Source organism: Stenella coeruleoalba (assembly GCF_951394435.1).
Source record: "Stenella coeruleoalba genome assembly, chromosome: 12".
Classification (NCBI taxonomy): Eukaryota; Metazoa; Chordata; class Mammalia; order Artiodactyla; family Delphinidae; genus Stenella; species Stenella coeruleoalba.
In genome coordinates, this window is record NC_137158.1 from 81,916,453 (window position 1) to 81,988,541 (window position 72,089).

Sequence of the window (72,089 nt, forward strand, 5' to 3'; positions counted from 1 at the left end):
CTGTTTCTCTCCCCTCCGAGCCCGGGCCAGGGAGAGGGAGACCCCCCCGAGGTGCGCAGCTGTGCTCTGCCATCAGGGCCCTCTGGACGGCGGGTGCGAGGGCTTGACTCTTGCACTCACACTGCCTGAAGAAGCGGGCTCTGCCATCGGCTGCTGGGGTGGCTCTGAGGGCCTGCCAGCCAGACGCTCACGTCACCGAGCTGTTGGTCGGTGGGGCGGGCGGGAACAAGGGGCATGCTAGGTCCTGCCCTAGAATGTCCTGAGGGGCGTCTGAATGCTCCTGTCCAGCAGCATGTCACTCATGACATGCTGTGTAAATCCGTTCTTTATTATTTGGTGATACTTCTTAAAGTCTGCTGTAAACCCTTCAATGGCAATTAACTCCAGCTCCAGGGATTGTAGGTCAAACTCCTGAGTGGTCTCCGGGAAGCCTCTTTCCCACCTAGAAACTGCACAGCACTCCAATCACCCCCAAAGGACCCCCACTCTGGGGTACTTGGCTCCCTGCAGCTCCTCGGGGCACTGCTCCAAGCGCCCCTGCTCCCCAGGCAGTACCCTGCACCTCCTGCCTCTTTCTCAGCGGCCTCAGCGCAACCCCTGAGAACGGAGTCCAGTTTACCACCCTGTGGCATGACTGCATTACAGAGAACACAGAAACTCAACCAAGAGGCAGTTAATAAGTTTACCTTTAAAGCACTGAGTAGCTTAGTTTTATCCAACAAGGTAACTAACAAAAATGAGTCACTGATTAACTTAATTGCCAAAATTACTTTTGAAACGAGTTTTTTTTAAGGTGATGTTAGTAACAGCATCCTAAAGAGTGTATCTTATTGATTCATCTTATTAAAAAAGTGATCAGATACTAGAAATTTAGGAAAAACCAAAGTCATAGGAAAGCATGAAAATTGGTTGACACAAAAATATTACTAGGTATGTGAAAAAGTAAACAAGGCGTTGGTCATTTGGGCAAGCACTGTTCATGCACTACAAGTGTGAATGTATGAGTTGAGGTGAATTATGAGAATGGGTACCGGCAAACCAAGGGGTCAGAAAAATATGGAAAACAATTAAATGAAGTGAGCTTGATGTAATAGCTTTGTTGAAGTTTAAGCCAGACGAATGTTGGCTAACCCTTCCTTGGTTTTGTTCACGTGGTGGACATTTGTCGATGCCCACGATGTGGATCCGAAAATTCAAATGTAAAGCATATCTCGGTCTTCAGGGAGCTCACAGTCTAGTGGTAGAAACTGGCTGATGAACAGTGATAACACCACGTGATGGGGGCTGAATCTGAGGTAACATAATGCCAGCAATGGACCTTCGGCCCTGGGACTGAGCAGGCCATGCTCAGTCTGCCAGGATGACAGGGACGCCACTGGAGAATGCTTGAGGGCAACACTGCTGACCTCAGAGAGTCCATTCTCATGGCATCGCTGTGCCCACTGCTGGGGAGAATGGCCACTGACCAACTGATCCCTGTGACTACACGTGACACTTATCCAGAGCAGCCGGCCCCCGGCCCCAGTTCCTGTGATGGTGGAATATTCCGGTGGAATACAGGAGACACCACAATTGCTCAAGTGGCTTCATTCTTGGCTGGGGGTAACTGAGCTGACAACAGTGATAGTGATCTGTTAGCTGTGCTTAGACAAAGAGCCAGTGAGATTTTCCAAGGCATAAAGACCCAGCAGGTTGGCCTGCTTCCTTGGCCAGGGTGGTTCTGGATAAGAGGATCACTCCTGACATTGTGCTGTCTGCCTAAGGGTGTGCCTGTCTGCCCACTGGCCAACACGTCATGCTGAATATGGGCCAACCCAGCAGGGAGTTAGAACAGTCAGTCTCCCACATGTAAGAATGAGAAGGACGCTTGTTTCCGACGTTCCAGGGAACACCCTGGACAGGACTGGCTACGTTAGTTTGCGGCTGCAATGCAAAATAAAAATGTGGCGCCCCTGTGCAAAAACTATTAAAAATTTCAAGGTAGTGACAACAGGGCATTAAATCAAGCTCGAGCCCCTATAAAAGCAACGGGACACAGGTGCCACAGCCATGACGCTGGCTCTGATCTTGTGACCTCTTTTCTTGCCTGGATCTGGACCTTACAGCCTCTAGTCTGTTCTGCAATGCCTCTTTAGAGTATGTCAAGGACTGGCATCTCAGTCCTCGTGAGTGAAATGGCACGAGATGCTGATGGAACAAGGAATGAGGCAGCTTTTGGATGCAGGAAGGTGAACTGAGGTAGAGGTCAACCTATCCAGGACTCCGCCTCTGCAGAACTGGCCTTTCAGAGATAGAGCTGGCTTTCCATGGAGACCACTGGGATCTTCAATCTGCGCTAAGAAAACCGGCCATAGCTAAGTGCTTAAGGCAGTGCAGTCAGTCCTGATGGAATGCCGAGTGGCAGATCAGAGCTGGAAATCACGGATCCACCACGTTATACAGCCGCAGCTATAAGGCCTGGATCTCAGACCCTGATCATGCTAGGGGAGGGCCTAATACTTACCTATTATGCAACTGATCAGATGCATGTCGTAACACAGGGCTGAGGTTTCTCTCCTGGAGTCTAATTCCAGCTCTGCTCAATCCCTGTCAGCTCCCCCAGATTGGGATGGAGAATGGGGAAACTCTGCACTTCACTACTCCTGTTTCTAAGTTTTTCTCCCGTAAGTACTATTCAGGCCGGTATGTGTGTTGCCAGAACGCTACAGTCCTAAGGCAGAGGCTTCATGAAGTGGGGACACTTTAGCTGAGTATTTAAGGATGAGAAGTTTGCTAAACAGGCAAATGGTGTGTGTGTATGTGTGTGCATATGTGTGTATGTGTGTGTGTGGCAGTGGCTGGGGGAGGTTTATAGGCAAGAGGAACAACACGTGCAAAAGCAGAGAAGCAAACCAGAGGAAATAAGAATCAGGAAATCATTAGTAATTTGATTTGGTGAGAACAAAGGGTTATGTGTGCGAGAGTCATGGGAAATGTGCCTGGAAAGATAGGAAGAGGCCAGATCACAGAGGCCCTGCATGTCCTATTAAGGAGTTTGGACTTTATACTTTGTATACTACGGTTAAGACAATGAAGGATTTTCAGGAGGAAAGTGACACAATCAGATCTAAAGTTCTGATGGATTGCCAGAGTATAAGTGAGAGGACGCTAAGACTGGAGGCAGGTGGTTGCAATGGTCTAGAAGAAAATGACGGGAGAGGGAATGCTGTCGAGTTGAATGACTGCACATGTGATTAAGCCAAAGAGACCCTGAAGCCGCAGGATTGTGGAGCCACAAAACAGGAACAGCCTGGATATTTGATTTATTTTTTTGTAAGGGAGATTCTCAGGAGAGTCACCATCCCAGGAACATCTGAACTGGGTTTTACATAAGAGTAACATAAAGTTTTATTGGGTTTAAGCCATTGAGATTTTTGGATTTCTTTTTAAGTATTTCAGCTTTTAGCCTATATTGATGTATAGAAGTAAGGAAATCAATGGTGGGTAGTACCGTTAATTCAATATAGTGAAGACAGAAAGGAACCAATTCAGAAGATGATGATGAATTTGTTTAACTATGTCTTGCATTTGAGAGGCCGGTGTGAAAGCACAATGGAACTTGTAAAGAAACAGTTCTCTGTGAGTCACCTTAGTTTCTGTGCATCCTGAGAGCAAGTCATGGACTGCCCTCTGTTTCAGACTCTATCTTTTCAGGGGTGTTTAGATAGCAAATAACCTTTGAAGAAAACCTGAACAACATTTTTTTTTTTTTAAGATTTTTTTTTTTTTTTATGTGGACTGTTCTGAATTTGTTACAATATTGCTTCTCTTTTATGGTTTGGGTTTTTGGCCGCAAGGCATGTGGGATCTTGGCTCCCCAAACAGGGATCAAACCTGCACCCCCTGCATTGGAAGGTGAAGTCCTAACCACTGAACGGCCAGGGAAGTCCCAAAACACTTGAACAACTTTTGAAGAAAATGATAGTGTCTCCCTCTGGAGCAAAGAGCAGGCATGCCTGCTGCCCACTATAGAAGACTGGAGTTCTCTAAGCTCATGTTCCTCTCCCATGAGGCCACTCACCGCATGTGCAAGTTCCATCTGGCCTTCATTTTGCCTTGTGGGAACCAGAGCTCCAGAACCAGCACAAAAACGCTGATATTCTGGGTACAACTCTTGCTGTGAGTAACATATCACCCTATGTCTCCGACTCAGGAGTCTTATGTCAAAATTTACCAGCATCCATGAATCTCTGGCAGGCTAATTTGATAACTTGGAAGTAGTTCATAGTTCTGGACAGAGCTATCTAGAAATGGTTAGTGATATAGATTTGGAGCTTAGGCCCGAGGTCTCATCAGAGTGTAGGTGGGTTGAAGTCGTGGGTGTTGATGAGATTACCTGGGATTTGGGGAGTAGAAGCACTAAGTGAGAGATGAGAGAGAAGAGAACCTTGAAGAACACTGACTACTAGCAGAGAAAGGAAGGGAGAAGCGCACATGGGACAGACCAAGACAGAGACACATGAGAATTAGTTTCAGCTTCACACAGGAGGGCTTAGGAATGTTAATTATTGTGAAAGTCAGTAAGATAAGCAAGTCTGTATCTGAAACTTGAGAAATCACTGGAGACTTTAGGATGACCAGTTTCAGGGGAGTGATGAAGACAAAATCCAGATTGCCATGGGTTTGAAAACAGTAGGAGGTAAGAATGCGAGGACAAGTGCAGTCCCTGTTTCAAGAAGTAGGTGTGAAGGAAAGAGAGAGGATTGATTATACTAGTGAGGTGTCTAAGGTTTGGAAAAGTGTCTCTGATATGATTTTATATACATATATATATAAAATACACACACACACACACACACACACACACACACACACGGCTATACCTTATACTTATATCCAGGCTTTTCCAGCCTGGCTCTAATTTACTTTTCTTTTTTCTTTTTTTTGGCGTGGCTTGCAGGATCTTAGTTCCCTGACCAGGGATTTGAACCTGCGTTCTCGGCAGTGAAAGCACGGAGTCCTAACCACTGGACAGCCAGGGAATTCCCTCCAATTTCCTTTTCTAAACCAATTTCATACTGGTTTCCACCATGAAATGTTAGTGTAAGTCTAGTAGGCTTACTATCCCCATACTTCCTTCCCAAGTATTTTGCTTATTCCTACCTTAATGCCAATACAAACCCTAACCATTGTTCAAGGCCCTGTTAAAATCTCCCCCTCTTCATTAAAGGTTTCCCTGTTTCTCTGCAGTCCACATTGACCTCTCCTCCCACTAGCACTGCAGGCTCTGGTCTCTATCTCTCTTCTAGCACTTCGTATTTCCAGACGTGTCTCATACTTTATAGTCCAAATAGATGGGAGGCAGCTGTGTATGGGGAGTTGAGAGCCTGGGCTTGAGGATCAGGCAGAACTGGAATCAGGTACTGGCTCTGCTGTGAACGAGCAGGCCAGCCACAGGCAAGTCACCTAAGTTCTCACAGTCTCAGTTTCCTCTAACGTAAAATGGGAATTCTTATCTTATAGGACTGCTGTGATAATTAAATTGAGGCATGCAAAAAGGCTTGATATGGTGCCTGGCATATATTAAGTACGCAATTTTGTTCTCAAAGGTACTCATAAACCTTTGCTGAGTAAACATTTAATTATTTATTATCAAGGACAATTTTTATAATTTTTGCTTTAAACAGCTATAAGACTTATACTGTATAAAGAATTTAGAAGTGGAAAAAGCAAAAAGAAGAAAATTATCTTTCACATGTCTCGATATTTATCCTTTCTCATCCTCTTTATTATTTTTTGAGGATCCAACTTTCTATCTGGTATCGTTTCCCTTCAGCCTGAAGAACTTCTGTTAGCATTTCTTGAAATGTAGGTTTCTTGGTGATAAATTCTGTCTTCTTTGGTCTAAAAATGTCTTTATTTCACCTTTATTCTTGAAGGGTATATATTTCCAGGTCATTTGTTTCTTTCACACTTTAAAGATGTTGGTCCATTCTCTTCTGGCCTGAATAGTTTCTGATTTGAACTCATTTGTTAATCAAAGCATTTTTCCCCAGTATGTAATGTGTCATTTTCCTCTTATGACTTTCAACATTTGCTATTTATTTTTGGCTTTCAACAGTCTGACTATGATGTGCCCTGGTGTGAAATTTTTCCTGTTTATTCTGCTTGGTGTTCACTGACAATCTGATATCTTTCACTTTTTTCTCTGTTCTTCACACTGAATAATTTCTATTGATTTCTCTTCAAGTATACTATTTATTCTGTCATCTCCATTTGTCTGATAAGTCCATCCAATAATTTAAAAACTTCAGAAATTGTATTTTTCAGTTCTAGAATGTCATTTTGTTCTTTCTTTAATCATTTCTACTTTTCTCCTGATATTTCTTAGGTTTTACTTACTGAAAGCATATCTTATTTTACTTCATTGAAGAAGATAGCAGTTTAAAATCACTGTCTTCTAGTCCCAGTATCTGGAACATCCTGGTGTTGGACTCAGTTGATTTTCTTTTACCTTGAGAATGTGTTCCATTCTCTTGGTTCTTTATATGACAAGTAGGTATCGACTGTATCCCAGTAATGATAAATATTAAATTGGGGAAATTCCGGATTCTTTTATTTTTCTCACATGATTGTTTCTTTTGTTTAAGCAGGCAACTATCTTGTCTGTGCTTGAATTGTAAAATCTATTTTTTGGGTGACAGTTCCAGTCTCAGTTCAGATATTTTGTCCTTAGATGAGCTGCTCAGTTTGGTTTATATATACATGGTTCAGAGGTCACTCAGATGTGAGTAGACACATTTGGTGGAACTCTTTCTTGCTCTTTCCCTTCCAAGATTCCTCTACTCTCTTCAGTGCCCATGATTCTCCGGCCAAAGAGATTGCTGTTTTCAATTAGCACCTCCTCCAAGAACATGCACTACTCATAGACCACGTTTAACCCCAGAATAGAAGCCATAAAACAGGGAACTTACTTTGTGCAGCTCCCTCCTCTCCTACTCTGAGCTTGTCCTTTCCACCAAATTCTGTCTGCTTTGTTCACTCTCCAATTCATTGAGATAGTTGCTTTTTGTATTATGTCTAGGGCTTACAGTTGCTTTCTGTGGGGAGTTCTCCAGTCAGGTCTTATTCTGTCATTACTGGAGGTTGAGATTCCTATTTGCCTTTTAGCTTAAAGGTGATTTATTTCAAGAAGGTAAAAATATAACATCCAAATTACACTGACCTTGATGGGAGGGTAAAAAGCTGGGGCAGGGCTTCCCTCGTGGCGCAGTGGTTGAGAGTCCGCCTGCCGATGCAGGGGACACGGGTTCGTGCCCCGGTCTGGGAAGATCCCACAAGTCGCGGAGCGGCTGGGCCCGTGAGCCATGGCCACTGATCCTGCACGTCCAGAGCCTGTGCTCCGCAACGGGAGAGGCCACAACAGTGAGAGGCCTGTGTACCGCAAAAAAAAAAAAAAAAAAAAGCTGGGGCAATCTTTCTGGAAAGCAGTTAACATCAATATGTATTGAGCCTAAGGTTTTTCAAGGACCAACAGTAGGACATCATTAAACCAGTAATTGCACGTTAGGTACTGTTTGTAAAGAATACTGAATGAAGTGTGAAATGCAAAAGAGATTAAATGATAACAGCAGAAAATGAAACGATATTCAACATGATCCCAATTTGGTGGAATTATAAACATACACATTCATGTTAAAAAAAAAAAAAGACTGGAAGAAAATATTATAGGTGATAACTCCTATTAGCTTTTGGTGGTGAGACTATAGGTGATCTTTTTCCTTTTTAGTAATGTTTAATAACTTCCAAATAGTCTCAATGAAATAAAATAATGGAATAAACAACAGCAAACTGGGGCTTCTCTGGTGGCGCAGTGGTTGGGAGTCCGCCTGCCGATGCGGGGTACACGGGTTTGTGCCCTGGTCCGGGAGAATCCCACATGCCGCGGAGCGGCTGGGAACGTGAGCTATGGCTGCTGGGCCTGCACGTCTGGAGCCTGTGCTCCGCAGTGGGAGGGGCTGCAGTGGTGAGAGGCCCACGTACCGCAGAAAACAAACAAACAAACAAACAAACAAACAAAAAAACCTCCCAGCTAACAAAAGTCCAGAACTGGATGGCTTCACAGGGGAATTCTACCAAACATATAAAGAAGAGCTAATACCTATCCCTCTCAAACTATTTCAAAATATTGAAGAGGAGGGAACATTCCCAACTTTATTCTATAAGGCCACCATTACTCTGATAACTAAAATCAGACAAAGACACAACAAAAAAAGAAAATTACAGGTCAATATCTGTGATGAATACAGATGCAAAAATCTTCAACAAAATATTAGCAAACAGAATTCAACAAGATTTAAAAAGGATCATATATCATGATTAGGTGGGATTTAATTCCAGGGATGCAAGGATGGTTCAATATCCACAAATCAATTAATCTGACACACCATATGAACAAAATGAAGGATAAAAATCACAGGATCATCTCAATAGATGCAGAAAAAGCATTTGGCAAAATTCAACATTATAAAAATTCTTATCAAAGTTGGTATGGAGGGAACATATCTTAACATAATAAGGGCCATTTATGACAAATCCACAGCCAAGATTATACTCAATGGTGAAAAGCTGAAACCTTTTCTTCTAAAATCAAGAATAAGACAAGGATATCCACTCTTGCCACTTCTATTTGACATATTATTGGAAGTCCTAGCCACAGCGCTCAGACAAGAAAAAGAAAAGTCATCCAGATTGGAAGGGAAGAAGTAAAACTGTCATGTATTTGCAGATGACATGATACCTTATATAGAAAACCCTGAAGTCTCCAAGTCTCCACCAAAAAACTATTAGAATTTAGTAAAGTTGCAGGATACAAAATTAATATACAGAAATCTGTTGCATTTCTGTACACTATAATGAACTATCAAAAAGAAAAAGCAATAAAATGATTCTGTTTAAAATTACATCAAAAAGAATAAAATTCCTAGGAATAAACTTAACCAAGGAGGTAAAAGGCCTATACTCTGAAAACTACAAAACACTGATAAAGGAGACTGAAGATGACGCAAAAAAATGGAAAGATATCCCATGTTTATGTATTGGAAGAATTAATATTGTTAAGATGTCCATACTACCCAAAGCAATCTACAGATTTAATGCAATCCCTATCAAACTTTTCATAGAACTAGAACAAATAATCCTCAAATTTATATGGAACCAGAAAAGATCCTGAATAGACAAAGCAATCTTGAGAAAAAAGAACAAAGGTGGAGGTATCACATGCCCTGACTTCAGACTATACTACAAAGCAACAGTACTCAAAAGGTAATGGTACTGGCACAAAAACAGATACGCAGATCAATGAAACAAAATAGAGAGCTCAGAAATAAACCCACACAATTATGGTCAATTAACTCATGACAAAGGAGGCAAGAATATACAGTGGAGAAAAGACAGTCTCTTCAATAACTGGTGCTGGGAAAACTGGAAAGTGAATGAAATTTGAACATTTTCTCACACCACATACAAAAATAAACTCAAAATGGATTAAAGACCTAAATGTATGACCTGAAACCACAGAAGAAAACACAGGCAGAACACTCTTTAACATAACTCATAGCAATATCTTTCTGGATCTGTCTGCTCAGGCAAAGGAAACAAAAGCAAAAATAAACAAATAGGACCTAATTAAACTTAAAAGCCTTTACACAGCAAAGGAAATCACTGACAAAATGAAAGACAACCTACGGAAAGGGGGAAAATATGAAAATATTTGCAAATGGTATGACTGATGAGGCGTTAATATCCAAAATATACAAACAGCTCATAAAACTCAATATAGAAAAAACAAACAACCCAATCAAAGAACGGGCAGAAGACCTTAATAGGCATTTTTCCAAAGAAGACATACTGACGGCCAATAGACACATGAAAAGATGCTCAACATCACTAATAACCAGGGAAAAGCAAATCAAAACCATAATGAATATCACCTCACACCCGTCAGAATGACTTTTGTCAAAAAGACCACATATAACAAATGTTGGCAAGGATGTGAAGAAAAGGGAACCCTAGTGCACTGTTGATGGGAATGCAAGTTGGTGCAGCCATTATAGAAAACAGTATGGAGGTTCCTTAAAAAACTAAAAATAGAGCTACCATATGACCTAGCAATTCCAATCCTGGGTATATATATCCAAAAACCCCACAAAAACACTAATTTGAAAAGATACATGCACCCCAATGTTCATAGAGCATTATTTACAATAGCCAAGATATGAAAGCAACCTAAGTGTCCATCAACAGATGACTGAATAAAGAAGATCTGGTATATATATGATGGAGTATTATTCCGACATAAAAAAGAATGAAATTTTGCCATTTGCAACAACAGGGATGGACCTGGAGGGTATTATGCTTAGTGAAATAAGTCAGACAGAGAAAGACAAATACTGTGTGTTATCACTTATATGTGGAATCTAAAAAATAAAACAAATGAATGAACATACCACAACAGAAACAGACCCACAGATATAGAGAACTAATCAGTGGTTACCAGTGTGGAGAAGAATGGGGAGGGGAGGGACAAGGTAGGGATAGGGGATTAAGAGGTACGAACTGCTATGCATAAAATAAATAAGCTACAAGGACATATTGTACAGCACAGGGGATATAGCTAATACTTTATAATAACTTTAAATGAATTACAATCTATAAAAATATTGAATCATTACGTTGTACACCTGAAACTAATATAATATTGTAAATCAATTACACTTCAATAAAAAAGTCTATAGGGGCTTCCCTGGTGGCGCAGTGGTTGAGAGTCCGCCTGCCGATGCAGGGGACACGGGTTCGTGCCCCGGTCCGGGAAGATCCCACATGCCGCGGAGCGGCTGGGCCCGTGAGCCATGGCCGCTGAGCCTGCACGTCTGGAGCCTGTGCTCCGCAACGGGAGAGGCCACAACAGTGAGAGGCCCGCGTACCGCAAAAAAAAAAAAGTCTGTAGATCTTGAAAGTGATAATAGAAAGTAAAATTTCAAGCCTCCTCTCACTCCCAATGAAAAGAATTTTTGCTAGTTTCATTTATAGGATGGGCATTGTCATGAGTCATTAATATATGTACCCTACTCAAGAGATGAGGGAGGTCTGGACAAGTATTCCTACATTTTTAGATTCCACAGACTCATAACTTTTAAAAAACAAGTTTAAGAATGCACATGTAGAGGGAAAAATCCCAAGCAACTACCCTCTGCTACCTTTATTTCAATTTCTTTCATCACCCCCTTCCCAAATACAATCTCAGAATTAAAGATCTTTAAACAAAAAACTCATAGCGTTGTCCTTATTTTTTGACGTTTGCCACGCTCAATGAAGAGTTTTTGTGGACTGAATCGAATTTTGAGATCCACAGGATTGGAAAGGTTCTCAAGTCTCTTTCTGTACTATGATTAGATGGTCTTCAACTCATTTTTAGGGCCTGAAATCCATACATAACCGATGTCCTGCCATAAATGATCAACTTTATTTGCTTGCTGAATTTTGATGGCTACGAAAATTCTTTCACCTTGAAATGCAGAAATTCTTCTGGTAGACTCACAGTGAACTCATGGTAGAATGGGTTAGAAACCATAATGTGGCAAGAAGGATTGACTTGTAAATAAATTGGTATTGTATCTCAGCCATCTCTAGGGTTTAAAACTTTAAGTTTTTCTTTATTTTTTTGGAATTTTAAAAATATTTACTATTCTGACAGTTGGAATTTCCTAATGGATTTAAATATTTCCTAAATGACTAAGATATAGTCATATACCCTAAGTCAGCAAAGAATATTTGCAAAAAAAATTCCACTTGTAGAAAATTAAAAGCAGTATGTTTGCTGGGTTTTTTCCCTATGTATATTTTGTTGTTTTGAAGGGGAAAGCTTTTTAGTTATTGGTTACTTATTGGGTGGTGGAAATCTGCTCTTCTGAAATTCTTTGATGGAACTCTTTATCCTAAGGTAGGTATATCTGAAGGAGCAACAATTCAAAAGACTGAGAATATGGTGCTCTTTCTTTGTGCGACAGCAAAAACTAGTTTATCTATAGGAAGCCTCAATTACTGAACATATTTGGGGCAGAAAAACAGTCTTTCATCTATCCAGGAAGACTGAAGAATAAATTATTGTGGACAGCAAAATTGTGCAGTTGTCTGATCTTCAATTTTTTTCTATAGAGCATTACACACTAAGAATCTTACATGGAATGCACTGAACATAATTTCACTAATTTTTTGATGCTTCAAGGTTATCTTTATAAACATTAACTTTTTTATGCCAGCTGTATGGAGACATAACTTACATATAATAAAACTCATCCATTTAAAATGTACTACTTGGTGCAACTATGACCACTATTCAGAGCATTTTCATTACTTAATACCCATTAGCAGGCATTCCAGTTACACCCTCTACAGCCTCTGGCAACCACAAATTTACTTTCTGCCTCTAGGATTTGCCTATGCTGGACATTTCACAGAAAATGGAATGACATAATGTGACTTATGACTGGCTTCTTTCTGCAGTATAATTTACTTTCAAGCTTCATCCATGTTATAGCATATAAACAGCACTTCTTTCTTTTTATTGCCAAATAATATTGCATTGTTTGGATATACTACTTTTTATCTATTCATTGATGGATATTTAGATTCTTTCCATTTTTTGGCTTTTATGAAAAATGCTGCTATGGACATTCATGTACACATTTCTGTGGGGATATGTTTTTATTTCTCCTGGGTGGAGAAATGGAATACTTAGGAGTGGATTGCAGGGTCATACATAACTCTACGTTTAACACTTTAAGAAACTGCCAGACTGTTTTCCAAAGTGGCTGTACCATGTTACAATTCCAGCAGCAGTAAATGAGCTTTCCAATTTCTCTTTATCTTCATCATCTCTTGCTATTGTCTGGCTTTGATTTTAGCCACCTTAGTGGGTATGAAGTAGTACAATAATGTGATTTTGATTTGTATTGCCTTGTTGACTAATGACATTGAACCCCTTTCATGTGCTCATTGCCCATTTGTTTAAATTCTTTGGAAAAATGTCTAAGAGTTCTTTGTATATTTTAGATATAAGTTCCTTATTAGGTATACAGTTTGAACATGTTTTCTCCCATTCTGTGGTTTGTCTTTTTGCTTTCTTGATGGTGTCCTTTGAAGAACATTTAAAATTTTGATGAAATCAAATTTATCTATTTTTTTCTTCTGTCATTTATGCTTTTGATGTCATATATAAGAAACCATTTTCTAACCCATGGTCACACAATTATACTCCTATGTTTTATTCCAAGAGTTTTAAAGTTTTAGCTTTTTACATTTAGGTCTTTGAGCTAAATCCATATGAGTTCATCCATTTTGAGCTAATTTTTGCATATGGTGTGAAGTAGGGGTCAAACTTCATTCTTTTACATGTGGATATCCAGTTGTCCCAGCACTACTTGTTGAAAAGACTATTCTTTCTCCACTGAATAGTTCTGAACACTTGTGAAAATGAATTGGCCATAAATGTATGGGTTTATTTTGACTCTCTGTTGATCTATACATCTATCTTTATCCCACAGTACACTGTTTTCACTACTGTAGCTTTGTAGTAAGTTTTGAAATTGGGAAGTGTGAGTCCTATGACTTTGCTCTTCTTTTTCAAGACTGTTTAGGTTTTTTTTTTGGTTCTCCTGAAATTCCATATAAATTGTAGGATAGGCTTTTCCATTTCTGAAAAAAAGACTGTTTGGGGCTTCCCTGGTGGCGCAGTGGTTGAGAGTCCGCCTGCCGATGCAGGGGACGCGGGTTTGTGCCCTGGTCCGGGAAGATCCCACATGCCGCGGAGCGGCTGGGCCCGTGAGCTATGGCCGCTGAGCCCGCGCGTCCGGAGCCTGTGCTCCGCAACGGGAGAGGCCACAACAGTGAGAGGCCCGCGTACCGCAAAAAAAAAAAAAAAAAAAAAAAAAAAAAAGACTGTTTGGATTTTGATTGGTATTGCACTGAATTTGCAGCTCACTTTGGGGAGCACTGCCATCTTTCCAATATTGTCTTCCAACAGGAACATACAATGTCTTTCTATTTATTTAGGTCTTTAATTTCATCAGTTTTGTTGTTTTCATTATGTACGTTCTGCATCTCTTTGGTTAAGTTTATACTTCAGTATTTTATTCCTTTTGATGTTATTATAAATAAAATAGCTTTCTTAATTTCCTTTCAGATTGTTCATTGCTAGTGTATAGAAATACAATTGACTTTTGCATACTATTGATTTCATAGGCTGAAAACTTGCTGAACTCATTTATTAGTTCTAGTAGTCTTTTCGTAGATTCCTTAAAATTTCTGTACACAAGACCATGTCTTCTGCAATTATAGTTTTACTTTTCCTTTCCAATCTGGATGCTAGATGCCTTTTATTTATTTTTTCCCGCCTAACTGCCACTGCCAGAACTTTCAGTACAATGTTGAATAGAAGCGGCAAGAGTAGACATTTTTGTCTTGTTCCTGATCTTACGGGGAAAAAGCATTCAGTCTTTCACATTACATTATGATGTTAGCTGTGGGGTTTTCCTAAATGCCTTTTATAGGGCTGAGGGAGGTCTCCTCTATTCCCAGTATTGTTGGCTGCTTTAATTAAAAAAATTGAATTTTGTCAAATGCTGTTTCTGCATCTATAGAGATGATCAGGTTTTGTTCTTTATCTTATTAATATGGTATATGACATCGATTGATTTTCAGATTTCACAACTTTGCATCCTTGGGATAAATCCCACTTGGTCATGATACATAATCCTTTTTTTTTTTTTTTTGTGCGGTACGCGGGCATCTCACTGTTGTGGCCTCTCCTGTTGCGGAGCACAGGCTCCGGACGCGCAGCCTCAGTGGCCATGGCTCACGGGCCCAGCCGCTCCGCGGCATGTGGGATCTTCCCGGACCAGGGCACGAACCCGCGTCCCCTGCATTGGCAGGCGGACTCTCAACCACTGCACCACCAGGGAAGCCCCATAATACTTTTTATATGTTGCTGGATTCAATTTGCTAGTATTTTGTTGAGGATTTTTGCAACTATGACTTTAAAGGATGTTGATCTGTAGTTTTCTTTTGACGTCTTTGGTATCAAGGTAAACTAGCCTCATACAATGAAATGGGAAGTATTCCCTCTTCTATGTTTTGAAGAGTTTGTGAGGGATTGGTATCACTTTTTCTTTAAATGCTTATTAGAATTCACCTGTAAAGCTATCCTAGCCTGGGTTTCTCTGAAAAGTTTTAAAAATTATTAGCTCAATCTTTTTATTTGTTATAGGTATATTCAGGTTTTCTATTTCTTCTTAAGTCAGTTTTGGTAATCTGTGTCTTTCTAGGAATTTGTCCATTTCATCTAGGTTATTTAACTTTGTAGCATACAGTTGTTCATAATATTCTTATAATAATCCTTTTTATTACTGTAGAGTTGGTAGTGATATCCTCTCTTTCATTTGTAATTTTAGTAATTTGAGTCTTCTTGGTCAGTCTAGCTAAGGGTTGTCAATTTTGTTGATATTTGCAAAGAACCAACTTGTGGCTTTATTGATTCTATTGTTTTTCTATTCTCCGTTTATTTCTACTCCAACCTTTATTATTTTCTTCCTTCTGCTTCCTCTGAGTTTATATCACTCTTCATCATCTAATTTCCTAGGTGGAAGGTTAGGTTACTGACTTAAGATCTTTCTTCTTTTAAACAAAAGGAAATCCCTGGTGGTCCAGTGGTTAGGACTCCATGCTTTCACTGCTGAGGGTACAGGTTCAATCCCTGGTTGGGGAACTAAGATCCCGCAAGCTGCGTAGCATGGCCCAAAACAAACAAACAAACAAACAAAAAAAGTAGGTGCATCCCATAAATTTTGGTAGATATATATATATATATATATATATATATATATATATATATTTTGTGTGTGTGTGTGTGTATGTGGTACGCGGGCCTCTCACTGTTGTGGCCTCTCCCGTTGTGGAGCACAGGGTCCGGACACGCAGGCTCAGTGGCCATGGCTCACGGGGCCCAGCCGCTCCACGGCATGTGGGATCCTCCCGGACCGGGGCACGAACCCGTGTCCCCTGCATCGGCAGGCGGACTCTCAACCACTACACCACCAGGGAAGCCCTGGTAGTTATATTTTAGTTTTCATTCATCGCAAAATACTTCCTAATTTTCCTGTGATTTCTTCTTTGGCCTATTTATTTAGGGGTATGTGTAATTTCCATATTTGTGAATTTCCAAAATGTCCTTCTGTTATTGACTTCTAATTTAAATGTATTGTGGTTGGAGAACATACTTCGTACGACTTTAATATTTCAAATTTATTGAGGCTTATTTTATGGCCGAACATCACCTATCCTGGAGAATGTTCCAGGTACACCTGAAAAGAATATATATTCTGTTGGTGGGAGGAGTGCTCTATGGATGTGTAATCCTAGTTGGTTCATAATGTAGTTCCCATGTTCTATTTTTTTTGTTGATCTGCTGCCTAGTTGTTTGATCCATTACTGAAAGTGGGGTTTTGAAGTCCTCAACTGTTGTTTTCGAATTGTCTATTTCTCCCTTTAGTTCTGTCAGTTTTTGCTTCATTATTTTGGAGTTCTGTTGTTATATTCCTATGTGTTTATAATTGTTATGTCTTCCTGATAATTGATACTTTTATCATCATATAATACACTTCATTATCTCTTGTAACAATTTCTGTCTTAAAGTCTATTTTGTCTGATATTAGTATAGCCACTCCAGTTCTCTTTTAGTTACTGTTTGCATGTCATATCTTTTTCTATCCTTTTACTTTCAACCCAATGGTTCTTTCAATCTAAATTATGTCTCTTATAGATAGTACAGTTAAATTGTTTTTTAAAAATCCATTTTGCCAATCTCTGCTTTTTGATTGTAGCATTTAACCCATTTAATTTTGATGTAATTACTGACCAGTTAGCATTTCCATGTGCCATTCCATTGTTTTTTTTTTTTTTTTTGCGGTACGCAGGCCTCTCACTGTTGTGGCCTCTCCCGTTGCGGAGCACAGGCTCCAGACGCGCAGGCTCAGTGGCCATGGCTCACGGGCCTAGCCGCTCCGCGGCATGTGGGATCTTCCTGGACCGGGGCACGAACCCGTGTCCCCTGCATCGGCAGGCGGACTCTCAACCACTACGCCACCAGGGAAGCCCCCTATAATTCTTTTTATACGTTGTTGAATTCAATTTGCTAATATTTTCTTGCAGATTTTTGCAACTAGGTTCATGAGAGATATTGGTCTGTAGTTTTCTTATAATGTCTATGTCTGATTTTGGTATTAGAGTAATGCTGGTCTCATAGAGTAGGTTAGGAAATATTCCCTCTGCTTTTATTATGTGAAAGAAATTGTAGAGAATTGGTATAATGTGTTAAATGTTTGGTAGAATTCACCAGTGAACTAATGTGGGCCTGGTGTTTTGTTTTGTAAGGTTATTAACTATTGATTCAATTTATTTAACAGATATAGGCTTATTCAGATTGCCTACGTCCTCCATTTTTTTTTTTTTTTTTTTTTTTGTGGTACGCAGGCCTCTCACTGTCGTGGCCCCTCCCATTGCGGAGCACAGGCTCCGGACGCGCAGGCTCAGCGGCCACGGCTCACGGGCCCAGCCGCTCCTCGGCATGTGGGATCTTCCCGGCCCGGGGCACGAACCCGTGTCCCCTGCATCAGCAGGCAGACTCCCAACCACTGCGCCACCAGGGAAGCCCCCTCCTTCCTTTTTTAAGAGCAGTTTTGTCGGATATAAAATTCCTGAATGGCAGCCTTTTTCTTCTGGCACTTTTGAGTACATCATTCTACTGCTTTCTGACCTCCATGGTGACTGAATAAAAATAAGCTGTTAATATTGAGGAGCCCTTGTATATGATGAGTTATTTTTGTCTTGCTGCTGTTGAGGCCCAGGGCATGCTGCCCCCAAATATGTCTCAGTGGCATATTGATTATTTTGAATTAAAGTTACTTGAGAAACAGTCAGTGAAAAAAATGATATATAAAACCCACTATGGGGCTTCCCTGGTGGCGCTGTCTCAGAATTGTCTTTGTCTCTGTCTCTTGGCAGTTGGACTATGATGTGTGCAATTGTGGATCTCTTTGAGTTTATTATACGTGGGGTTTACTGAGCTTCTTGGATGTAAATATTAACATTTTTTTTCCATCAAATTGAGGATGTTTTCAGCCATGGTTTCTTCAAGTGTTCTTTCTGCCCCTTTCTCTCTTTCCTCTCCTTCTGGGATTCCCACTATGTGTCTGTCAGTGTTCTTATAGTGTCCCACATGTCTCTGAGGCTCTATTCAGTTTTCTTCATTCATTTTTCTTTCTATTCCTCAGAATGGATAATATCAATTGATTTAACTTCAATTTCATGGCTTCTTTCTTCTAACAGTTCACATCTGAGGCCCTCTGGTTAATTTTTCATTTCAGTTATTGTACTTTTCGACACGAGAATTTCTATTTGGTTCCTTTTTATGATTTCTACCTCTTGATATTCACTCTTGGGTGAGAATCATTCTCATACTTTAAGTCTTTAGACATGGTTTCCTTTAGTTCTTTGAACATATTTATAATTGCTGATTAATGTCTTTGTTAAATAGGTTCAAAATTTGGACTTTCTCAGGGACAGTTTCTATTGACTGCTTTGTTTTTTCTTCTGCATGGGCAATACTTTCTTATTCTTTGCATGTCGTGTATTTTTTGTTGAAATTTGAACATTTTATTTTACTTATTTATTTTTGGCTGCGTTGGGTTTTTGTTGCTGCGCATGGGCTTCTCCCTAGTTGTGGTGAGCGGGGGCTACTCTTCGTTGCGGTGCGTGGGCTTCCCACTGCAGTGGCTTCTCTTGTTGCAGAGCATGGGCTCTAGGCGCATGGGCTTCAGTGGTTGTGGCACGCAGGCTCAGTAGTTGTGGCTCGTGGGCTTAGTTGTTCCACAGCATGTGGGATCTTCCCGGACCAGGGCTTGAACCCGTGTCCCCTGCATTGGCAGGCGGATTCTTAACCACTGCGCTACCAGAGAGGCCCTGAACATTTTAAAGAATTAAAATGTGGTAACTCTGGACATCAGATTCTTGCTCTACCCCTTCAACCTGGGTTTTTTGTTGGTGTTTGTCTGTTTAATGGCCTTCCTGAACAAATTCTGTAAAGTCTGTATTCTTTGTGTTGCCACTGAAGTCTGCTCAGTTAGCTTAGTGTTCAGCTAATGATTAGAGAGATTTCTTAAGTGCCCTGAACCAGTAAGTCTTACACCCTTTGCTGAGGGGCTCTGTGTGTGTCGAGACACACCCTCAGTATTTCAGCAGTTTACAACTCTGACTTAGCTTTTAACTCCTGCTTGTGTAGATCCTCAAGGTCAGCCAGGGATGAGAGATAAGGGCCTTCCCAGGTCTCTCCTGGGCATGCAAACAGCCCTACAAAGCACCCTACACATATAGATTCCCAGGAATATGTTGAAGCTTTTCAAAACCTCCTGTGGACATCACATTCCTCAGATTTCCTTTTCAAGTTTTTTGGCCAGCCTCCTGTTTGCTCCAACTGGCATTTCCACCTCAGGCAGCTGTGATGTTAGACAATTACTGCTGATTATTTATTTATTTTTAAACAAATGCCCTGGTGTTGGGACTTTCCTCACCGAGCAAGCTCTGAGTCAGGTCAAATAAAGATAAGCCCTGTAAAAAGACTTATCCAGGGAGCTAGCCCCCAGACAGGTCAAATACTGACAGTTTTCTAGGGATATGGCTTTTCCGGAGAGCTCTAGGGCATGTTTTGCTCCCTCCAGTGGCTGATAGGCTGCTTGTTTTCTCAGTTACCGTGGTTTTGAGTCTGTTGGTTTTCAAGGCTATTGTGGAGCTGGGAAGAATGAGATGGGAATAGGGCAAGTTAAAATGCCACAAAGCTTACTCTTCTGTGATTCAGCTACTGTTCTTGAATAAATACTCTTAATTGTTGCAAGCCTTTGGTTAATTTCCAGAGTTCTGAAAATGTTATTTTTTTGACAATTTTTGCCTGTGTTCTCATTGCTTTTATGGAGGAGCTGAGTTTCAGAGGTCCTTACTCCACCATTCCAGAAGTGCTTCTTCCATAAACATCAATTTCTGTACTGTGCTGTAATGTAATCATGTATTCAAGAGCTGATGAGGAATATTCAATTTTGGCCCCAGACTGCTGTGCCTTTTGAGCTATCTATTGTTTCCTGCCTTTCTTCTACCTTTTTTTTCTTATAAATGTTAGCCCACGGTCTTCCCATAGCAGTCCCTCTCTCCTTGTCAATATGCTACTTCTAATACGCTGTGGGGTTAATAAACAGCCCAATTGGGTAGCAATGTTAGAATAGCTTTAGATGGTCCATGGCAAAATGTGTGGACTCGGACACTGTGACTGCTCAGAAGTCACTTTGGCTTTCTCTCTCTTATGCTCTAAAAATGAGGTTTCTAGATATCTGAATTTAGAAGAAGTGAGTTGGTGATGTCCAAATCATAGGAGATAATAGTCCCACAATACTCCTTGCTGAGTCAGATTATATCTATAGTAGGATACCTAATTTTGGGTAACATGTTTTAAGATGACTTTGACCAAATAGGAATTTCAAGGTAACAGTAACCAGGATGGAGAGTGAGTAGTTCTAAAACTATGCCATACAAGGAATAATTGGGAACAGTGGTGGTACTTCATTGGGAGAAAGAAAAACTTGGAAAAAAGAAAAAACTATTGGAGTACAGGACAGTGCTGGTATGGTAATAAAATTATTCTGTCTCCCTCCACCATAATCATGCCAATTGATTACAGGTTATAAACGAAAAAGAATAGGTTATAATGGGACAGATTTTGACTCAGTATAGAAGAGATTTCTCATAATGAGAACTGTCAAACAATGTAATTGACTAAGTATTTACCATAGCTTGAGCCTGGGGAGACAAAACTAAATAAGATAGAATCACTATTCTAGGGCAGCTCATAAAGGGAAAGCCCCGTCCTTAGTGATTAAACAAAGACTAAGTGACCACCTGTTAAGGATGCTGTATTGGATAGAAGACTGGAGTACATACAGCTAACGTCCATTCTAACACCACCATTTTAAGGGTCTAAGGTACAGGGTGGAGTCTGCTGCAGTCCCTGCAGAGCTGGCAGATGACTTTAGGGCAAGATAAAATATTCAGTGTGAGTCTAGAGCAGCAGTCCCCAACTTTTTTGGCACCAGGGACTGGTTTCGTGGAAGACAATTTTTCCAGGGATAGGGGAGGTGTAAGATGGTTCAGGCGGTAATGCGAGTGACGGGAGCAGCAGATGAAGCTTTGCTTGCTGGCCCGCTGCCCACCTCCCGCTGTGCGGCCGCCTCCTGACAGCCTGAGGACCGGTAGTGATCCGCGGCCCAGGAGTTGGGGACCCCTGGTCTAGAGTCTCCAAGGAGTACAATATATTTCTGAACTCTTTGTCTACCAAGGTCTCTTTAGGGTCATTAAATTATGTATGACGTTGGAGGCAAGTCAACTTTACTTTAGGGATTTACTGACACCTAGTGGTAAAAATAGACATCAATATAATCCAAAATGTTGGAAGACCATACACACAAGTTCATTATAAATATAAAGATGTATAACAACAAAATGTATAATTTACAAAAGTTATAAATGCACATTGTGATAAAAATGTATTAATGTTTCAAATTCTATTTTCAAAAAGAATTTTAAATTCTTTAAATGTTATATTTTTATACTGAAATTTCAAACTTCGATACCTTGATTGATTTTATTTATAAGCAAACCTATAACACCACTACTGTATCTTTTAACTCATATATTTCATTTATGCTATTTTCATGGTTTATGAAAAACAGAAAAATATCACCTAAGCTATCAATTTATTAAATTTTAATCTGTAAGTTGAAAGCACTAAAACAGAAAGGTTAATATGCTCTAATTCAAAGGGAGAATTAGAGACATCAATCCAATACCATTAGTAGTAGTTTTTCATGATAGTGACACCTGATCTGTAACATTTTTGTTTGGGTCTCTGTGAACAAACTTGGAGAAGCTTGGAGAAGGTTGGTTCTGGTTAGACCTAGGAGCTATGGCTAAAAAACAATAGGTGTTAATTGGGCTATGGGGAAATCAAACCCATATTTGGGCCTCTTCAGAATGCCTTTATGCTAAATAAACTGAGATAAATGGCTATGGCTACTGAGCTACAGAACACATAATAGAACTGTGAGTCACCCAAAAACAAAAGAGAAAAGCAGAATGGAACAGATTTTGCATAGTAAATAAAACATATGAAAACTAAAATTATAGATAAAAAATTTAGCTGATGTGGTTAATATGTTTTAACAACATGACAAGAAAATGAAAGTTTTTTAGGTTCGAAGAAATGAGTACCATTAACATTCGGATGGTCATGGTACCATAACATTTTGATATGATATGCAAAATGCCACTTCTCCCACACCCATTATGAGTTTTAAAGGAACTATCATGTCCAAATACTTTTTCCTTCTGCAAAACCTCCACTCTCCTACATGTTTTCAAAATAAACCACAGTCTGATAAAACAGTTCTTTTTCCCAACTACAGAGGCAAACCCCTTATGCGTGGCGAAGAACTCAGGACCAGGCAGTCTGGCTCTGGTGTCTGCTTTCAGTCACCACCATATGATGCTCTGAGTGACTTCTCAGCCCACGCCAATATTAGTATTTTGTAAATTTTAGGAGGATCGTAACGACTTTTTAACAAGATGGAACTAACCCAGCAATGAATAACAGAAGTGATTCCAATTTTTAAAATGCTGTTAATGCAATAATTTATTTGAAGTTATTCTTTGCACCTCACAAGGGCTCAAGGTTGTTCAGAAGAAAGTATAGTAGATTAGAAGGAAGGAGATTGGGGCTCCAGCTTTCATCCCATTACTTACTAGGCTTGTCACTTAGGGCAAATCACTTAAAACCCCTGAGCTGTGGTTTCCTCATTTTACCCCTGCTTCACTCAGCTCCACTGCTAGGCAGCCTCCTCAAGGTGCTCCACACCCAGAAGGCACTCAGTGAATGTTTGCTGGCTGAACAAACCAAAGATTGATTGAAAATGAAAATAAAAATATTGTCACATACACCGCAGAAGTTGCTCTGAGGTTAAAATGATGTGGGGTTATAATATGTGGGGAATTAGCTTGAGAATCATGAAAAATGCTATAGAGACATACAGTGCAGTTCATTTTACAAATGGAGAAAGATGTTCTTATATATTTTTAATACCTAATTTAAAAAGAAACTAAGGTTGGGACTTCTCTGGCAGTCCAGTGGTTAAGACTTCGCCTTCCAATGCAAGGGGTGCAGGTTTGATCCCTGGTCAGGGAGCTAAGACGATACATGCTTTGTGGCCAAAAAACCAAAACACATAAAACAGAAGCAATATTGTAACAAATTCAATAAAGACCTTAAAAATGGTCCACATCAAAAAAAATCTTTAAAAGAAAAAAGAAACTAAAGTAAGTGTGTTAATAACTGCAAGCTATTTCAAATAATTTATATATTTATAAATATTTATATATATTTATAAATATTATATATTTATAAATATTCTGAGAAAAACAGACTATATCTACCTAAAGCTTCAGAAGACTTCAGTGATTAAAGATTCATAATTTCAGAAATAAAATATCTGTGATTTTCAATAGTGCAGGTAAATTCACCAGAGAAGTTCAGATTAAAAAGTCAAATGGTAATTCCCTATAACACAGTCATACTAGGTAATATCTTACCATATTTTAAAAAGAGATTTATATGTACTAATGTTGAAAGGTCTAAGATATACTGTTAGGTGAAAAATGCAAATAACACATCCCATATACTTCCAGGTGTTCAAATCTATATCTATAAAAATATCTTGAAAAAGGCCTGGAAGGTACACACCTGATCGATGACAGTGGTTGTCTCTGAGGAGGGACTTTTAGCTTTATTGGCATTGCCTGAAATTTTTTAATAGCAGGAATGTGAAAAACTAGATGAGAGCATATTACTAATTCATAGAATCCCTTGAGCATTACTTGAAGATTGAAGATTGAAGGGGTAACTATCTGTTTAATTTTATACAAATATGGGTATACTTCTTGGTCTTTGCAAGGAGAGAGCACTATAGCTTTCAGTTACCCAACATTTAGGGATTCTTGGTTAGAGTAAGTTAAACAGTTTTTCTGCAGAGAAGAAAAGCTCAATGGCTGACAGCACTGATATCTAACATTAAATAGCATACTTACTAAAAAAAGAACGAAACCACAAAACTAAGGAAAAATATATGAGCTATATATAGTGGTAATGGGAAGAGTAAGTAAAAATATATTAGTTACACAGTGGTGATGGAAGGGCTAAGGAAAAATACATTCATTAGTTATATATACTGGTAATGGGAAGCTTGTAATTAGACATAATTCTCATTAGAGTTATAATATAGCTTCTAAATAGTCTACTATTAAATAAAGTTTCATTTTAAAAATTAGTTTTATTATTTCAACGTATTTGATTTGCTCAGTCCATTGGACAAGAAGACATGTTGACTAAACACAACCTAGCACATAACCTGAGGGGACTCGCGCATCGTTACCTGATTGCTCGCAAAGCTGACTGGCTGCTGCTGGGTTCCACGGCTCCGAAGCTCCCCTCTATTGCAACAGTTCTTCACTCCTGAAGGATTTCCTCATTTGTTTGCTCATCCTCTTCTTCCATAAGCTTCCTGTCTTGGGATGACACTCTCTCCATATACATTGCATCATACGGTGTTCTTTGCAGGGAGTCTGTGTCTGGAAGTGGCCTCTGTGCCTGTGATGCACCGTGATCCTGGAACTCGTAGCCCACCGGTGGGTCTCTCATTCCTCCAGGACCACTGAGCCCATCCTCAGGTTTCAGAGAAGAGTGCCTGTCCTCCTTACGCTCATACAGACTCAGTCGTTTCCCAACCACCTCACGGATCAACACTGAGAAATTATAGGTGCAGAAATCACTGTGATTTTTCGTATTTTGGTAGTTATAATGCTGACTTACAGATGAGTACAAAATATTCACCAGCCCTCGTCCCTTCCCTGTATCATGACCTTTTATATAAAGTCAACATACTTACCTTCTGTGCCACTTAATGCGCTAAATATGCATTATAGTCAATGCCCGTTTTAACAGAATATAACTTATAAAGTAATGACAGAAGATATTAATTCTGATCAAATTATACAAGAACCAAAATTAATATTGAGGGTAAAACTATGTACCTTTGTTAATATAACTGGTATACTGAAAATTTAAGAACCAAAACTTTAAAATATCTTTCTTCTATATATTCTTTCTACTGAAAAATTTCAGAGATGACTTTCAAATAATAAAATAAAAGAACTTACTGTCAACCACTGTTCTTCCAACCATGCTGCGCTCCATGGCTTTGTCAACTTCATTCATTAGCCATGGAAGGAATCCTATCTCAATATCTGTAATTTAAAAAGTTAACTTCATTAAGTGATTTATAGGAATCATTATAGATTGGAAGAATTTGTGTTTTCCCCTAATGTTACAGATACATCAATATTGTTTTCTTATTATAAAATGTCAAATAGACTCATACAGCATCACTTTTGTTGTTACCACATTCTCTATATATCTTCTGGTCTATTTCTGTTCAATTGCAGTAGAAACAGTATTTTTAGAACTATGAGGCCTTCCTTGGGGTCAAAGGTGTTAGAACTGACTTTATAGGTGCAATGTGAGATGAATCAAGGAGGCGGGGGGGTGGGGGTGGAAGCAGGGGGTGTGGAACTGGGAGCAGAACTCCAAGCCAAATGCAATGCAAAGCCAGGACTGAGCAATGCTGGCACCTCCACCTGAAGCCCAGCTGAAGCCTGGGGACGACAGAAGCTGATCAAGATTCAGAGGTAAGGGTCAGAGGGCATCTAAGAAGGCCATGTAGAAATGGGTTGGAAACGAGGTGTTTCCATTAGTGATAAATTTGTTCAAACTGAAATGGAAATCTACTCTATGGTATAAGCCTTTAAAAAATATGGTCCCTGGGCTTCCCTGGTGGCGCAGTGGTTGAGAGTCTGCCTGCCGATGCAGGGGACGTGGGTTCGTGCCCCGGTCTGGGAGGATCCCACATGCCACAAAGCGGCTGGGCCCGTGAGCCATGGCCGCTGAGCCTGCGCGTCCCGAGCCTGTGCTCCGCAACGGGAGAGACCACAACAGTGAGAGGCCCGCGTACCGCAAAAAAAAAAAAAAAAAAAAAAAAGGTCCCTTACAATATACATTTTAATGTTTTAAAATGGCTTTTTTGGGGCGCGTTTCTGGAGGTGCAGTGGTTAAGACTCTGCACTTAAACTGCAGGGGGCACAGGTTCGACCCCTGGTTGGGGAACTATGATCCCACATGCCGTGCGGCATGGCCAAAAAAAAAAAAAAAAGCTTTTTTTGGGGGCAGGCACCTAATTGTTATTTTTCAATGGGTGACAAGAGAGAGTGTGATAGAATATATATTCACTACTATAAATAGTCTTAATCTGAAGCATGAATCTCCTTTGCAAGCTTTTAAATGATCTATAACTGACTTTTCCAGCAACCCATGAACGCAGAAAAGGTTGCTGGCCTCTGTGACTAACAGCAAGAGGCCCAGCTGGACCCCGGGAAGCTGGCAGCATGGCAAGGGCACTGGACCTGGAGTCAGAGTCCCAGTCAGTGCAGACCTAAGCACCCCCCGAGTGTCCAAGAGCAATTCAAGTTCTCTGAGCTTCAGTTTCTACTTCTGAAAAATGGGACTTAATCTGCCATACTCCCTCCCTCACAGCCCTTTCGGATGGGCCAAATGGTATCATGTGTGAAAAACACGACAAAAATTGCAAAGTACAATAGAAATGTAAACTAATGATATTTGTCTGTAACCTGACCCTTATGTATTGAATTCAGTGTGTCATCGGTGAAAACTGACATGGCTAATATCTGCCCTCAGACAGTATTAGCCATTTGAAATAGGACCTGTGTACAAAGCAGCATGGATGTAAGTGCTTTTGAACCCGAGGAAGGAGGGCGGCAGTGAGAAAGTGCCAACTCTTCCCCTCCGTTTGGCCACACCAAGCTGAGGAGAGTGGCTCTGAGGGGATGCTGGGAGATGGCTAACAGGTACGGGTTCTATCAAGGCAGAGACCAGGTTGGTTTGGTTGTTGTTGAAGCCTCCAACACTTAATACAATGCCTGGGATAGTATAAACACCTCATTACATAACCTCACTAGCTGTCCCCAAAGAGATTTTGATTGGAATAGGAAGTCTACTGAGAAAAACTTAGCGACAACTACTTACACATATAGATTACATATACAACTGACCCTTGAAGGACATGGCGGTTGGGGCTGCTGACCGCAGGCACAGCCAAACATCCGCGTATGACTTCGCAGGCAGACCTCTGTATCTGCAGGTCTGCATCTGCGGCTTCAACCAACCACGGGCTGTACTATGCTGCAGTACGTATTGGGTGAAAAAGTCCGCGTTTAGGTTTTATTTACATTATGACGTTTAGCTCCTAAATGATCCTCGTGTCACACAGGAGGAGACTGAAGGTCATAGAGCTTAGTTAATGATAAAACTGGGATTCAAGCTCAAGTTTTTGACATCAAGTCCGTATTTCTTTCTACTATCCAATATTGTTTCTCAATGAAAGTAAACATCCTAAAATCAAGATCTTTATAATGCACCTCTTACTAGTAACAGTTCTTTCTTAAAACAACTGTAATTGATTTTAAAATTTGTTTCAGAAAGATTCCAATTCAAAATAAAAATGGGCACGCGATAAATCTGAACCATGAAGAGGATGCTTATTGTTAGACAGTTAATCTAACAAAGACCTCCACAGACCTCTTTCAACAGGATCATAAAAGTAGCCTGCATCCCTGAGGCTGCTGAAAACAGAAGGGAGAAGGTCGGCCAGGTAACGCTGTGCAAACGCTCGGGCGGCGATTTTCTGTGCAGTCTCCTTATGCTTGTGAACCACCTGCCACTGCTGCTGCTTACGACGTTCCTGCCCAGAGAAAAACGCCACCACAGGTGGTTATTCAGCTATTACGTCTTCCCCAAATGCTGACTCTAGTGAGCGGGAAGAATTTGGACTTATATTTGTATCCAAAAATGAACAGCGAGGTGTCTATTACCAGTTCAGGTTTTTCATCAAGATTTTAATGAATTTCAACAGCTAGGTAGGTACTGAATTCAGAGGAGATGAAACTTAAGGTAAAATTTGTTTCCTGATCCATTTTCAAGTAAAATAATTTCAAGACATACATGTTTGACTGTATGGCTGATATCAAAGAATAATAACAGTTATATGTATTTTTAATTAGTATTTTAAAGTATTGCTGATATGAAAATTACAGTTGCTTAGATATCTTTGATTAAAAACTTGGGCCAATAAGTTATCTCATTTGTAATGATTCTTTGAGTTCTTAAAGTTCAGAAAATTATAAAACCTCTTTTTGTTGTTGTTGCTTCTTGTAGCTCATATGAAACCTCTGAATCTAATAAACTATTCTCTACTCCTATGTACAAGTGGGAACATTAATATATTTTCTAATTAAATCTATTTTCAAAGTTTAAGCAAATATAAATCTAGATGATTTGTAGACTTCATTTTTTAAAATATATTTCCTAACAGTAAATAAACAAATTTAACTTTTTTTTTGATAGGGTCTTCACCAATTATTTCAACAAAGCTAATTCTGTCAGTGTTCATTTTATAATTGTGAACAAGTAATCCTGAATTTGCACAATCTTTACCATCAGCCCTATGCTCTTTACACAATTAATTATTCACTTTGGAGGAGAACTGAAAGTCCATTTGACTAGGTTTTGGGTAAAATGTCCTGACAACTAAGCTATTCTGCGTGGTAAGCTAAACTCTTTGAGCCCTTTCAGGTGTCTGGGAACTCCTTCATCATTTATCCAGCCAGTGTTTAATACAGGGTGACAGTTATTGCCAAACCCAGACAGACTCTTATCTAAAGATTACTGAGCCTCGTGCTTCCTAAGTAGAGGTTTCTGGCATATTTTAAAAATTGGATTCTAAAACTTTTCTTATTAAAGGTTCTAAAAACCTATAATCTAGAGAAATATTCTATAAAGACCCCAAGTATAAATATTTTATAAAGACACAAGTAGTAGACTCTACAGATGTGGAGCAAGGCTCACCACAGAGAATAAGATGCAGAATTCTAGGCAGATCTTCTGCTTCTTACCGCCCACCTACCCAAAGATACTCCACTTTTTCCTGCCACCTTCTCTGCCACTGACTTGGGGCAAATTCACGTTATTTCTTTCTCTAGCACTCTTGATATTTAAGAGTGCCTTTCACTGGAACATATGTAATTTAAATTGTTACATTTAGGAACTTTGGGAACTCTGTGTAGGTACATTTATGTAAAGTGGAACTTAAAAACGTAATTCAGTCCAGGAAAGATCTGTGATCTACAGGAGAGACCTGAGCAACAATTACTACAGGTCTTTTCTATATGTTTGCAGAGATCTTGAGCTCTGTTCATACTACATGTGATTTTGAACATAGTCTATTAAATAACCAAAATCTAAGAGAGAAACTAAAATTCTATACTTTTTCCTCTCGGTGTCGTCTCTCCCGCTCTTCAAGTCGCTGAACTTCCGCAAGCTCGACGTTGCGTAACTCCTCATGTACGTGCTGACGGGCCTGCAGGTTCGCCAACTCTTCTTCTTCCATTACTTCCAGAAGAGACTGCTCGATGGTCTTTCCCACCAAAACTTCTAACATTGGTTTAACTTCAAGATCAAAGTCAAAGAGCTTAAACACACAAAACAAAGCAAGTTTAAAATTGTAATCATGAACCAAAGGCTCAGTGAAAAAATATCCGGAAGAGTAGCAATAACAGAATACTATTTATTGAGTGTCTTCCGTGTGCCAGACACTGTGCTGGTGTTTTATTTATGGTTTCTGATCCTCAAAATAGCCTGAAGGGCACACAGGCTGTTTACAAGCAAAAAATGATTGAGTCTAAGTTATAAAAAGACCTATGCAATCATCAGAATGAACCTCGATACTCAACAATTTTCAGATAAAACTCTGAAACCCAAGGGAAATGTCCGTCTTTCTTATTCTCTGCCTTTTCTGCTCAGTTTTTACTGGTCGTTTTGATAACGGTTTGAAGAACAAAGGAACAAGAATAACGGATATTTTGGTGATTCATCTCTAGGATTTCGAGGCAAATATACCCTTCTATGTAGGTTATGAAAACTTAATTTCCCAATCTCAACGACCGTACTTTCAAATTCCTTCAAATCTTAAATCTCACTGAAGTCATTATGTACATAAGGACTGCCTTCTCTTCTTCAATTTCATAAACTGGCCTATTTATGCATTCCACACTGATATGAAAATGTAATTATTTCAGGATTATTTTCCTAACATAGATCATCTTCATAAAATTTATGTAATCTACAAGGAACTAACAGTGGAACTTTTTATACCAGAGATATTACTTTTATTTGGTACAAATCTACCTTAATATTCATATATTAAGCAAGTATGCAAACGCACAAAAATTAAATATGTAAATATTCTAAAAACATTTCTAAAAATTTTTATTTCTGAACAGCAAAGAGGGAAAATGAGATCATGGTATTTAAAAACATGCAGACCTACTAGAGAATGGACTTGAGGATACGGGGAGGGGGAAGGGTAAGCTGGGACAAAGCGAGAGAGTGGCATGGACATATATACACTACCAAACGTAAAATAGATAGCTAGTGGGAAGCAGCCGCATAGCACAGGGAGATCAGCTCGGGGCTTTGTGACCACCTAGAGGGGTGGGATAGGGAGGGTGGGAGGGAGGGAGATGCAAGAAGGGGTAGGATTGGGAGGGAGATGCAAGAAGACATATGGGGACATATGTATATGTATAACTAATTCACTTTGTTATAAAGCAGAAATTGACACACCACTGTAAAGCAATTATACTCTAATAAAGATGTTAAAAAATAATTTAAAAAATAACATTTCTGGGTAGCTCAGTATAAAACTATTATAGATAAATTTGGAAAGAAATGCAGTAAGTAGAATCTTCTTGACTGTGAAGTGGTTTGTATTCATGTTAAGCTTTTAAGTAAACCTAACTGTAACTATTTATAAAGAAGATAGAGGGAAGTCCAATAATGTACTATACCTCTCCTTCTAGAATTTGGGTGGCCACATCTTTGCCAGTTTTGGCAGGAATAAAGAGCGGTGTTGGTGGTTTGTCCAAAAATGCATCTGTTTGGCATTCCATATCAACTTCTATTATGCGGTCAGCAATTTCTTCAAGGTATAATTCTAAGAGAACACCATATACATTGAGTTTGAAATTCTGGTCTATTCCAAGTATTTGAAACTACAGTCCCTTCAAAATAGAATTGAATATTTTGGATCAGAAAACAAGTCTTGGAATAAAAGTACTCAAATGTGGGGTTCAATTCACATAGTGTGCTAAGCGTTTTTATAATATTTGGAAGACTATAGGGTTACTCAGGCTAGAACATTAATTAAATGTTGAGAAAGCACTGTGCTTTGTATTTGAAAACAGAACTAAAGAAGAGCATGAAACCATAGATGTACGTAAGACACAAAGTATAACACAGGATGCAAAGTTAACGATCCATTTATTTAACGAGTCCTAAGATAGTCAACTTATAAAGATTTTAAAATTCCTGGATATTTAAAAAAACTATGCACCATGTCACTGTGTTACCTGATGTTCCCTCTAGCCTACATATTATAAACAGACATATGAAACCAAATTTCACCTTAGGAATAATTTATATGAGGCAAGGGCAGTATGGTATCACGCAAAGAACATGAGAATCGGAGTCAGATGTTGAACACAGAACCCAGCCAAATTACATCCTCTTTGGGCCTCAGTTTCTTTATGTGTAAAAGGGCTCATAATTATCAGTCACATGGAGTCTTTGTAATAATAAAGGAGATACATAGGAAAAGGACCTGGTGTAGTCTCTGAGATATAAGAAATACTCAACAAAAAGTACCTGCTATTCCATCACTTAATATTCTGATGGTATAAATAAACACTAAAATTTAGCTCTCTCAGAATTACAACTATGTTGGCTAATCACAGACATATACTCATTCTACACTTGGCCTCAACGTAGGGAAAAAACACGGAATGGTCCTCTTCCTTTCATCCTTATTATCCAGAAATATCTCAGATGAATCTACTCACCATCTTGGCAGGGTGCAAGGTGAATGCCGAGTAGTTACACTGGTCCAAGGAGAACACCAAGTACTGTTTGACTATCAAGATTCTATCAACAACACAGCTAGATCCTATAGATCTAGGTAAGCCTCCACAGCTGACAACAGTCAAACAAGAGGAAAAGCCTGGCACTAGCCTAGGAAAGCCCGAATGGCCCTGGGGAGTAAGCAAAGCGAATGGAGAACAAAAGGAGAGACAAGAAGAGGCCATGGTGAGAGAAGTGGGGGACTCAGATCTAAATGGGTTTACTCCCCTCAAAAGACAAAACACCAAAATAAAACTAGATTGCTGTCCTCTCCTGTTGGTCCAACACTGATTCATGTTGGGCTATAAAAAGTAAGAAATAATGCCAGTTTGAGAATAGAATATGTGAAAAGGGCTAAGAGAGAACTTAATTTGGTCATTAAATTCTTTTTTCAAAAACCCCATCTCATACTTGCAGCCATACCCAATATAATAATAATATATAGTCTATGAGTTTGTTTAATGAAGGGACTTCTCCTACCATGTGACTGGGGAAGTACTGGACAGCATAACAGACACATAAATAATATAAAGGCCAAATAAAATGAACTGACTTAGAAAACCAAGCACACCCAGGAGCCACCACGCCAATGGCGGGCCCACATACCTGTCTGTACATCTACATGCTTTCTGCCTTCCACGGGTTCGGGCGTTCGTGGTCTGAGCTCTTCTTGGGCTCGTTTTTTGGCAAGAGCCCTCCTCTTAGCCTGCTGCTGTCTCTGAATCTCTGCAGGATCGGGCTGCTCAGGCTGAGTGACAGAAAAGGCTTCTAAAATTTAGAAAATATTTCTCAAAGCATATAGGACTGCTGTTCCAAAAGTGATTCCTGGATGGTATAAAAGCCTCTGTCAGAGAATGCCTCTTGATTATCATCAGTGACTTGATGATTAAAAATTTATTTGAACTTTGTCTGGTAATTACAAAGGTATCTGACAAAACATATAAAGTAACTTCAATTTATGACTGTTAATTAAAATGGGTGCAGAATCCCATCTAATAAATTGTTTTTCCTCATTCAAGGATTTTTACCATGAACTCCTCTGGGGCCTAGTAAACCGATACAACCATTCAGTCACAGTAAATTTTAATGTGTACTTAAGAAATTGAAAAGCGCTCGAATTTTTTAAAAATCTGATTTCATGGACAGAATTTCCTTAAAAACTATATTAGCTCACAAAGAAAATATCCTCAGTCCAAACGAAGCCTGTCCAAGTGCACAAAATAGTAGCTAAGGGATTAAAGTATAATTATTCACAGTAGTCCTGCAATATGTGGCAGTCCTTGATTTCATATTCATATCTAATTCTGTAGTCCTTCTCTATAGCTAACTTATCTTATCTCAAGGTAAATATGAAAAGAAAAGGAGAAATATAAAAGTACTTTACATGAAAATTTTTAATATTTAAAATTAGACTTCCAAAAACATTTTAATTGAAATTGTAGTTTTTTAAAAAAGAAAAAAGAAAATTACCTATAATCCCATCTTCCTAATACAATGGCTACTGCTATTGAAATGCAGACAGTGTTTGTGAAGTTGTGGTGATACCATACATCTTATACTGTTTTCCTAACCTAACACTACCTATCGTAAATTTTCCCCATATTCACATTATATAGTGGAAGGAAGAGCATTGGCTCTGAAGCTCAAATTCCAACTCCTTAATTTATTAATTACTAGGATTAGTAAAGCTTGGACTAATAACCCACATTTTCAGATATTCAGTTTTCTCATCTGTACAATGGGAATAACATCTGTTAAGTTTTAGATTATAAGGAACAAATCAGATGATAATGTAACAAGTCTAACACAATACCTGTCATAGAATAGCTCTTCCCTTACATAGTTATTATTTCCTTTTATTATAAAATAACCACCAAAAAGAAGGAAATATCTTTACCAAAAAGAAAGAAATATCACCTACAGTTTTATTTTTCTAATACAATTACTAATATCATTTTGGGATTCTTCAATGGAGGACTTTTCCTTTGTATAATGTGTATATTCTACATTATTATAAATATCATGCTTGATTTATTTCTATTTTTTAATGTAATAGAATTATAAATGTCAGCCTTGAAAGATTTAGGGTAACAGAAATACAACAAGTTCATTTTAGAAATGCATTGCCTAACTTAACTGTTTCAGATCTAGTTATAATCTCTTTTTAAAAAAGTTTTATTTTGAAATAATTCACAGAAATTTGCAAAAATTGTACATAGCGTCCTGTGTATGCTTCACCCAGCTTCTTTCAATGGTAACATCTTATACAATTATAACAAAATATCAAAATCAGGAAATTAACATATAAGATATTAACAGATCTTACTCGGTTTTCACAATTTTTACAGGCATTGATTTGTGTCTGTGTATATTATTCTATATGATTTTATATATAGATTTGTGTAACCGCTACCACAATAAAGATAGAGACCTATCTCATTGCCCCAAAGGAGCCTCTTTTATATTTCTCCAAGTCCCACCTTCAATTCTGTTCTCCATCTCTAGATTTTGTCTTTTTAAGAATGTTATATACAAGGAATCATTCAGAATGTAACCTTTTGAGATTGCCTTTTTTTCACTAAGCATAATGTCCTTGAGGTCCACCCAGGTTATTACCTGTATCAATAGTTCATTCCTTTTTTTTAAAAAAATTTATGTATTTAATTTATTTATTTTTGGCTGGGTTAGGTCTTCGCCGCTGCACTCTGGCTTTCTCTAGTTGCTGCGAGCAGGGGCTACTCTTTGTTGCAGTGCACAGGCTTCTCATTGCAGTGGCTTCTCTTGCTGCAGAGCACGGGCTCTAGGCGCATGGGCTTCGGTAGTTGCAGCACATGGGCTCAGCAGTTGTGGCTCACGGGCTCTAGAGCGCAGGCTCAGTAGTTGTGGCGCACGGGCTTAGTTACTCCGTGGCATGTGGGATCTTCCCAGACCAGGGCTTGAACCTGTGTCCCCTGCACTGGCAGGCAGATTCTTAACCACTGCACCACCAGGGAAGCCCTCATGGCTTTTTGTTAGCAGTGCTTGATTGCATGAATGTACCAGGTTTGTTTAACCATTTACCTACTGAAAGACACTTGGTTTTTTCAGTTTTTTGGCTATTATGAATAAAGCTGCTACAAATGTTCATTTGTGAACAGGTTAATATGTGAACATATGTTCCCATTTCTCTGGGATAAATGTCTAAGAGTTAAATTGTGGACTTGAATGGTAAGTGCTTGTTAGTTTTTATAAGCAGCCACTGAACGATTTTCTAGGGTCAATGTACCATTTTACATTTCAAACTGCAATCTACCAGAGTTCCAGTTGCCCTACATCCTCACAAGCACTTCATCTTACTATTATTTTAAAATTTTAGCTTTTCTAACAGGTGTGTAGTTACATCATTGTGGTTTTAATTTGTATTTCTCTAATTTGTATTTCCCTAATCTTGGTTTCAAGACTTTTTTTGTTTTTTGCTTTTGGAAGTTTGATTTTGATGTGTCTTGGTGAAAATTTGTAGGTTTATGCCTTTTGTCAAACTCGTGGAATTTTCAGGCACTATTTCTTTGAGTATTTTTTCAAATCCCACACTTTTCCTCCTTTCCTGGGACTGAATTTAGATATTTTGTTATTGTTCCTCAGATCTCTGAGGCTTTTTTGGGGGCAGGCGTCTATTTTCTACCTGTTCTTCAGACCAGGTAATTCCACTGATTTGTTTCTGTATTGACTGACTGTTTCCTATGTCATCTCCAATAAGTCCATCTGAGAGGTTTTTATTTTGGTTATTGTATTTTTCAGTTCTATATTTTCCATTTGGTTCATTTTAATCTTGTCTGTTTCTTTGCAAAGATTTTCTATTTTTTTCCATTTGTTTCAAGAAAGTTCATAATTGTTCATTTTTGATTGAAGTATTTTTATGATGACCACTTTAAAAGTCTTGTCAGGTTACTCCTACATCTGAGTCATCTTGGCGTTGTCATCTCTTGATTGATTTTTCTCATTCAAGTTGTGACTGTCCTGGTTCTTGGTACAATTGAGTGATTTTTAAATTGTCTTCTGGACATGTTGGGTATTATGCTGTGAGACTATGGGTCTTAATCGTTTTAGCAGAAAGTCACCCCTTTTGTTTTAGTGCACAGGTGTGAGTGGAGAGGAAAGTTTACCACCATGCAGTGAAAGCAGGGTGCCAACCTGCATCACCTCACTGGTGCCAGGTGGGGGTGATAGTTCAGCTCCTTGCTATGCTCCACTGACACTAGCGTTGGAGTGTAGGGGAGTTGAGTTCTGGCTAGCACTGCCTCTTACTACCTTGTTCCTCCTTGTTGCCGTCAGGTAGGGTTGAAAATTCAGCTCCCTCCTGGCTCAGCTGATGCCACCCCAGAAAAAGCAGGGGATCCATTTATACCATCTCTTACCACCTCACTGCCCCGGGTGAGGTGGCACTTCAGCCTCCTGCTCTGCCCTTGTTGACACCAACTCCATGGATGAATCAGAGGACTGATTCGTATTGTTGCTGTCACGTGGAGATGTTAAAAGGTCCAGCTCTCCACCTTGGCCTCACCAATGGCCATGTGGAGGGGCAGCGCGGTTTATCCATTGGGGTGTGGCTGGAGGAGGGCTACAATGGTAAGGAGGTTTCTGTTGCACGAGGCCACCCTCTACCTTTGGACAGAGGGAGCAGGCTTTTCTTAGGGTGTGCCAGGTTCCAGGGTGTTCGTGGTTGCAGGTTGCAGGCTTCTCTGGCACTCTGGGATATGTGAGAGGCAAAAAGAAAACCCATGGACTCATTGCCATGTTGTTCAAGTCCAGAGGTTCCTAGCCAGTCCACTTTCTTCTTTCTACCTTTCAGAATCTTCCTCTTTGTTTGTGGTGCTACATCCAGGGTTTTTTAGTCGTAAAAGGAGGAATAGGAAGGAACTGGTGAATTCCTACATGTCTGGAACTGGAAGTCTGAGTATACTTTTAAAGTGAGGTGTTGATGAACTGACTAAAGAACTAAAAAAAAATGTACCAAATCATCATAATATTAATTTTTTTAAAAAGGACTAAAAGAGCAGTGATTCTCCATTCTACTCTTGTTTGAGGTCTGGCAGTATTCATTGCTACTGCCACAAGAAAATGCTGGAACATGTCTATATCACATGTTTGAGCTATTGTTTCTAAATGCTGGCCCCTGAACTGGCTGTACCAGAATGGCCCAGGGAAGTTTATTAATACTACATACCCCTGTGCCCAACTTTTGGAGGTTCTAATGCAGTAGATGCATGGTATGCTGAAGCATATATATTTTTGAGTTTTCTAGGTGATTTTGATATATGCTGATTCAGAATGTCTAACATCCCATACATCCCATGTGGTGTTAAGCATTTATATGTCAAATAGTGTTTACAAGTTAACTATATTTCATTTCTGTGCCAAGAATTCATTCTTTTTTTAAATTTAATTTTTTTAATACAGCAGGTTCTTATTAGTTATCTATTTTATACATATTAGAGCACATATCTCAATCCCCAAGAAATCATTCTTAATATCACACTATATCTTACTCATCTCTGTATCCTACATACCCAGCACAGGACTTAAAACTCAATAAATATTTGTTGAGTGAACTAAAGAAAAGAAGCATAATTCAGACTTTTTGATTAAATAATGGTAACAGTATTGGAGCATGAGATAATTTAAACAAACCTAAATATATTAGACCAGTGCTACTGAAAGTGTGGTCCTCAGACTCGTGTTGTCTGTGAGCTATTTGAACTGGTCTATAACAATTTAATTATAGAAACTGAGAGTAAACATTTGGAAACTTTTAGAATAGATCTCCACAGTTCTATTAACCTAGTAAAAAATTGGGGTTTGTATTTTTAAAAATACTTTTAATTGTGGTAAAATACACATAACATAAAATTTACCATCTTAACCATTTTTAAGTGCACAGTTCAGTGGCATTAACTACATTCACATTGTGCAACCGTCACCACCATCCAGCTCCAGAACTCTTTTCATCTTGTAAAAAGGAAACTCCGTACCCATTAAATAACTACTCCCTATTCCCCCATCCCTGGCAACCACTATCTGGTTTGTATTTTGCATGTCTTTTTTTTTTTTCATTTCATTTTTCTAGCAATTCATCTTTATTTTATTTCATAAATGTGTTAGTCTATAACAGATTAGAAATTAAAAGAAACAAAAATTGGTCCTTCACCACAAGAACGCTCTGTGTTATACTATTCAAATTATACTTACCAGTGGTACTGTCTGCAGAGCATAAGTGTTGCCTCGGATCACCCTTCTGTCATACATTATGTTTCCGTAATGCATAGGTTCTTCAGCTCTGTAAAAAAGCAAATTCTAAATAATGACTGTAATAGAGTATTGGTATCTATGAAGTCAATTCATTTTTTAAAATTGAAGTATACTTGATTTACAGTGTTGTGTTAGTTTCAGGTGTACAGCAAAGTGATTCAATTATACATATATATATATTTTTTTTCAGATTCTTTTCCATTATAAGGTATTACAAGATATTGAATGTAGTTCCCTGTGCTATATAGTAGGTCCTTGTTGTTTATCTATTTCATATATAGTAATGTGTATCTGTTAACCCCAAATTCCCAATTTATTCCTCTCCCCCCTTTCCCCTTTGGTAATCATAAGTTTGTTTTCTATGTCTGTGAGTCTATTTCTGTTCTGTTAATAAGTTCAATTGTATCACTTCTTTAGATTCCACATATAAGTGATGTCATATTTGTCTTTCTCTGTCTGAAGTCAACTCATTTTTAATAGGATTTAGAAATGAAAATATTTTCATTTAAGATGAAAATACTTTAATTGATTTTTTTTTTAGCACAGTCCATAAAGTAAGGAGACAAATGGAATGTTTATTATAAAGCCAGGTGCTTCACAGATATTATTTATTGCTCACAATAAGCTTCAAGTTGGGAATGATGGTTGCCATTTGACTGAAGAGAAAGTAGACCCAGAAAGGAATCTGACCAAGGTCACCTAGCTAGTGAGAGGTGGAGCTAGATTTAGGATGCAAATCTGTTAGACTACTTAACAAACCTGAAAAGAGCCCAGGTGAAATGGGGCTTGCTCTAAAGGACTGAAAACATTTTGATTCCAGAATTGAAAAGTTACATTAACAGAATCAGGCTTAAAACATAAGTTACATTTATTATTGTTCTTTAACCTCCAAGATATTTTAAAATGATATTTTTAAAATATTAATAAAATTTTAACTTCAGAGGTCAGAATGATCAATAGTGAAAAATACACAGCTGATATTTTCATTTGAAATTCTGTAGACGATATGCCATTTGTGGTTATGAAACCAAATAGCGACCTGTACCAATAACAGTACTCTCTCAGAAATGATTCTGTTAGGGGTAGTAAATTGCTTGTTTATCACATACTGAAACCACTACCGGATAGCCTGGCATCATATTACTCAAAACCCAGACATGCTTCACTGCTCATCTTACTCGACTCCTGGACAGTGTTCGGCTCAGCCGGCCACTTCCCCGCTGAAGTGCTCTCCATCCCAGGCCTCCCTGATACCACCATATTATTCTGAACGCTCTTCTGCTTTTTCTCTGACTCCTTTCTCAGCCAGGTATTTGTTAGTTCCCCCCACTGAAGAATTTCCTTATGATTCAGTCTTCTCTTGTCCTGAGTTGACCTCATCCGCTCTCAAGGCTTCACTTAATGTCCATATACCTAAAACTCCCAATTTTATCTTTAGCTCAGAACTCTCCTCTGAGCTCCAGACTGTACAGCCAGTTGACATGCCTGATGACATCTCACTCAAATGTCTCAAAGGCAACCTCAAAATTGAACTAATTATCATTTTCCCACTCCAACTTGTTACTTCTGTAGTGTTCTCTATTTCATTAAATGGTACTACTAATCACCCAATTGGTTTAGAAGCCTGGGAGTCATCCATGACTCTTCCCTCTTCCCCATTTTCTGCAACCAGCAAATCCTATTGATTCTACCCCCCAAATCTTTCTGGCATCCATCCACTGCTCACTGCCACCACTATTGTTTACTGGGACTGTTGCAGAAGTCTCTTAGTCTCTTAACTGTGTGGAACAACATTTCTTTCCAACATTTCTATCCACTGTAGCCAGTGATCTTTCAGAATGGAAAAATCCAAACATAATGCTTACTTGATTAAAGCCTCCTAGTGCTAATTAAAAGTGATAGTGAGGATAAATTTTGGTTTTGTTTTTATGATATCAAAGACAAAAAGAAAAAAAAGTCCATAACACCTATTGCTGGAGAGGATGTGGGAAAAAGAATACGTTTAAACATTTCTGGAGGAAAGATATTTTGTTCCATTTGTCTGTATTAAAAAAACACATGACTTAACAATCCCACCCTGGGAATCTGCCTCATAGATATATAAAAGCCAGTACATAAGGCTATTTACTGAAACTTCCTTCTTTGTGGTAAAAACTTGAAGTGAACTGAATATCTATCAATAGTGGAAAATTTTAATAACATATGGTATCAGGGGATATCATGCTGCTATTAAAAATAATTGGAGGAATTTCCACAAAGAATTAAGTGAGTGAAGGAAGATGTTGAGAACTGTGTATGTTACCACTGCTATGAAGTAAAGCCCTTGTAGCTGTGTATGTGTCTGTATATATTTATACACGTGTACATAAACCTGTGAGCCTGGAGAAAAGTACAGAAGTATTCATTCAAAGTCATTAACATGGTTTGGGGGCAGGAGAGGGAGAGTAGGTTTGCAAGGGAAGGGGCTGGGGAATAAGGCTGTACTAAGAAAACCCACAGGCATGAGTGACAGGATAATTATTAAAAGATTAGATATGTATGTGCATGTATACATAAAAAAATTAGGGAAAAAAGGAATCAGAGCTTATAAAATAGGGGGAAGCCAACTGCAGATTAATGTGTGTAGTATGATTCTACTTTGGAAATAAACCTTCTATACATATGTGCATATGCTCCTGTATGAGTGAACAAGCAAGGAGGTGTGGAAGAATAAGATTTTTTAAAAATTTATTTATTTTGGCTGCATTGGGTCTTCTTTGCTGTGCACGGGCTTTCTCTAGTTGTGGTGCATGGGCTCATTGCTGTGGCTTCTCTTGCTGCGGAGCACGGGCTCTAGGCGCGCAGGCTTCAGTAGTTGTGGTGTGTGGGCTCAGTAGTTGTGGCTCACGGGCTCTAGAGCGCAGGCTCAGTAGGTGTGGCGCACGGGCTTACCTGCTCTGCGGCATGTGGGATCTTCCCGGACCAGGGGAGGATCGAACCCATGTCCCCTACGTTGGCAGGCAGATTCTTAACCACTGCGCCACCAGGGAAGCCCAAGATTGTTAAATTTGGTTACAACAAGAAAGTGGGAGTAGAGGTCGGTGGGAGATAATTAACTCTGCCTTTATTCCCCCTTATTTTGTATTCTTCATTTGCTTCAACAAGCATATATTACTTTTAAAAATTGAAAATCACCAATAAGGATAATTTTAAACTGAAAAATCAAAGACATAATATAAAAGAACTCCTTCCAAAGGCTTGAATCAACAGATTACTTGAATATACCAATCAACCAACTCTATAAAAAAAAAGAAATTGTTCCTAATGAACCACCATTGATTCTTATTTCAACTGTTGGTGTGATTTAATAGGAAGGATTTGTAAGCAACCACTTAAAGGCACCAGGAAGTATTTCTCAAAGGAGTCCCTTTTAAAATTGAATCCTTTTATAATATAAATAATTTAAATTTAAATTTCCTTGTTTTGGCTTTCTTAAAGTGGTAGACATTTATTATAAAAGAAGTCTTGGGCCTCCCTGGTGGCGCAGTGGTTGGGAGTCCGCCTGTCTCTGCAGGGGACGCGGGTTCGTGCCCCGGTCCGGGAAGATCCCACGTGCCGCGAAGTGGCTGGGCCCGTGAGCCATGGCCGCTGAGCCTGCGCGTCCGGAGCCTGTGCTCCGCAATGGGAGAGGCCACAACAGTGAGAGGCCCGCGTACAGCAAAAAAGAAAAAAAAAAAAGTCTTTATTGTCAGAATAAGATAATTATGAATTTAGACTCTGTTTGAAATAAGCATCAAGAGCTACACTGCTCCTGTTCAGCCATTAATTCAACAATTTGTGTTGAGTGCTATGTGTCAGGCAGAGTCTTAAGTGAACAAAAGTCACAAAGGTTCCTGCTTGCATGGAGCCTGAATTCTTGTAAAGTTCTGCTGATTCCAAAATTTGAGGCTTACGGCAAGAACTTTAAGAGAACCATAACGTTTAACGCCCTTTCCAAATATGGATATTTGAATATTTGAAAATACTGATGAATGTAGAAGTACAATTTGGGGTCCAGCATGTTAGGATAACCTGATTCCTGTCCAAAGACTGCTGTGGAAACAGCTTTAGTTGGCTCCCATTTTGGACACGCTATTGTGTGTGACACCTTTTTTTTTTGCTGTACGCGGGCCTCTCACTGCTGTGGCCTCTCCCGTTGCGGAGCACAGGCTCCAGACGCGCAGGCTCAGCGGCCATGGCTCACGGGCCCAGCCACTTCGCGGCACGTGGGATCTTCCCGGACCGGGGCACGAACCCGCGTCCCCTGCAGAGACAGGCGGACTCTCAACCACTGCGCCACCAGGGAAGCCTTGTGTGACACCTTTTTACCTCAGTTTCTTCATTTGCATAATGGAGACCAAGGTCACAGCACTGGGGACTACGTAAGAAAATGTCTGTAAATGCCCCTAGAAGGTGCCTGCATGGCACATAGTCGGCCAACAGTAAACATCACTTGACTCAAACTTAGTGAAATAAGTCGGTTCCGTCCACATGTTATCGATCATGCCAGCATGATTTCTTGCCCTTTCTTGCTTCAGTTCTCCACACCACGGGAGAGTTCTTTAGGGGAGGAAATTTTATATTTCGCAGAGTGTAGAGAAGGGAAAGCAGCATAGGCAGGTTTTGCCAGGGCGAAGGGGCCAGGACCCCGCGGCCCCGGGACGTGGCGGGGTGGGGGTGAGATCACAGAGGGGTTGGTTGGCTCACTCACTGCTGCATCTGGTCGTCCCGGTAACAGCGGCGCCGGCCAGGCAGGGCCCGGGGCCGGCTGGTGTAGGTGTAGGTGGCCATGGCTGGAGAGGCGCGGTCCGTCAACGTGCAGGCCACGCCCAGGGTCAGACCGCTTCGCTTTCGGTGAAGTTTGGGTTCGAAGCAGGTGGCCACAAAAGTGTCGTGGGAGCCGGAGAGGTGCACGTAGTGCCAAGGGCAGGGATTCCGCGACGCAAGGAGAGGCGGCAAGAAGGGAAGCGGGCGGGACGGGAAGTTGCCAGGGCAGGAGGTGGGAGCTACACTCGGCTTACTCGGTGCAGCACTGAGCCCGCCGGCGCCACCCGCACCGGTTGCCCAGCAACCCAGCGTTCCGGCTGGAAGCGGGACCTCAGGGAAGTTCCTGCTGGAGGGTTTCGGGGGAAGACCAGTGCGCCGGGGCATTTCCGGTCTTGACTCCGCCCACCCAAGTCTACCTTGTAGATGCACCTGCGCGTGAAGGAGGCGGGCGTGGCAGACCCCCGCGGAGGCTTGAGGAGGACGGCCGTGGTCCCCGGTCCCACTTTTGAGTGTGGCTTTGCGGGGCCTGTGTTGGCGCCGTTCTCCCAGGCCTCGTTCCTCGGGGGCCGCCCTCGGCTGCTTCTCCCGGCACTGACGCCGCGCCTCTACTTCGGGCTGTCCACTTACGGTCGCACACGCGTGGCACCCGGGCTCCTAGCTCTGTTACGTGCCAGGGCCGGGCCAGGGCTTCCCTGGTGCCTCCCAGCACCGCCACCTCTCCCGCCCCAGGGGCCGCCTGCCGCCGTCCTCCGCAGCTGGTCTGCATTTTCCGCCTTCTCTGCTTACCGCTCTGTTGCTAGTCCTACAAGGGACCCTCGGGCGCACGGAGCGTGAAGGCCTGCCCCACCGACGTCTCATTTTGGGAAAGGGTGGGCACTTTCTTGAGTCTTTTAGGCCCCCTTTGCCCTGAAGAATGAAGCATCATGGGGTGAGTCTGCCCTTAGAAACGCAATGGATTGGTTTTAGTACTGGCAATGTAGGAATATTGGTTTGTGTAAGTGAAGTTTAGGCATCCCTGAGCGATTGGTTATTTGCATTTGCGTTTGCGTTCTTCAATTCAGTTAAGTGCTGTGTGGATTTAAATGCAGGTTCTGCAACGTACTAGCCCTGTAACCTCTGGCAAGGTAATGTTTTTGTGCTTCATCTTGCTAATTTGCAAAATAGGGGTAATAGAATTTATCTCTTAAGAGTTTGTCATGAGGATTAAAAGAGTTAAGAGTAAAATTGGTAGAACTGTATCTGGTAAATGATAAGGCATTCTATTAAGATCGAGATCCCTCCTGTGCTTTGAAGCTTATGGTCTAAAGCAGATGTAGGCATTGTATAAACACTAACATAAAGGTATATGGTAAATGCGAGAGGTAAAAACACTGAATGAAGATTTTAGGTCTGATCTCTTAATTTTGAGGTGGTTTCTGAATGGGCCAAAGGAGAAAGTGACATTTAAATTGTGTCTGATGTGCATAGAAACAGATGGACTAGAAGTGGGGGGCTAGAGAAAGAAACGAGTTAAAGATGACTCTAAGGGTTTTGATTAAATGTTGGGCATTGTGTAGAAAAAAATGCAGAGACGCTCTGGCTTATGTTGTTTTTCTTCAGAGGATTTAATTTTACTCAGCTGGCAGAGTTGACATTTAATAAAGGATTCAGGCTTTGGGAGGACTGATCGATTTCTGGTTTTCCCTTATTCCAGACCATAGGCCTCTAAGAATCTCAACAAAAAACCTAGCATTTTAATGGGTCCCCATCTTGGGGGGCCTTGAACTCTGTAAGTTTGTATTCCCAGCTCTGTGAGATTGTGGAAAGGTCTACTTAGCTTTTTGACCACTTAGCACCTGCTTGGTATCTTGATTTCTAGTGTCCTTGCAGATTAGAATTAACCAAATGTCTCAAGGATAAAAGGAAATTAAGCAAATTGTCAAGCAAATTGTCCAATTTACTTCTCCGTGGTCCCCCTATCTCTGGGGTCTTGTCCCTTCAAGACCTGTCTAAAGTTCTCAACTCTAGCTTTTATCTTCCCAGATCTGAAAGACTCCTGACACTTCTGGGTCACTGCTTTCTGCTTGCACTAAGTGCTGTGCTCAGAAACTCAGTAAATGCCCCAGGAGAAAAAGCAATGGAGAAGTTCTCTATCACTATGTATTTTTCTTCTCCCTGGGATCCCAATCCCTTATGTCCTCACTGGCTTGGTTGCTCTCCAGTGCCTTCAAATCGCCTGTGTGGTTTTTGTTTTGTTTTGTTTTTTCAGCTTTTCTTGGTTTTTGTTTTACTCTTATCCTTTGGTTTTATTTTTCTTTTCAGCAACAGATATTCCTAATTCCTATAGAAGTGTTGGTTTGATTCAAGCTACTAAGTCATAGCTAGAAGTTATGCCAAGAATGAAGTTTCCGTTTACTGATACAGGGAACACTGGGAAGGAGCAGATTGCGGGGGCAGCATTGGAAGCTCAGTTTTGGGCACATTAAGCTTGAGAGACGTGTTAGTCATCTGAATGTAGAGATGTTGAGTAGGAGTTGGATATGGGAGTCTAGGGTTTCAGGGGATTGGTCCAGAGTAGAGATGTGGATTTTTGACTCAATAGCATATAGGTGGCATTTAAAGCCATGAGGCTTGATGAGATTATCAAGGGAGTATAGAGAGATGAGCCTTGAGCATATTTAGAGGTTGGAAAGTTAAGGAATAAGCAAAGGAGACTGAAAAAGGTGATCAGAGAGATGGAGGAAATTGCAGACAGTTTGGTCACCTGGGAGTCGAGTGATGAAAGTGTTTCAAGGAGAAGGGAGTAGTCAGCGATGTCTGATCCTATTCAGAAGTTAAGCAAGTTGTGAACATTGGATCTAGCAACATAGAGGTGATCTGGGAAAGCACACCTTCAGTAGAGTTATGGAGAAGAAAGGTCAGTTATAATGCATTCATAAGAGAATGGGAGGAGAGAAATTTGTGACTCAAGGAGGTTTGCCACAAAGGAAAAGAAGGAACTAAGGTGGTAGCTAAAAGGAAGTTGGGTCAAGAGAAGGTTTTCTATTTTTTAATGGGAGAATTAACTGTATATGTGTTTATTTAAAGGAGTGATTCAGTAGAGAGGGCAGAATGGATGATGTAGGAGAGAGAGGGAATGGATGTAAGGATGTAGGCAAGAAGGGATGGGCTCTTACCCACAAGTAGAGGGATTGGCCTTGTCTAGAAGCATGGACAGTTCATCCATAGCATTGGAGAAAAAGTAGGGATATGATCACAGATTCAGGTAGATTGGTAATACAGATGGTCCCCAATGACAGTGGTTCGACTTATGATTTTTTGGCTTTACAATGTTGTGAAAGCAATAGCATCCAGTAGAAGCCTTACTTTGAATTTAGATCTCTTCCCAGGCTAGCAGTATGTGGGACCATCCTCTCTCATGATGCTGGGCAGAGACAGTGACCCACAGCTCCCCGTGAGGCATGATAGGAGAGTCAACAACTGATACAGTTACAGCCATTCTGTTTTTTACTTCCAGTAAGGTGTTCCACAAATTACATGAAGTTTTCAATACTTTATTGTAAAATAGGCTTTGTGTTAGATGGTTTTGCCCAACCGTAGGCTAATGTAAATGTTCTGAGCACGTTTAAGGTGGGCTAGGATAAGCTGTGATGTTTGTTAGGTTATGCGTTTTCGACTTATGATATTTTCAACTTACGATGGGTTTCTTGAGACATAACCCCATTGTAAGTCGAGGAGGATCTGTAATTTTAAAACCCCTTAACAATTCATGGAGGTTTCTGATATAGCAGGCGCTATGCTAAGCACTTTGCGTACGTGATTTCATACAATGACCCTTTGAGGTTAGTTGTCATATTGTTTCTATTTAACTTACAAGGAAATTGAAGCTTAAGGATGTTAATGTCATACAGCAAGTAAGTGACCGAACCAAGATTTAAACCCTTATCTGTCTGACTCTAGAACCTGTGCACTAACATATCAGCTTACGGTGGTTGTTCTCTTCCCATCCCTCCACCTCTTTTGCTGTGTATCTCTCTCTCTCTCATATATATATATATGTATCTCTCAAATAATCACCAAGCCGTGCCCATTTTACCTCCTAAATGCTTCTTGATTCTGAGTCCTCTTCTTTGCATTCTTACTATTCTTACCAGCCTTTGACGAGACCCATACAGCCTAAGTTGTATCTTCTGTGCAATCAGAGAATGGTCTATCTGAAGTGCAACTCTGACCGTGCTAGTTCCCTCCTCAGATATTTCTGTCACCACTTTGCCCTATGAGTTCAAACTCCTTAAACATGCTGAGCCTTCACTGTCTGGTTACTGCCTGTTTTTCCAGTCTCAAATATTGTTAGACTCTCCATAGTCCTCAAGCAATTTCTATCTTTTACTTATCAAGTGATATTCATAATGATGTGTTGACATGTTTGCCTCCACAACTAGGCCATGAATTCCTTGAGGGTAGGGATTGTATCCTATTTGTAATGTTTGTCTATAATAGTTTGTTGAGTGAATGCGTGAATGAATGAACGAATAGCACAGATGTATAGTTTTTCCAAGGAAAAGAAAAGGAAGCATCTTATCCTTTTAGAGTTTTTAAAAAATGAGTGAATGGCTGTGGTTTCTGAAATTTTCTGCGCATAGGTAAGAGAATGCAAGAGAGAACTTATGACAGTTCATTATTCAAGACACATCAAGCAACGTCCTTGTACCAGGCACTTTAGTGGGAGCTAGGGATAGGTAGAGGCAGATAACAGGCAAGTAAACCAAAAAAGAAAGAAAGAAGAAAATTTGGGGGGAATGATAAAAGCTGCGATGGAAACAAAGCAGGGTGTTATGTAAGGAGTGCCTGAGCAGCTGCTTTAGATTAGCTCTAAGACAAGGCCTGAGGAGGTAATACTTACCTCGAGACCCGTATGACATAAGAAGGAAGCAACCACATGGAGTTTGGGGGACAGCAGCACAGGCAGAGGGGAGGAGCTGGTGCACGGTCCCGTCCTGAAGGCGGAAGAGAGCTTGGCAGTGAGTTTTTAGAGGTAGTGAGGAGTCAAAGCCCGTTACGGCCTTGTAGGATGGGGGAGGACTTTGGATTATGGGGAGCTGTTCAGAGGTTTTAAGGTGGGGGGATGACCCGATCTGAGTTAGCGGGTACAAAGGTCACCCATCGCTCTGTGAAGAAAGGATTGTAAGAGGTAAGGGTACGAAATGAGTCAGGAAGGCGTTGCAGGTTAGAGAGAGGGTGTGGCTTGAGTCAGGGTGATGGCAGGGAAGGTGGAGAGAAGGGGTGCATTTGGGATACTTTGGAGAATGAATTTAGGTAATTTACTGATGGATTAGATGGAGGGGAGGAATAAAGGAGCAAAGGGTGACTGCTAAGTTTTTGGCTTGAGCAAAATGACGTGATAATCATGTCATTTACAGAGACGCAGCCGACTGGGTGGAAGGAGTAGGAAATCAGGAGTTCTGTTTTGGGCATGTTCATTCTGAAATGCTTTGGGCATCAAATGGATGTATCACGGGAGTAGGCTAGAGATGTGAGCCTGGAGTTCGGTGGAAAGGTTGGGGCTAGAGATAAGAATTTGGTGCTCATGAACATGTAGAGGCTTTGGAGACTTTAGAAGTTACAAAGAAACAGTGCGGTCTTGCTGAAACCAGAAGTTTCAGGACCGGTGGGGTCAGCCTGGTCAAATATGAGAAGTTAAGTAAGATGAGAACTGAGAAGTAACCGTTGGGTTTGCCAACATGGAAGTTGTCTGTGAACTTGACAAAAATAGCAGTTTCCGTGAAGTGGTGGGAACTGAGCCCAAGTGGAACAAGGGGAGGACAGTTTTAGTTGTGAGAAGCAGAGTCTACAACCATAGATTACTCTTTCCAGAAGTTTTGCTATTGTCTTAACTACTTAGTGAAGGGCATAAGGCCTTTGGACAAGTCTCGCAACTGAAAATGGATGGTAGTAGCTCACAAATTAATGTGTTTTTGCCACAAGGTGTCACTAATTCTTTATTATCTTCTGGTAAGTAAAATTATTGCAGCACAAGCATACCTGGTATTAAGGAAATACTGTTTTTTTTTTTTTTTTTAAATCACATTTACAAAATAGGCCAATTAGAAGGTAGTTGTTTACACTGGGGAAAGGTTTCCTTTCAAGAGCCAGTCTCTCTAGAATATTCAACATCTGTGCACAGGCCTAAAGGGACACATTGAACATGAGGCTGGGTATCAGAGGGCCAGGATTCTGGACTTAGAGCACTGGATTGAGAGAAGACTGGGGTGCAACTCCAGTTTTGCGCTCACTAGCTGTGTGACCTCAGGCAAAATTTAAATGATTCTTTGTCTTATTGATTTTTTTTATCTTTCATTATTATTTTAAAATAACAGAGTAGAGGCTCCTTTACCCATCTCACCCAATTATTTTTACACGTCAAAAGAGATGTGTATAACAGAGATGCTTAGAAAATGGTGAAGTGCAATGTAAATACAAGATTTAAAACAATTTTTATAAACATCATTTATGCCCAACTTTATAACAATGAAGGTATAACGTTAGGCCGTTATATTAGTGAAGACTCTTGATGCCAAGTGGTAGAAACCCAGTTTGAACTTGCTTGGCAAGCAGGGTATGTTTTGATGTTTCTAAGGGCGGTTCACGTGACTTCCGGAATGGCAGCGCTGCGGGGATGGGAGGGCTTCGGGCGTCACTGGAATCAGGGATTTGAATGACAGCAACGTGGGCACCCCTACTTTCCTCTTTCCTTCTGTACAATGTCTTTATCTCTTTGGTTCCAGCTTGCTTCCTCCACCTAATAGGGAACATGTTGATATTATGAAGGTTGTGGGACGTCCACATGACAACACCCCGTAGGTTGAGAAGACAGAGCTGAAGAAGTAGATGCTATAAATTACCTTGATTTTGGTGAAGAGAATGTAAATTTCAAATTTATGAAAGCCATTGTCAATACTGACTTTCAAATTAAAAAAAATAAAAACCAAATGTTCTGAAACAGTCTAGTATCTTTGGGTCTGCATGTCTTTATTTTAAAAAGTTAGACAGTCTTTATTATCTTCAATAAGTTCATATTATAAAGAGTTAAGATTATGGGATCAATGTACCTAATTTAAAGAAAGCAAAATTTTTTTAAAAATTACCAAAAAAAGAGGTATAATTTTTTAAAAAGAAATCTTCATTTTAAACATTTCAGAATGGTATTCTTTTAAAAGGCATTCTGGTCTGGAATATATGTTAATTAAAACCTATTTTTACATAACTCTTCAGGAACATATGTATCACAATTTTATGAGGTATATTTGCTAGTCATGTATAATGTATTTAATTTCTTTTAAACCCCCCCAAGTATGCCAATTCCTTTTAACCGAAAAATCTTAAGAACTATTACTGAATTTTTTCCCTGCATATGCATTAATTAATCAAAAGTCACTTTAGTTATCCATGAGATTTTATCTGAAAATAAATTCTGAGCTGAATTCCCTTGGCAGAAGCAGAAGCAAGTTTTATAAACTTTCTTATGTTGAATGGATGGAATCTCTCTTCCCAGCCCTGAGATTATATTGAAATCCAGGAAATGCAGACACTAGCACTTAAGTCCCCTGTTTTGAGGGAAACATCTCAAAAGGAAAGACCATTCCCTTTCCTGAGAGACTGGTGTCTCCCTGCTCTCCATACAGCTCACCCAAACATTGACAACATTGGTAGAATTGTGCTTTATTGTATATATGCCCCAGCTGTTTATGAATATTGTTAAATATTTAGATCTCTATAAGAAACTCTGATACAACATAGAGCATAACTAGGTCTTCTAAACTGTATTCAAGGATATTTCCCAAAATTATAACATCCTTGTCCCTGAGATTTGTTTTAAAAGGACAGGGTTGGGGACTCTTGGTTTAAAATGGCATTGAATGAAGTGGGAATTTCTTCCAAGTACTAGCTACATATCTGTGGCAGCAGTGATAGGGTTTGTCCATTTCTGTTTAGAAGAGCGCAGTAGATGTAAGCAAGGGGCAGGGGGTAGAAGTTGTGCATAGCAGTCTGTTTCAGCTTGAGAAGGAGATTTAAAAGGCACCCAGGTAGACAGCGAGTGAGGCCGGGGGGCAGTTATGATGCTGTTTGTTGGCAGAGCACCAAGTCTGGATTTATTCCCTTGCTGGAAGGTAAGAGGAGGAAGAGGAGAAACATGGAGCTTCTGGAAAAAGTGCTGTCAGACAGGGGAAAGGAAGTATGTATTTGGACAGTCAGAGGAAGACGCATCTCTAGAAGTGAGACAGTTTGGCATCCCTAAAGACATTGGCACCACCCATGAATAAAACCAGGAAGCCACAAGAAAAAGAGTGCTTGAAAGACAATTAGATGCGATTGAAAGGGGGTGATATTATAGGCAGAAATACTTTCTGAATGCCAGGGATTGTGCTGGGGGCTGAGATTAGGATGATGAATAAAATTGCCATGGTTCTTGCCCTCACGACTCTAGTGGGGTAACCAGGGGAACAGAAACTTCCAATCCTGTGTGATATGAGTGATAACAGGGTGGGACAGGGTGCAATAGAAGCACGAGGACCCCTAACCCATGCTGGGGGTCGTGGCAGGCTTCCTGTGTGACATGATGCTGGAGATCAGGCCGAATGAAATTGTAGGAGTTTGCCAGATGAAATGAGGGGGAAAGAATACCAGGTGTGAAGCCCAAGAGGTGAGAGAATGCCTAGAATCTTGAGGATCTGAGAGCTCAACGTGTCTGAATCAGAATATGAGGCAGGGGGTATTAAAAATATGTGATTAAAAGGAGATTAAACCTGCAGTTACAGAATTCAAATCCACATTATGGAGAATGTTGTTGAACGTCAAATGAGTGATTTAAAGAACCATCCTGAGAAGTGTTCTCAGAACTAGAGGAAAGGATTAAAATATTGACCCAGCATGGGAGATGATAGGTATTGATATATAGGAGAGCAGATAACAATTCAACCTAAAACCCATATTCCTATGGGACCATAGAAGTAACAATGAAACATGTAATTTAACAAGTGTTCCCTGAGTTGAAAAAGTACTTGAATACACAGATCAAGATGGCTGTCCACAATCCAAGAAAAACTAATGGCAACATTTTTATACTACAGGGATATAGAAAACAGATCTTACGAGCATCCAGGCAAAAAGAAGCAAATTACCTTGCAAGAATGAAAATCCCACTGACCGTAGGCTTTTCTGCAACAAGATCAGAAGACAATTTAACAACATCTAATAGAGTTTTCAGGGAAAATGTTGGGAACAACCTCACCCTCAAAAATTCCATTATTTTTCAAGGCAATAGCATTTACTTTCAGACTTGCAAAGCCTTGCACCATAGACCATTCCTGTCCCTCATTAAAAAATACTCACAAAAGAGCAGTCAAAATGAAGAACTCAGTAATGAGGAAATTATGATTCACAAGGACTTATGAAACCAACCTTACTCATTTTGGACCAAAATACAGCTACTTGGTTGACCTCCATGTGGTCTGGTCGGTTCTGGGGACTGAGGGTGAAGCTTGGCCTGCAGAACTTCCCTGAGCTATTCCTCCTGAGGCAACTCTCAGGTCCCAGAAATTTTTTTTTTTTTTTTTTTTTTTTTTGCGGTACGCGGGCCTCTCACTGTTGTGGCCTCTCCCGTTGCGGAGCACAGGCTCCGGACGCGCAGGCTCAGCGGCCATGGCTCACGGGCCCAGCCGCTCCGCGGCATGTGGGATCTTCCCGGACCAGGGCACGAACCCGCGTCCCCTGCATCGGCAGGCGGACTCTCAACCACTGCGCCACCAGGGAAGCCCCAGAAAATGTATTTCTTGCCTCGCATGCTTTACCCCTTGTTTCAGAAGGAATGTCATGTTTGATGACCGCTTAAAACTGATTTCGTTTCCAACGTCTGCTAATATTGCCTTAGCTACTTACCTGGTTGAGATACAATGTCGAGAAGAACTAAACACTCCCCTTTTCTCAGAACAGAGTCATGTAGCTTATTGATCATTTTCATGTCCAAGAGCTTGCGGTTCTTTTAATTGGGCAAGACTAGTAAACTGTGTATTAGCAGCCGTTGAGTCCTGAATCTTCGCCTTATCTCATCTGGGACTTGTGAATGTCCCTGTGTTACCTATGGTTAGAACCAGCATGTTCATTATATACATATGATGCTGACGTTTAGAAATGTAGCTTATTTCTTTTTCTGTTTCTTACAGAAAATCTCAGAAGCAGATATACAATTTATCATTTCCTTTTGATCAAGGAAGTTAGTGACTCATTTCAGTAAGACAGATATTCTTAAAGGCACAGAAAAAAACCTGAAAATCATAACATTTCTAGTTACTATTGCTGTGTAGCTAGTTCCCCCAGAAATGAGTGGCTTCAGTAATAACCATTGTCTCATGCTCCCAGATTTTGTGGGTCAGAAATTGGAACAGGATGCAGTGGGGATGGTTTGTCTTTACTCCGTGAGGCCTGGGACCTCAGCTAGTAAGACTCAAACTGGAGATGACTTGACAGCTAGGGGCTGGAAACATCTGGAAGCTCTTCCACTCTCCTGTCTGGTGCCTGGGTTGTGATGACTTGAATACTAGGACCACTGAGTTAAATAGTTGCTAACTTGCCGAGACTCAAGGAAAGGGGACGTAGATCCCACTTTCAGTGGGAGGAGTGTCAAAAAATTTGTAGCTCTATTTTAGAAACTACCTGATAATAAATTGCTAACATTGGTTTTCTTTGGCTCACAGGTTTTGGAATGGTGCTATGGGTTGAATTGTGTCTCCCCACAAATTCATCTGTTAAAGTCCTAACCTTCAGTACTTTGGAAATAGGGTCTTTGCAGATACAATTAGTTTATTTAGAATGATGTCATACTGGAGTGGGGTGGGCTCCTAGTCCAACATATTGGGGTCCTTTTAAGAAGGGGAGTTTGAACACAACCCCCCACCCCACCCCCCACCCCCACACACAGGGAGAAACCCTGTGAAGCTAAAGACAGAGATTGGTATGGTGCTGCTACAAGCCAGGGGATGCCAGAGACTTCCAGGGAGCTACCGGAAGCTCGGGGAGAGGACTGGAATAGACGCCTTCACAGCCCCCAGAAGGAACCAACCTGAGCAACACCATGAACACCATGATCTTGGACTTCTAGCCTCCGCAACTATGAGACAATGAACTCCTGGTATTTAAGCCAATCGATTTGTTACAGCAGCCCTAGAAAACTAACGCAGATGGTTTTTAGTTTCTTTATATTTTTCAATATTTTTCGTATTTTTGACAAGGAACATATGTTTCTTTAAAAGTGAGGGAAATAGATTTATTTAATATAATAATTTCAATTTCTAGATTCCATAAAACATGGAAATATACTTTGGTTGTATCTGGGTAATGCAACTATAGGTAACTTTTTTTAAAATTCCTTCTACTTCTCTATCCTGAAAGTGTTTTCTATCATAAGTGTGTGTCATTTTATTATGGGAGGGAAAAGAGACCGCAGGAAGCAGCCATTGAAAGTAGAAAGAGTAAGGACTTCAGGGAGATGACCCTGGGTCCTGCTCTGCTACTTAGTAATTCTGAGCCTGTTTCCTAATCTGAACATGGGAGGACTATTTCTCAGTGTTGCTGTGAGAGGTCAATGAACGAACACATCTGAAATCACCTAACCTGATGCCTCATAAGCTTCGCCTTCACTCTCTACAGTTTAACTGACAACCTCCATGACTGTGATTATGGGGGTGGGTGGAAGACTGAAGTAATTTAAGAGCTCATGCATGATTTTCCCTGATAGTTAGTGGGAGACTAAGTGCGTGAAAAGCTAGGGAGCCTAGAGGTGGCTTTTACTGTGAAGCAGAGGCCGCTTGAGCTAATAGTCTCTACTTACCCAGCTCCCTCCTAAGGCTTTGGGAACGGTCAAGGTCAAAAATGGATCAAATGGTCATGTGGCTTTGAAAAAACCTGCAAAAGGTATTTTAACTGCAATCAGTTAGGACTGCGGCCTCCTTCCGCTCTGCCCCTCTGCCCCGACCCCAGCCACTTGGATGGCCTTGGAGTGGCCATGGGGATTTGGGGCCTGGGCTAAGGGAAAGTTGACTTATGGATACATTTAATTTGGGCTCAGTGAGATGTATTTATGGGTTTGCAGCCACCTCCTTGAATATGTCAGCTGTTAATAGCTAACCTGGGGTACAAGGGCCTTGCAGAGGTATTCCCACTGGCCCCTGTGCCTACTCACCCAGCTTTTGAGACGAATAAGAACACATATAAGGGGCTTTCCTGGTGGCGCAGTGGCTAAGAATACGCCTGCCAATGCAGGGGACACGGGTTCAAGCCCTGATTCAGGAAGATCCCACAGGCCGCAGAGCGGCTAAGCACTTGCGCCACCTCAATGAGAAGTCCGCACACTGCAACGGAGACCCAGTGCAGCCAAAAATAAACAAATTTTAAAATATAGATTTCATATGTTTAAAAAACACATGTAAGAACACTTTTTACAGAGCCTAGCGCTGATGCAGTATGTGGGTACTGGAGGAGAAAAAGGGTTTGAGATACATGGAGCCAGAAAGTTGCCTGTGGAAAAAATTTCCAGATTTTACAGCTTCTATATGAAAGAAACTTGATAGAAATTTCTCCAAGTTTCACAACAGTCTTAAAAATTTAAATGACATTATCAATAATGAGTTGAGAAGCTGAAAAAATTATCCTAAACTATTAATGTTGACGAGAACACCATTTGAATCAAGTAAGCTAAAAAAAAATCAGATATAAGTTTTATTCTTTCTACACAAAATGTTACAAAATCTTCATAGGAAGAAGTGATTTAAAAGGGTATGCGGAAAAAATCTTATTAAAAAGTGATTAAAAAACTACAATGAGGTATCACCTCACACCAGTCAGAATGGCCATCATCAAAAAATCTACAAACAATAAATGCTGGAGAGGGTGTGGAGAAAAGGAAACCCTGCTGCACTGTTGGTGGGAATGTAAATTGATACAGCCACTGTGGAGAACAGTATGGAGGTTCCTTCAAAAACTAAAAATAGAATTACCATATGACCTGGCAATCCCACTACTGGACATATACCCTGAGAAAACCATAATTCGAAAAGAGTCATGTACCACAGTGTTCATTGCAGCTCTGTTTACAATAGCCAGGACATGGAAGCAACCTAAGTGTCCATCAACAGATGAATGGATAAAGAAGATGTGGCACATATATATACAATGGGATATTACTCAGCCATAAAAAGAAACGAAATTGAGTTATTTGTAGTGAGGTGGATAGACTGAGAGTCTCTCATACAGAGTGAAGTAAGTCAGAAAGAGAAAAGCAAATACCATATGCTAACACATATATGTGGAATCTTAAAAAATATATATTCTGAAGAACCTAGGGGCAGGACAGGAATAAAGACTGCAGACATAGAGAATGAACTTGACATGGGGAGGGGGAAGGGTAAGCTGGGACGAACTGAGAGAGTGGCATGGACATATATACACTACCAAACGTAAAATAGATAGCTAGTGGGAAGCAGCCGCATAACACAGAGAGATCATCTTGGTGCTTTGTGACCACCTAGAGGGGTGAGATAGGGAGGGCGGGAGGGAGACACAAGAGGGAGGAGATATGGGGATATATGTATATGTATAGCTGATTCACTTTCTTATAAAGCAATTATACTTCAATAAAGATGTTAAAAAAAGTGATTAAAAAGTGTATGCAGAAAAAGGAGCATTAATGAAATGTGTCTAGAGGTTGTTAATCAAAATACTAATATTTGAGGGGGGATTTTATTGTCAAACAAACCACTGCTTCATTAAATTTATCTAATATGAACATTAAATTTATAATGTGTGATTTGTTTCTCTATATAAATATTTGTATTCATTTTAAAATTTGTATTTGTAAGTTTGCGTCCTTTTTCTCCAGAATGACAGAAGGCCCCTCACTACCTGGGTCTGGCTTAAAAGAGCCCAAGTTTCGGATTAATCCTTGTTCTTCTGCAAAGTTGTTACTTGAATCTGATGCTAATATTTAGCATTGTAGCTTCTGCTTTTCCATTTCCTACAGCAGAACTGAAAATTGGAGGAGCTATTTACTGATCATTTCCTTTTGATCTAAAAGGTTTCAGTGGCTCTGTCTAGTAAGAGTTTGAGGATGCTGTTCACCTAGCCAGAGTAAAACCGTGACTCAGAGTGTGAGAAAATGGCTCTCATCTTCCCAGGAAGCTTTAAATATGAAAACATGTTGTGCTTTTGAATAAAAAGTACAATTTAAAGCCAGTGGATGGAAATTTCTTGTAAGAAGATATGAAAATCCCCTCACTCTTCCTATTCTTAAAATTAAGAGTTATTTTTGTCACAGGAGCTGAGACCTGAATACATTTTGGGAAATGAATTTGGCAGTTTGTGATAAGGCCCATGAGTCTGTACATCTTTCCTTGGGGCAGCCCCTCCAGTACCCCCCTTTTGCACCCACTGTGCCACGGTGTCTTGCCGTTTCAAAACACAGGAAAAATGGACTTGCATAATAAAATTACTTTTGCACATATATGATTTTAATTTAAAGCCAGGAACTACTCTGTTGTTTTAAAAATATTTCAGGTCTGTGAAGCTCTATTACAGATTTATTACAGAAAGAACATAAAACCAGTATCCAGCCTCGAGTATGGTCCTCAACCCCTATGCTGGTATGGAGAAAAAGAGCGCGTCTTCAGAGTATCCATGTTCAAATGCCGACTTCATTATGGGGCAAGTTACTAAATTTTCTCATCTATAAAGCATAGATATTAATATTCACCCACAAAGTTGTGAGAATTTAATGAGACAGAGGTAAAAATTTTTAAAAAACCTTTCCCATCTAGTCCCCTGGCACCAAGAAGGAGCTAAGTAAATGCTTAAAGGAAAAGCAAGATAATGTCTTAAATCTCCTTCCAAAGAGTTTGGGATCTAGAATATAGCAGAAAAGAAGGATCAAAGGAAAAGGATTAAATCATGGAGCCCTTGAAGTTGATGAATGTTGAAGGAAGTTGTAGAAAGATGAGTGATTATGGTTTGGAGAAATTCTACTAAGATGTAAGCAGATAAATTATGTGTAAGGAACCACTGTTAGATTTTCCTGGTTGAATTAAAGTTTTCACATTCATTTATTTGTTTGTTCTTTCATTAACTCAACAAACATGGAACGAACATTACAACATATGCCAGGAGGGTTTTAGGACGGGGAATACAAAGAGAAACGCAACCCGTTTTTGCCCTCAGAGAAGTTACAGTCTACATGGGGGAGAGTAACGTGACAACAATAAGGACTTTAAAATGTGGGGTACAGAAGAGGAAGGATCAGTTTTACATCAGAAAGGAGGCGGGCTCAGCGAGGGCTTCATGGCAGAGGTGATTCTTGAGACGAGAAAGTGTCTGCACAGCTGAGGAGGTGAGGAGGGTGGACGGTGTAGAGCGCAGGCAGACGAGCCGGAGTGAACAAAGGCACAGGCATGAATCAGCTTTGCACGCGTGTGGGAGGGGTAGGTGGGGTGACGGCAAGCGGTGCAGGGGCGCCTGGAGCCGTGGGCTGGAGAAAGGGGCAGGGTCAGATGGTGGAGAACCTCACCTGCGATGCTTTGTGGCAGGGCCATGAGGGGCCCCATGAGCGGGTAACGACAGTGGCGATGGAGGGGACTCTAAGAACAAAGAGACCACCTCTAGTGGGCCTGGCAGGAGAGAGGAATGTGAAGGTTTTGATAAACACGATGAAGTGAGGTTTGGAAGGTGAGGCTTCCCATCACTGCTCGCTGTATCAGTTGCAGGGGGAGCACACCTGAGGCGTCGAGCAAAAAACAGCACAAAATTAAGCACAAAACTGAGCATTTCGGCCCGGAAGACAGCCTCTCAGATCGCTCTAAGGAATGGCTCCCAAGAGGTAAGGGAGGAGCCAGGATATAGAGGAGTTTTGCAAGAAAGACCAGGTATTCAGAACATCAAAAGATTACTGTTAATTAAAGAAAACGTGCTTTTCTATATATGGGAAGATGCAGGAGTCTGGGCCTATTGAAATCCTTCCTTTGATAGGTACCTTAGGACCAGTATCCTGCTTTTCTCCAGCCTGAATCCCTTCAGGGTGCACAGCTGGGGGCAGCTGCAGTGGCTACTGGCTTGATGGCCACAACATCCTTTGTATAATGATATGTCAGGCAAAATTTTTTCATCAACAGAGGCAAGGATATTAAATAAGATGACATTTTTAAAGCCTGGGCATTTGATGATACAGTCTACTATAGACTACAGTAGACTGTAGTTTAAATTTTGCCTAATTTCTAACTCTTTGATCTCTAAGAATGGCCGGAAAATTTGAAAAATGACTATCTCTGCTATGGGGTCGCATAGTCAGATACCAATGTTCACAAATTAGATCTGAAACATGACTCAAACAATTTGTTTAAAAAATGATGTAACAAGAGGAACTGCACACATGCAAATGAACACCTGTGAAAATTCTTAGGCAAGAGCTGCTAAGTTTAGCAACATCAGTTTAGCAATTTGAGAGAAGGAATCTCTTTTGGGGCCAAATGCCCAGTTTTACAGATTGCTTTGCTTCTTGGCTCTGCTGGAATGTTTGTTGAACACACAATTCCTGTCTTTAAAGGAGTTATTGAATTTTATAATTAATAATCCTGGAAGGAATACATTTAGATCATGTGCATCTCATTGTGTTCTGAGGCCTGCAGATGTCTGCTGTACCTTTCAGGATTTAGACATATAAACCTCGCTGTATAAAATTTTTCTTAGCAACTAAGTGCATGCAATTCAAGTGTCATGTTACCTACAAGTCTGCCAGAAACGAAGCTACACTTTTTCTTATTTCCAATACAATGAAAACCCCATCACTTTTTGCTGCAGATTCACAGATAAAAATAATTGGGCTCACGAATGAAATGCCCAGGTGACTTCCCTGTCACTCACTCTACAGAGAGAGCCCCCACTTGACATGTTTCTGGTTCCTTAAGACTTTAAAATATTTTTCTTTCTTTTTTTTCATACTTTCCTAAAACTAAAAAAAGAAAACATGGAAAGAAAAAAATAGAAGATATATACCAAGAAAATATTAACCAAAATAAAGCTGATATTGACACTGTTAATATTATACAAAATAACATCAAGAAAAAGCAGCGTTAAGGACATTATAAAATGATTAAAGATTCAATTCATCGAGAAGTTATAACAATTCTGAACTTGTATTCTTTTTTTTATTTAAAAAAATTTTTTTGATTACCAAAGCAAAGACACTTATAAAGCAAATACAATCTGCAATAATAAATACATCTGCAATAGATGCTAAATATCATTAAATTATTATATAATTTAGACAGTAAACATGGTCTATTTTTGCTTCTTTCCAATAGAATACATTTGATCACTTTTTTTTTATACAGCAGGTTCTTATTAGTCATCCATTTTATATACATCACTGTACACATGTCAATCCCAATCTCCCAATTCATCACACCCCCCCCCAACCCCCCCCAACACTTTCCCCCCTTGGTGTCCATACGTTTGTTCTCTACATCTGTGTCTCAACTTCTACCCTGCAAACTGGATCATCTGTACCATTTTTCTAGGTTCCACATATGTGCATTAATATACGATATTTGTTTTTCTCTTTCTGACTTACTTCACCCTGTATGACAGTCTCTAGATCCATTCACGTCTCTACAAATGACCCAATTTTGTTCTTTTTTAATGGCTGAGTAATATTCCATTGTATATATGTACCACATCTTCTTTATCCATTCGTCTGTCGGTGGGCATTTAAGTTGCTTTCATTACCTGACTATTGTACATAGTGCTGCAATGAACATAGGTGTACATGTGTCTTTTTGAATTGTGGTTTTCTCTGGGTATATGCCCAGTAGTGGGATTACTGGGTCATATGGTAATTTTATTTTTAGTTTTTTAAGGAACCTCCATACTGTTCTCCACAGTGGCTGTATCAGTTTACATTCCCACCAGCAGTGCAAGAGGGTTGATTCCCTTTTCTCCACACCCTCTCCAGCATTTGTTGTTTGTAGATTTTCTGATGATGCCCATTCTAACTGTTGTGTGGTGATACCTCATTGTAGTTTTGATTTGCATTTCTCTAATAATTAGTGTTGTTGAGCAGCTTTTCATGTGCTTCTTGGCCATCAGTATGTCTTCTTTGGAGAAATGTCTGTTTAGGTCTTCTACCCATTTTTGGATTGGGTTCTTTGTTTTTTTAATATCGAGCTGCATGAGCTGTTTATATATTTTAGAGAGTAATCCTTTGTCCACTGATTGATTTGCAAATATTTTCTCCCATTCTGAGGGTTGTCTTTTTGTTTTGTTTATGGTTTCCTTTGCTGTGCAAAAGCTTTTCCATTTCATTAGGTCCCATTTGTTTATTTCTGTTTTTATTTCCATTACTCTAGGAGGTGGATCAAAAAAGATCTTGCTGTGATTTATGTCAAAGAGTGTTCTTCCTATGTTTTCCTCTAAGAGTTTTATAGTGTCTGGCCTTACATTTAGGTCTCTAATCCATTTTGAGTTTACTTTTGTGTTATGGTGTTAGGGAGTGTTCTAATTTCATTCTTTTACATGTAGCTGTCCAGTTTTCCCGGCACCACTTATTGAAGAGACTCTTTTCTCCATTGTATATCCTTGCCTCCTTTGTCATAGATTAGTTGACCATAGGTGCGTGGGTTTACCCCTGAGCTTTGTATCTTGTTCCATTGATCTATGTTTCTGTTTTTGTGCCAGTACCATATTGTCTTGATTACTGTAGTTTTGTAGTCTGAAGTCAGGGAGTCTGATTCCTCCAGCTCCGTTTTTTTCCCTCAAGACTGCTTTGGCTATTCGGGGTCTTTTGTGTCTCCAGACAAATTTTAAGATTTTTTTGTTCTAGTTCCATAAAAAATGCCATTGGTAATTTGATAGAGATTGCATTGAATCTGTAGATTGCTTTGGGTAGTATAGTCATTTTCACAATATTGATTCTTCCAATCCAAGAACATGGTATCTCTCTCCATCTGTTTATATCATCTTTAATTTCTTTCATCAGTGTCTTATAGTTTTCTGCATACAGGTCTTTTGTCTCCCTAGGTAGGTTTATTCCTAGGTATTTTATTCTTTTTGTTACAATGGTAAATGGGAGTGTTTCCTTAATTTCTCTTTCAGATTTTTCATCATTAATGTATAGGAATGCAAGAGATTTCTGTGCACTAATTTTGTATCCTGCTACTTTACCAAATTCATTGATTAGCTCTAGTAGTTTTCTGGTGGCATCTTTAGGATTCTCTATGTATAGTATCATGTCATCGGCAAAGAGTGACAGTTTTACTTCTTTTCCAATTTGTATTCCTTTTATTTCTTTTTCTTCTCTGATTGCCGTGGCTAGGACTTCCAAAACTATGTTGAATAATAGTGGTGAGAGTGGACATCTTTGTCTTGTTCCTGATCTTAGAGGAAATGGTTTCAGTTTTTCACCATTGAGAATGATGTTTGCTGTGGGTTTGTCATATATGGCCTTTATTATGTTGAGGTAGGTTCCCTCTATGCCCACTTTCTGGAGAGTTTTGATCATAAATGGGTGTTGAATTTTGTCAAAAGCTTTTTCTGCATCTATCAAGATGATCATATAGTTTTTATTCTTCAATTTGTTAATATGGTGTATCACATTGATTGATTTGCGTATATTGAAGAATCCTTGCAACCCTGGGATAAATCCCACTTGATCATGGTGTATGATCCTTTTAATGTGTTGCTGGATTGTGTTTGCTAGTATTTTGTTGAGGATTTTTGCATCCATATTCATGAGTGATATTGGTCTGTAATTTTCTTTTTTTGTAGTGTCTTTGTCTGGTTTTGGTATCAGGGTGATGGTGGCCTCATAGAATGAGTTTGGGAGTGTTCCTTCTGCAATTTTTTGGAAGAGTTTGAGAAGGATGGGTGTTAGCTCTTCTCTAAAGGTTTGAGAGAATTCACCTGTGAAGCCATCTGGTCCTGGACTTTTGTTTGTTGGAAGATTTTTAATCACAGTTTCAATTTCATTACTTGTGATTGGTCTGTTCATATTTTCTGTTTCTTCCTGGTTCAGTCTTGGAAGGTTATACCTTTCTAAGAATTTGTCCATTTCTTCCAGGTTGTCCATTTTATTGGCATAGAGTTGCTTGTAGTAGTGTTTTAGGATGCTTTGTATTTCTGCGGTGTCTGTTGTAACTTTTTCTTTTTCATTTCTAATTTTATTGATTTGAGTCCTCTCCCTCTTTTTCTTGATGAGTCTGGCTAATGGTTTATAAATTTTGTTTATCTTCTCAAAGATCCAACTTTTAGTTTTATTGATCTTTGCTATTGTCTTCTTTGTTTCTGTTTCATTTATTTCTGCTCTGATCTTTATGATTTCTTTCCTTCTGCTAACTTTGGGTTTTGTTTGTTCTTCTTTCTCTAGTTCCTTTAGGTGTAAGGTTAGCTTATTTATTTGAGATTTTTCTTGTTCTTGAGGTAGGCTTGTATAGCTATAAACTTCCCTCTTAGAACTGCTTTTGCTGTATCCCATAGGTTTTGGGTTGTCATGTTTTCATTGTCATTTGTCTCTAGGTATTTTTTGATTTCCTCTTTGATTTTTTCAGTGATATCTTGGTTATTTAGTAACGTATTGTTTAGCCTCCATGTGTTTGTGTTTTTTACGTTTTTTCCCCTGTAATTCCTTTCTAATCTCATAGTGTTGTGGTCCGAAAAGATGCTTGATATGATTTCAATTTTATTAAATTTACTGAGGCTTGAATTGTGACCCAAGATATGATCTATCCTGGAGAATGTTCTATGCACAGTTGAGAAGAAAGTGTAATCTGTTTTTGGATAGAATGTCCTATAAATATCTATTAAATCTATCTGGTCTATTGTGTCATTTAAAGCTTCTGTTTCCTTATTTATTTTCATTTTGGATGATCTGTCCATTGGTGTAAGTGAGGTGTTAAAGTGCCCCCCTATTACTGTGTTACTGTCGATTTCCTCTTTTATACCTGTTAGCAGTTGCCTTATGTATTGAGGTGCTCCAATGTTGGGTGCATATATATTTAAAATTGTTGTATCTTCTTCTTGAATTGATCCCTTGATCATTATGTAGTGTCCTTCCTTGTCTCTTATAACATTCTTTAAAGTCTATTCTATCTCATATGAGTATTGCTACTCCAGCTTTCTTTTGATTTCTATTTGCATGGAATATCTTTTTCCATCCCCTCACTTTCAGTCTGTTTGTGTCCCTAGGTCTGAAGTGGGTCTCTTGTAGACAGCATATATATGGGTCTTGCTTTTGTATCCATTCAGCAAGCCTGTGTCTTTTGGTTGGAGCATTTAAGCCATTCACGTTTCAGGTAATTATCGATATATATGTTCCTATTACTGTTTTCTTAATTGTTTTGGGTTTGTTTTTGTAAGTCCTTTTCTCCTCTTGTGTTTCTGACTTAGAAAAGTTCCTTTAACATTTGTTGTAGAGCTGGTTTGGTGGGGCTGAATTCTCTTAGCTTTTGCTTGTCTGTAAAGCTTTTGATTTCTCCATCGAATCTGAATGAGATCCTTGCCAGGTAGGGTAATCTTGACTGTAGGTTCTTCCCTGTCATCACTTTAAGTATATCATGTCACTCCCTTCTGGCTTGTAGAGTTTCTGCTGAGAAATCAGCTGTTAACCTTATGGGAGTTCCCTTGTATGTTATTTGTCATTTTTCCCTTGCTGCTTTCAATAATTTTTCTTTGTCTTAATTTTTGCCAATTTGATTACTATGTGTATCGGTGTGTTTCTCCTTGGGTTTATCCTATATGGGACTTGCTGCTCTTCCTGGACTTGGGTGGCTATTTCCTTTCCCATGTTAGGGAAGTTTCGTCTATAATCTCTTCAGATATTTTCTCGGGTCCTTTTTCTCTCTCTTCTCCTTCTGGGACCCCTATAATGCAAAAGTTTTTGTGTTTAATGTTGTCCCAGAGGTCTTTTAGGCTGTCTTTGTATCTTTTCATTCTTTTTTCTTTATTCTGTTCTGCTGCAGTGAATTCCACCATTCTGTCTTCCAGGTCACTTATCCGTTCATCTGCCTCAGTTATTCTGCTATTGGTTCCTTCTAGTGTATTTTTCATTTCAGTTATTGTATTGTTCATCTCTGTTTGTTTGTTCTTTAATTCTTCTAGGTCTTTGTTAAACATTCCTTGCATCTTCTCGATCTTTGCCTCCATTCTTTTTCCGAGGTCCTGGATCATCTTCACTATCATTATTCTGAATTCTTTCTCTGGAAGGTTGCCTATCTCCACTTCATTTAGTTGTTTTTCTGGGGTTTTATCTTGTTCCTTCATCTGGTACATAGCCCTCTGCCTTTTCATCTTGTCTATCTTTCTGTGAATGTGGTTTTTGTTCCACAGGCTGCAGGATTGTAGTTCTTCTTGCTTCTGCTGTCTGCCCTCTCTAAAATATTTTTCTTAATGTTTGTTTGGGTTGTCTTTGCAGTTTTGGAAACTGGTCAATTTTTACATATGTCTAAATGCCTCCTATACTTTACACTTAACACACCAAAAGAATTTTCCAAGATATGATCACATCTTATCCTTTCAATAAGCCTACTGGGGTGGGGGGTTGTTAGGGATACCAGCCCAAGGCTGAGAGCTCTTTACTAGGTATTGCATACACAGTGGAGAAGACGTATGCCCAGCGGTACAGTGGAGTGGGCGCCTAATAGACCAAACCTCCCACAAATTACAACTATAAACTCCAGACAAACCACAAAAATCAATGAAGGGATCTGGAGGGTGAACAAAAGCAGGCAGAGGGGAGTTGAATGTTGGAGGAGGGTGTGTGTTTCCTGGCATCAGCTTTGACCGGAGGATGGGACATGGTCAAAAAGGGTATGTGAGTGGCTAAAACTCCAATAGAAAATCTGTCATCTTTCTGGCCTGAGGAATCAAGGTGGAGCCTGGGGCAATCAGGGCCATGAGAGAGTGAGGGATCACCCAGAAAAGAGGTGACCTAAATTCTGTGTTTTAACTCTGCACAAGGCAGACTAAGGGCAGCTGGCAGTTAAGGTCTAGAGCACAGTTGGTTATCTGTGGGTTATACCCTGAGAAAAGGAGGGCCAACTAAGGGCCATGAGCATCCAGGGGTTTTGGTGTAGGGAGCGGGGATCCTGGAACCAATCCCTCAAGGATCCTGAGGGACAGCGTAACTGAGATCTGAATTACCACCCACCACAGGTGAGACAGAGCTTGCAGTTTGAATCTAACCAAGTCACTTGCCTGTTAAGATGAAATATAAACAGTCTTGGGATGAACACAACAGAATTCAGTCTTGACTACATAACATTCACAATGTCCAGGTTATAATCCCAAACTATTCAAGATAAGAAGAACCAGGAAAATGTGGCCTATTGTCAAGAGAGAAGACAAGGGGAAGGAGAAGAGAGTAAAAAACATCCTACAGAGCCCTCAGGGATGTGTGGGACAGCATCAAAAAGGCCAACATATGCATAGTTGAAGTTCCAGAAGAAGAGGATAAAGAGAATGAGATGGAAGTTAAATGATCGCCTTTCATGATTTCTGATACTTAACTGTATACACGAAGGGCTTGAACTGCATAGGTTACATTTCTGAAAAGCATTTGTTGCCCAAGTAGCAAAGCAATCACATTGTTTGAGAAGTTTAAAATTTTTCCCTGTGAATCTGAAATTATATATGGTTCTTTACTTGAGTTTATGGAAAACAAATAATATAACAAATGAGTTTATGGGAAAAAAATCTACATTTTATGTTCACAGAGACAGCTAGCATTTATTGAGCACCAGATGTGTTTTGGGTACTGTAAAGTAATTTATAGATATTATCTCATCAAGTCCTTCTATCAACCCTATGGATTAGGTGGTATTGTTATTTCCATTTTGCAGATGGGAAAATGCAGGCACAGAGATTAAGTAATTTGTCCAAGGTTGAATGGCTTGGTGGTAGATTCAAGATTCAAGATTTTAACGCAGGCAGCCGTCTGTGCAGACTTACACCATTTAACCCCTGGCCATCCTCCCAGGACTGGGGTCTTCACTGTTTCTTGCCCACACCATGATTATTCCTACCCTCACTCATCCGGTTCTGTCCTCCTGCAGTGCCCACCCGCCCCCACCCCAGTGATCATTCACTGTCCACCCTTAATTGTCTGGAAACTTTGTCCCTCCCCATTCCTACAGCTGCTTCTCTGCCTGATTTCCTGTTGACCAAGTGTAATTGCTTCCTAATATTTAGGTAGTAACCTCAGAAAATAGCTGTTCTGCCTCAAATTGCCCTTCCTCCAAGCCATCCTAGTAATCCTGATGGGTAATCACCTTAAATACACTTTCATCAGAAGTCTTGATGAATAGTCTCCCACTATTTCACTTTGAATCCTAGTTTAGGGAACACTCAAGGCCCTCCAAAATCTGTCCTTGACCTACTTTTCCAACTGTATCCAAATGTTAAAACACCAACCCCAGACAGATATCTCTCAGGTCATTTAAATGTGTTTGGCATGTAGTAAAGCATTGAACGTTAGCTATTATTATTTTATATATAATATTTAAATAGGTAATACACCATTCAAGCACCGAAAATATAGAAATGTATTATTGAAATGTCTTCTACTTATTCTTAGCCATTCCCCACCACCAACATGTTAAACTACTATTATTAATTACTTTTTTTTAAAGATAAATTACAGCATACTATACACATTGACCTGTTACATGTTGCCTTTTTCCAATCCATATATCTTGGAGATCTTTTTGTATCAATAGCCGAAGAGCTTTCTCATTTCTTTTTTACAGCTGCATAGAAATTTTCATAGCTGTATGGCTATGCCGTAATTTAACTATTCATAATTTAATTATTCTCTAACCAAACGCATTGATGTTATTATAAATAACGCTAAAGAAAATATCCTCATCCAGATATAATTTTTCATGCCTGAGAACTTATCTACAAAGTACATTCCTAGAAGGAGAACTGGTTAGGAAAATGACTTATGCACTTGCAATTTTAACAATTATTGTCAAACTGGCTTCCATAGGGGTCATATCAGTTTTCACTTCCAACAAAAATGAATGAGTCACTAGTTTCCCAACAGCCTTACCAACGTGCTGTGTTATTAAACTTTTAGAGTTTTGCCCACCTGATGGGAGAAATAGTGTCTTAGTGTAGTTTTAAAAAATGAGTGAGTTTGAGCATGTTTTCAAAAGTTGAAAGGCCATTTGTTATCCTTTTTCTATGATCATATCATTTGCACACTTTAAAATTGAATTTTGCTCTTTTCCTTAATGATTTACAGGAAATGTATTTATTATGGAAATTAGCCCTTTTTCTGTTACATAAGATGCAAATATTTTTCCAAGTTTGTCATTTGTCCTTTGATTTTGTTTATGGTGTTTTATTCATAGAGACATTTTTGATTTTGACGGTTTTAACTTGTTCTCTTTTACGCCTTTTGGATTTTTTTGGTTTTTATAAATTTATTTATTTATTTCTGGCTGCACTGGGTCTTCGTTGCTTCACCCAGGCCTCTCGCTGTGCTGGCCTCTCTTGTTGCGGAGCACGGGCTCTAGGCGCGCGGGCTTCAGCAGTCGTGGCTCACGGGCTCCAGAGCGCAGGCTCAGCAGCTGTGGTGCACGGGCCTAGTTGCTCCGCGGCATGTGGGATCTTCCCGGACCAGGGCTCGAACCCGTGTTCCCTGCACTGGCAGGCGGATTCTTAACCACTGCGCCACCGGGGAAGACGTCCCTCCCCGCCTTCTGGATTTTAAGTCATGTTATAAAGGCCTCTCCTACTCTGAGATTGTATATGAATTTTTCCTTATTTGTCCTAGAAATTTGATTCTTTCACTTCCCGCATTTAAATCTTTGATCCATCTAGAATTTATCCTGGCATATATTTGAGATATGGTTCCACCTTTTTCTCCCCAGATGGCCACTCATTTATAACCATTGCCATTTACTGAATTACCCTTAGAATCCCCACTGCTGTGAAATGCCACCATCATACCCTGAAGTCCTGTGTGCATTTGCCTCTGTTCTTGGGCTCCCGGTTCTGCTCTGTTGGTTTGCTGCCTATTCATGCTTCAGGACCAACCCGTCCCTGGACTGAGCATGGCTTACAATCAGCGGGGCTCGTTCTCCCTCTCCGCTCCCTTTTCCGTGGTTCTCGTTCCTATTTGTTTACAGCTTTTGAAATATGACCTTCAGATTCAGTTCGTTTGGTTTCAGCAAGCAGCAAAAACAGCTCCCCCCCCCCAAAAAAAATTTAAAACCTTTCTGTTGGTTCCTTTATTACCATCACCTTAAGTTCATAAATTAACATAGGAAAACTTGACATATTTAATGACTTTGAATCTTACTAAGAATATAGTAAATTCTTCTGTGTTTATTCAACTCTACTTCGTCGTCCTGCAGGAACATTTAAAAATTTGTGTCAAATTGGTTTGGTTAAGTTTATTCCTAGATATTTTATCTGTTTGTGGCTAATGTACGTGGAGTGTTTTCTTTCACTGCATTTTCTGACTCGTGTTAGTATGTGTGGAGCCTTTTGATTTCTGTGTATTAATATTACACCATTCTAGCTCAGCTTGTTTTCTTATAATTTCTAGTAGGTTTTGTTCTTAGTTGATCCTCTTTAATTTTCCAAGTATCTAATCATATAATCTGTGAACAATAATAGCCTTACCTCTTCCCTTACAATATTTATTCCTCTGACTTCTTTCTCTTGTCTGGTTGCTTCAGAGAGTACATCCAGAACACTTTTAGGTAAATGGAAATATTACCAACCTGACATTTTCCCGATTTCAGTGGGAGAGTCTAGTGTTTCCTCATTCAGACTTTTGGTCTGAGATTTACAACTTAAAAAAAAATCATATTCACTGATTTCTATTTCATTAAGCATTTTAAAAAATATTAGTAATGGAGATTAAATTTTGAAGGTGACTTTTTGGTATCTACGGGGTTATATTTTCCCTGTAACTTACTAAAATGATGACTTCCATCAGTAAATTTCCTACACTGGAATTACTCTTGCATTCCTGTACTAACTCCACTTGGTTCAGACATTCCATCTGCTAATACTGGGTTGGCCAAAAGGTTCGTTCGGTTTTTTCGTAAGATGGCTCCAGTAGTGCTTAGTTGTCCTTAATTTCATTAGAAACAATTTTGTTAGATTGTATCTTGACAGCTATCATATCAGCATGCATTTAAAAGAAAAACTTATCAAAACTGGTGGATTTTTGTGTAGCTATTTTAATATTGAAGATGGAAGAAAAAAAGCAACATTTTCAGCATATTATGCTTTATTATTTCAAGAAAGGTGAAAGCACAACTGAAACGCAAAAAGATTTGTGCAGTGCATGGAGAAGGTGCTGTGACTGATCGAATGTGTCAAAAGTGGTTTGCGAAGTTTCGTGCTGGAGATTTCTCACTGGACGATGCTCCATGGTCGGGTAGACCAGTTGAAGTTGATCACGATCAAATCGAGACATTAATTGAGAACAATCAACGTTATACCACGCGGGAGGTAGCCGACATACTCAAAATATCCAAATCAAGTGCTGAAAATCATTCGCACCAGCTTGGTTATGTTCATCACTTTGATGTTTGGGTTCCACAAAAGTTAAGAGAAAAAAACCTTCTTGACAGCATTTCCACATCCGATTCTCTACTTAAATGTAAGGAAAACATTCCATTTTTAAAACCAGTTGTGACAGGCGATAAAAAGTGGATACTTTACAATAATGTGGAATGGAAGAGATTGTGGAATAAGCGAAATGAACCACCACCAACCACAGCAAAGGCCGGTCTTCATCCAAAGAAGGTGATGTTGTGTACATGGTGGGATTGGAAGGGAGTCCTCTATTATGAGCTCCTTCGGTAAAACCAAACGACTGATTCCAGCAAGTATTGCTCCCAATTAGACCAACTGAAAAGCAGCAATAGATGAAAAATGTCCGGAATTAGTCAGCAGAAAACACATAATCTTCCATCAGGATAACGCAAGACCGCGTGTTTCTTTGATGACCAGGCAAAGACTGTTACAGCTTGGCTGGGAAGTTCTGATTCATCCACCATATTCACGAAACACTGCACCTTCGGATTTCCATTTATTTCAGTCTTTATAAAATTCTCTTAATGGAAAAGATTTCAATTCCCTGGAAGACTGTAAAAGGCACCTGGAATAGTTCTTTGCTCAAAAAGATAAAAAGTTTTGGGAAGATGGAATTATGAAGTTGCCTGAAAAATGGCAGAAGGTACTGGAACAAAAGGGTGAATGTGTTGTTCTGTAAAGTTCTTGGTGAAAGTGAAAAATGTGTTTTTTATTTTTACTTAAAGACCAAAGGCACTTTTTGTCCAACCCAATATTTTATTTGGAATTTTTGCGTCGATATTCATAAGATTGATCAGTAATTTTCTCTGTTTCTTATACGAAGTACATCTGTTTAGCTTTCCTCTCTTTTCTGGAATTAGGTTGGTAAGTTATGTTTTCCTAGAAACTTGATCATCTCATTCATATTTGCATAGAGTCCAGCAAAGGAGGGCTTTAGTTCTTTGAATTTCTAGGCTTTGTTATGATTTCCCACGATCATTTCTCATGTTGTGTAGGTTTGATTTCACCCTTTTCCTTGCGTAGGGTAGGCAGAAGTTTGTTTTCAGAGAGCTAGTTTGGTTTTATTTTTCAG

At 39.8% G+C, this 72,089-nt stretch overlaps 1 protein-coding gene across 1 annotated transcript; it reads right to left on the reverse strand.

Moving 5' to 3' along the window:
- Positions 1–23,804: 23,804 nt before the first annotated feature.
- Positions 23,805–43,777, reverse strand: RSPH3 (radial spoke head 3; the record flags this gene model as incomplete). The annotated part of the gene is made up of 8 exons (XM_079939450.1): positions 23,805–24,984; positions 25,399–25,485; positions 27,890–28,052; positions 29,634–29,837; positions 31,216–31,361; positions 32,930–33,071; positions 38,549–38,636; positions 43,338–43,777. The coding sequence occupies 8 exons, from the start codon at positions 43,775–43,777 to the stop codon at positions 24,689–24,691; spliced, it is 1,566 nt and encodes a 521-aa protein (XP_079795576.1). The 3' UTR covers positions 23,805–24,688.
- Positions 43,778–72,089: the final 28,312 nt, after the last annotated feature.